Source organism: Anser brachyrhynchus (genome assembly GCF_964034855.1).
Source record: "Anser brachyrhynchus genome assembly, chromosome: 3".
In the NCBI taxonomy this organism is placed as follows: domain Eukaryota; kingdom Metazoa; phylum Chordata; class Aves; order Anseriformes; family Anatidae; genus Anser; species Anser brachyrhynchus.
In genome coordinates, this window is record NC_137696.1 from 14,726,682 (window position 1) to 14,798,770 (window position 72,089).

A 72,089-nucleotide genomic window follows, 5' to 3' on the forward strand; every position below is an offset into this window, starting at 1 on the left:
AATATTATGGCTCATTTGTGGCCATTTTTGTTGAGTGGGACTATTAGTTGTTTTGTGATTAGGTGAAGGAGTCATGTTTGGATAGTAGAAAGGCGGTTGTTGATTCATCGGTTGTTTGGGGACGGGAATAGTAGGGCTGGGAAGAGTAGGGATAGTAGGATTAAGGGGATGCCAAATAGATTGGGGCTGGAAAATTGGTCAAAGAAGCTTAGGTTCATGGTCAGGATCATGGTGTGGGTTTGGTAGTGAGGGAGGTCTTATTTGATGGGGGGTTGGTTGTGGTGAAGGCTAGTAGTTTTGGTTGGATGAGGAGTGCTAGGGTTAATCAGGTTATAATTATGATTGAAAATCATGGTGCGGGGTTAAGCTGTGGCATATCATTAAGGAGGGGGAAGTCCCTCTTTGGCTAGCTTAAAAGGCTAGTGCTGTTGCATAGCTTCTTAATGATTAGGATGATGATAGAAGGGACGATCAGGCCTCGAAATGTGGGAGTGGGGTTGATTCTACTACAATGGGTATGTAGCTGTGATTAGCCCCGCAAATTTCTGAGCATTGTCCGTAAAAAATCCCAGGCCGGGTGGTAATGAATGAAGTTTGGTTTAGTCGGCCTGGGATTGCGTCTGTTTTAACTCCGAGCGTTGGGACTGCTCAGGAGTGGAGTACGTCTCCTGCAGTAATGATCACGCGGATGGGGGATTCTATTGGGATAACTACGCGGTGGTCAACTTCTAGCAGTCGGAAGTGGCCGTTGGGTAAGTCTGGGGTGGGCACTATGTAGGAGTCGAATGATAGGTCTTTGAAGTCTGTGTATTCGTAGCTTCAGTATCATTGGTGGCCGATGGCTTTTAGGGTGAGGTCTGGTTCGTCGATTTCGTCCATTATGTAGAGGATTTGTAGGGATGGGAGGGCGAGGAGTACCAGGACGATAGCAGGTAGGATTGTCCAGATCAGCTCTACTTCTTGGGCGTCTACAGCATTGGACGAGAGTTTTTCTGTTAGTATGTGGGCTAAAAGGTAGAGAACTAGGCTGCAGATAGCTAGGGCAACGATTAGGGCGTGGTCGTGGAATTCAACGAGTTCTTCTATGATGGGTGATGAGGCGTCTTGGAATCCTAGTTGGGAGTGGTTGGCCACATGAGATGTACAGGATTTTTACCTGTGATTTAGTCTTGACAAGGCTATGTAATTGGTTTACTAACGTCTCATAAGAAAGAAGCATGAGCGGTGAATGCAGTTGGCTTGAAACCAGCATGTGAGGGTTCGATTCCTTCCTTTCTTGTACCTGGACGAAGGCCGGTTCCTCGAAAGTATGGTATGGGGGAGGGCAGCCGTGGATTCATTCAACGTTTGTGGTAGTTAGTTCTGGTTGTAGGACTTTTCGTTTGGCCGAAAAGGCTTCTCAGATGATGAATATTAGTATGATTACGGCTACTATTGAGATTAGGGAGCCGATGGAGGAAATGGTGTTTCATAGTGTGTAGGCGTCGGGATAGTCCGAGTATCGTCGGGGTATTCCTGCTAGGCCTAGGAAGTGCTGGGGGAAGAACGTTAGGTTTACTCCTGTAAATATTACCCCGAAGTGGGCTTTTGCTCATGTTTGGTGTAGGGTAAACCCAGTGAGTAGTGGGAATCAGTGAGTAAATCCTGCTAGAATGGCAAAGACGGCGCCTGTAAGAAATGGTCCAGCAATTCGTGCCACTAAGGGGTTTTGAAGGGTTAACATTGAGGCCTGGGTTTAGGCGAGAAAAGAACAAAGGGATTTCTTCGGAGAAAAACTGCTGACTTTGCACGGATGTGCAGTAACTTCTGATAGCCGGCCAAGAGACCAGTAGATAAGGAGGAAGAATAAGAGCCTTCCTGTCTCCCTGTCTCCCTGGACCACTAGATAAGGAGGAAAATATGAGCCTCCCTGTCTCCCTGTTCGAGCGGCCCCTGAGAAAGTAACAGAGACTGATAAGCAGGCGACATCGGATTCGGGAAACCAATTATAATAACCTTGCGTCTTTTAGAAGTAGTAATAAATATGTATTAGCCTAGGAGTATAAAAAAGTAGATGCCTTACGTAACGGGTGTGCGTCCCGGTGGAGCAGAGACTCCCGGCGCACCCAGCGCTGTTTGCTTGCCTCTATTCGTTTAATAAATTGTAAACTCTGATTGTAATCCTATTTGGGACAATAAAAAGGTTTGCGTGGAAATTGAAACAAGGGACAGTAAGTAATATAAATAAATAAAAGGGAATGGGAAATCAAGGAAAAGGGGAAAATCCAAAAAAAAAAAGACGTCCTAAAAAAAAAAAAAAAAAAAAAGCCTCCTTGGGTGCATATTGGCACATTGGAAGGATATTGTTAGAAATGGGGGCACAGAAAGCAAGAGGACTTTCACTAAGTATTGCAATCAATGGTGGCCACTATATAAACTAAATGGCCACTTTATGGATCAATCGACTATAACAGTGTCTTGCAATTAATGTTTTTGAGGAGAGAAGGAAAATAGGATGAAATGTTGTATACTGATATGTTGTTTCAGCATCTTGGAGGGAAAAGGTTTGGAATTAAGTTGGCCCCTGACTGAGCCTTTGGTGTTGGCATTAGAAAAGTACGGGCTGGAGAAAGATAAAGGAAGTGTTAAAAGGGTTGTTGAAGGTGTTAAAGGCTGTGTGGCATGTAGTATTTAACAGAGCTGTTTGAAGTTGAATGAGCAGGGGAAGAGGATGTAGGAATGTTAATAGTTCCGCCTCAACCCGAGGCTGAGATCTCTAAATCGCGGTGTGAGCCCTCTGGGGCAGAGGGACCATGATGGGTCCGGGAGAGTTGTCATGGAAACAGAAAAACAGCTTATAGGCCTTTCGAGAAAGTACAAGTTGATTTCACTGAATTGCCCAAGGTAGGGAGAATGAAATATCTATTGGTAATCGTAGATCATTTAACACAATGGGTAGAAGCTTATCCTGTAGCACGAGCTACTGCACAGACAGTGGTAAAAATTTTATTGGAACATTTAATACCAAGGTATGGGATAATCCAGTACATTGATTCTGATCAGGGCACACACTTTACTTCTAAAATAATAAAATTGTTGTGTCAATCATTAGGTATTCAGTGGGAATACCACACTCCCTGGCACCCACAGAGCTCAGGGAAAGTAGAAAGGATGAATCAAACAATAAAACAACAATTGACTAAGTTAATGATCGAGACACAGCTGCCCTGGACGAAATGCTTACCATTGGCACTTTTAAACATAAGAACTAAACCACACAGTGAGACTGGATTATCATCATATGAAATGTTATATGGTATGCCTTATTCTCAAGGGATGCCCCTAGGGAACAATGTAATTGAGGATCATAGTATCCAGAAATACATAATTACCATTGGAAGGAGATTACAGGAGCTAAGAGAAATTGGGATGATGACTCAGACACCACCTTTAGGATTTGCTATTCATAAAATACAACCAGGAGACAAGGTCTTAATAAAAACCTGGAGAGAAGAATCATTGAACCCCCGATGGGAGGGACCGTACCTTGTTTTACTTACTACTGAAACAGCTGTGAGAACGGCAGAAAGGGGTTGGACCCACGCATCCAGAATAAAAGGACCAATAACTACCGAAGCCTGGAGGGTTGAGTCCACTCCTGGGGAACTGAAACTGAGATTAAAGAGGAACTGATATCCCAGCAATAAGGTTCTGCATGAATTAAGGGCACTGGATAAAGAGGACAAGTCTGAAGGGAGGAAAGGGAGAAGGCAAGACCGGGGTAGGACCCTCCACTGCGGTGTGTATGGTCTACCGAGGGAGGCAACCCCTATGGGTATTGACCGCCGAGTGAGAGTGCCTCGACCGGACTTCTCCTACACCAAAATCAGTTTGTCCTGAGAAAAATAACATGAGAACCTTTTAAACCCATAATAAAATTGTGATTAGTTTTTCCAGGAGCTGGATCACCCTGAAGGGCTGAATGGTAACACAAGCTCTGAAAGCGGGCCCAACCCCATGATTGAAGGCGCTTCCCACACTCTCAAGATTGGACGGCGAAAAAGGCTTATAATATGACAGGTCGCCAAAGAGAACTGAATTGTGACTGTAAGTGGAAACCCAACGTGGGAGCTCGGAAGCGTGCATATACGAGTACAAACGGGGCAGACATTGTAACAGGACCACTCGGTAACAAGGACACTCTGTATTATCACGCCCCAAAGGGTAAAGATGGATGGGATGGTCATTTTCCAAACGGGACGTGGGCCCTAAAGGGACATTATTGGGTGTGTGGCAAACATGCTTACAAGAGGCTACCTGGAAACTGGTCGGGAATATGCTATGGGGGGTACATAAGACCCTTGTTCTTTTTATTGTCACAAACACAAGGAAATCATTTAGGAATAAGATTATATGATGACCTGAACAGAGTAAAACGATCTGTTGATACTTCCTTATCCGGGGATAGTGCCCAAAAATGGGGAAAGGATGAATGGCCTCCTGAAAGAATCATACAGCATTATGGGCCAGCCACCTGGAACTCAAATGAGTTGATATCAGGAGCCCGAGAACCTATTTATAATTTGAACCGAATAATTAGGTTGCAAGCTATCCTCGAAGTTGTAACAAATCAAACAGCGACAGCCTTGGATCTTTTGGCTGACCAATCCACTCAAATGAGAAATGCTATATTCCAACATAGAATGGTCTTAGACTATTTACTAGCAGAAGAAGGGGGAGTATGTGGAAAACTGAACGATTCTAATTGTTGTCTACAGATTGATGATAATGGAAAAGTGGTCAAGCAGATAACAAAGGAAATTAGAAAGCTAGCCCACGTCCCAGTACAAACTTGGAAGGGTATGGATTGGGATTTCTTTTCATGGTTGCCTGGTGAACCATGGGTTAAAAGGATGCTATTTTTATTTTTATGTGGTGTAATGACATTATTGTTTATACCTTTTATGATACCTTGCTTTACGTTGTTGATACGGCGAGTAATAAATAGCACCCAATTTGTGATGACTTCAGTGGAGAGAAAAGGTGACGTGTCGATAATGATGCTTAAGAAGTGGACACCCCGAGAACTGACTGATGAAATCCAATTGTTACTGACAAAGGTTGAAGGAGAGACACGAATTGATGATTAAAAAAAAAAAAAAAAGGGAGGAATTGTAAGAAATGGTCCAGCAATTCGTGCCACTAAGGGGTTTTGAAGGGTTAACATTGAGGCCTGGGTTTAGGCGAGAAAAGAACAAAGGGATTTCTTCGGAGAAAAACTGCTGACTTTGCACGGATGTGCAGTAACTTCTGATAGCCGGCCAAGAGACCACTAGATAAGGAGGAAGAATAAGAGCCTTCCTGTCTCCCTGTCTCCCTGGACCACTAGATAAGGAGGAAAATATGAGCCTCCCTGTCTCCCTGTTCGAGCGGCCCCTGAGAAAGTAACAGAGACTGATAAGCAGGCGACATCGGATTCGGGAAACCAATTATAATAACCTTGCCTCTTTTAGAAGTAGTAATAAATATGTATTAGCCTAGGAGTATAAAAAAGTAGATGCCTTACGTAACGGGTGTGCGTCCCGGTGGAGCAGAGACTCCCGGCGCACCCAGCGCTGTTTGCTTGCCTCTATTCGTTTAATAAATTGTAAACTCTGATTGTAATCCTATTTGGGACTCAGTCATTTATAACAGCGCCTATGGATAGGACGTAGTGGAAGTGGGCAACTACGTAGTACGTGTCGTGCAGGGCGATGTCTAGGGAAGAGTTTGCAAGAACGATTCCTGTTAATCCTCCGATGGTAAATAGGAAGATAAATCCTAGAGCTCATAGTATTGGGGGGGTCTCATTTGATTGTTCCTCCGTGCAGGGTGGCTAGTCAGCTAAATACTTTGATTCCGGTAGGGATGGCAATGATTATAGTGGCTGATGTAAAGTAGGCTCGGGTATCAACGTCTATTCCTACTGTAAACATGTGGTGAGCTCAGACGATGAATCCTAGGAAGCCGATGGATAGTATGGCTCAGACTATTCCCATGTAGCCGAAGGGCTCCTTTTTGCCTGAGTAGTACGTGACTACGTGTGAGATGATTCCGAACCCCGGTAGGATCAGAATATAGACTTCTGGGTGTCCGAAGAATCAGAATAGGTGTTGGTACAGGATTGGGTCTCCTCCTCCAGCGGGGTCGAAGAATGTGGTGTTTAGGTTTCGATCAGTTAGTAATATTGTAATACCGGCGGCGAGTACGGGGAGTGATAGAAGGAGTAGGATGGCGGTAATTAGTACGGATCAGACAAATAGTGGGGTTTGGTATTGTGAGAGTGCGGGGGGTTTTATGTTGATGGCTGTGGTGATAAAGTTGATGGCCCCAAGGATGGAGGAGATACCGGCTAAGTGGAGTGAGAAGATAGCCAGGTCTACTGAAGCTCCGGCGTGGGCAAGGTCACCTGCTAGGGGAGGGTAGACAGTTCAGCCTGTGCCGGCGCCAGCTTCTACAGTGGATGAGGCTAGTAGGAGGAGGAATGATGGGGGGAGGAGTCAAAAGCTTATGTTGTTTATTCGCGGGAATGCTGTGTCGGGGGCACCGATTATGAGGGGGACTAATCAGTTGCCGAATCCTCCGATCATGATGGGTATGACTATAAAGAAGCTTATTACAAAGGCGTGAGCGGTAACGATTACATTGTAAATTTGGTCGTCGCCTAGGAGAGTTCCTGGTTGTCCTAGTTCTGCGCGGATTAATAGGCTGAGTGCGGTGCCGACTATTCCTGCTCATGCCCCGAAGATGAGGTACAGGGTGCCAATATCCTTATGGTTAGTGGAAAATAGTCATCGGTTGATGAAGGTGACGGGTAAGATGGCTGAGTGTTGAAGCGTTAGGCTGTAGTCCTTTTTACAGAGGTTTAATTCCTCTTCTTATCGGCTCTGTAGTGAAATTCATGTTGAGTTGCAAGCTCATCGATGCGCACTAGGGTGCGTCAGGGTCTTTGTAGGCAGAAGCCAATTGGTTTAGGCATTTAGCTGTTAACTAGAGTTTTGTGGGATCGAAGCCCATCTGTCTAGGGAGGCTTTAGCTTAATTAAAGCGTCTGACTTGCATTCAGAAGATACAGGTTAATATTCTGTAAGTCTTAATGTGCAGAAACTAAGAGGGTTTAACTCTTATTTAAGGCTTTGAAGGCCTTCGGTTTGGGGTGTTATCCTAAGTTTCTAGACAATGGCATGTATTATTGGGGACAGGGGAAGTAAGAGGATTGATAGTGAGGCAAGGACCGCAGTAGGTGTGCTTGGGGCTTTGCTAGTGTATCATTGTTTTATGTGGTTAGAGGAGTTGGGGGGAAGGGTAATTGTTGAGTGGTATGCGAGGCGTAGGTAGAAGAAGAGGCTGAGCAGTGATAGCATGGCAATTGCCATGGCTGCTGGTGTTATTTCCTGTTTAGTTAGTTCTTGGATGATAAGTCACTTTGGTATAAAGCCTGTTAATGGGGGGAGGCCTGCTAGGGATAAAAGTACTAGTATTAGGGTGGCGTTTAGCACTGGGGTTTTTGTTCATGAGGTTGTGATCATGGATAGGTTAAGGGCTTTGATTTTGTTAAGGGCTAGGAATACGGCTGATGTTATGATTGTGTATAGGTAGAAGGTAAGTAAGGCCAATTTGGGGCTGTAAACTAGGATGATGGCGATTCAGCCTAAGTGGGAGATGGACGAGAAGGCTAGGATTTTGCGTGTTTGTGTTTGGTTCAGTCCTATTCAGCCTCCTAGTGCTGTTGAGGCTAGGGCCATGGCGGTGAGTAGAGCTGGGTCGAGGGATTTGGATGTTAGTAGGAGCAGGGTTAGTGGGGGGAATTTTATGAGGGTCGAGAGTAGCAGGGCTGTTATTAGTGGCGATCCTTGTAGTACTTCTGGGAATCAGAAGTGAAATGGCACTAGGCCCAGTTTAATAGCGATTGCTGCTGTCAGTAGTAGACAGGAGGTTGGGTGGTTTATTTGTGTGATGTCTCATTGGCCGGTGACTCAGGCATTGGTTATGCTAGAGAATAGGACCAGGGCGGAAGCAGCTGCTTGGGTTAGGAAGTATTTCGTTGCGGCTTCTACTGCTCGTGGGTGGTGGGATTTGGCAATTAGGGGAATGATGGCTAGTGCGTTGATCTCCAGTCCTGTCCAGGCCAGAACTCAGTGGTTGCTGGAAATTGTGATTGTGGTGCCCAAGATGAGGCTGAAGGTTATGATTGGGGTCGCGTAAGGGTTCATTAGTAGAGGAGGGGGTTAAACCATCATTTTCGGGGTATGGGCCCGATAGCTTGATTAGCTGACTCTACTAGAAAATAATATAAGGGAAGTATGGAGAATTTTGATTTCTCTTGTGTGGGTTCAATTCCTACTTTTCTAAGGTCAACAGGAAATGAGAGGGCTGTTATACCTCTATGTTCACTTTATCATAGTGACCCTTTGTAGTTCAGGCACATTTCCTTATGTAAGGAGGTAGGCCTGCATAGCAGATAGGTATGCTGATGTGTCAGAGGCACAGAGCTAGTGTGAGGGGTAGGAAGTTTTTTCATAGTAGGTGCATTAGTTGGTCATATCGGAATCGTGGGTATGAAGCTCGGACCCATAAGAAACCAGAAGATAGTAGGAGGACTTTTGTGGCTAGGATGACGGGGAATAGTTCTGTGGGTGGCCCTAGGGCGCTTGGGTTTAGGAATATGATGGCTGTAAGTGTATTTATTAGCATAATGTTCGCATATTCAGCTAGGAAGAATAAGGCGAAGGGTCCTGCGGCGTATTCAACGTTAAACCCTGAGACTAGCTCAGATTCACCCTCTGTGAGGTCAAAAGGAGCTCGGTTTGTCTCTGCTAGGGTGGATACGTATCATATTATTGCTAGGGGTCATGAGGAGAAAATGAAGTATAGAGGCTCCTGTGCGACGGCAAAGGAGCTGAGTGTGTAGCTTCCGCTTAGTATGATTATTGATAGCAGGATTATGGCCAGTGTCACTTCGTATGAAATGGTCTGTGCTACTGCCCGTAGGGCTCCGATTAGTGCGTATTTTGAGTTCGAGGCTCAGCCTGATCATAGGACTGAGTAGACGGCTAGGCTTGACATGGCTATTAGGAAGAGAACTCCGAGGTTTAGATCTGCACTCCTCATTCACCATGGTACCAATTCTCATGCTAACCTTCTCAGCGTGTGAGGCGGGCACAGGCCTGGCCATCCTAGTAGCCTCCACCCGCACACATGGCTCCGACCATCTACACAACCTAAACCTCCTGCAATGCTAAAAATCATCCTACCCACAATCATACTTCTTCCAACAGCCCTGCTGTCTCCACCAAAATTTCTATGGACTAACACCACCTTATACAGCCTCCTAATCGCTGCCCTAAGCCTACAGTGATTAATCCCAACCTACTACCCCTACAAATTTTTATCCAACTGAACAGGAATTGACCAAATCTCATCCCCCCTCCTAGTACTATCCTGCTGACTACTCCCACTCATAATCATAGCAAGCCAAAACCACCTGCAACAAGAACCCCTACAACGCAAACGAATCTTTATCTCAACCTTAGTCGCAGTCCAGCCATTCATCCTACTAGCCTTTTCCACCACAGAACTAGCACTATTTTACATCTCATTTGAAGCAACCCTCATTCCCACCCTAATCTTAATCACCCGATGGGGGAACCAACCAGAACGCCTAAGCGCTGGCATCTACCTGCTATTCTACACGCCAGTAAGCTCTCTACCCCTGCTAATCACAATCATACACCTATACGTGAAAATTGGCACCCTGCACCTGCCAACCCTACAACTAACCCACCCAACCCTATCCACCTCATGGACAGGAATACTATCAGGTCTAGCACTGCTCATAGCATTCATAGTAAAAGCCCCACTATACGGCCTACACCTCTGACTGCCAAAAGCCCACGTAGAAGCACCCATCGCAGGCTCAATACTCCTCGCCGCCCTACTACTAAAGCTAGGAGGATACGGAATTATACGAGTCACTCTATTTATGGGCCCACTGTCCAACCTCCTGCACTACCCCTTCCTAACCCTGGCCCTATGAGGCGCCCTAATGACTAGCTCAATCTGCCTACGACAGACAGACCTAAAATCACTAATCGCTTATTCATCCGTTAGCCACATAGGCCTAGTTATCGCCGCAGGAATAATCCAAACCCACTGATCATTCTCAGGGGCAATGATCCTAATAATTTCCCATGGACTAACTTCCTCCATACTATTCTGCCTAGCCAACACAAACTATGAACGTACGCACAGCCGAATTCTACTACTCACACGAGGCCTACAACCTCTCCTACCACTCATAGCTACCTGATGATTGCTGGCCAATCTAACAAACATAGCCTTACCCCCAACAACAAACCTCATAGCAGAGCTAACCATTATAATCACCTTATTCAACTGATCTGCCTTCACGATCATCCTAACAGGAGTCGCAACCCTACTAACCGCCTCCTACACCTTATTCATACTACTAATGACCCAACGAGGCTCAATCCCCTCCCACATCACATCTATGCAAAACTCAACCACGCGAGAACACCTGCTCATAACACTCCACATTATCCCAATATTCCTCCTAATCCTCAAACCCGAACTGATCTCCGGAATCCCCTCATGCAAGTATAGTTTAAACCAAACATTAGACTGTGATTCTAAGAATAGAAGTTCAAACCTTCTTACCTGCCGAGGGGAGGGTTTAACCAACAAGAGCTGCTAACTCTTACATCTGAGCCTAAAACCTCAGCCCCCTTACTTTTAAAGGATAACAGCAATCCACTGGTCTTAGGAACCACCCATCTTGGTGCAAATCCAAGTAAAAGTAGTGAACCCCACACTACTAATCAACTCCCTCACACTACTCACGCTGACAATCCTCCTAACCCCAATCATCCTGCCATTTCTATTTAAAAACTTTAAAAACACCCCACAAGCCACCACCCGCGCTGTTAAAACCGCATTCCTAATTAGCCTAGCCCCTACAACCGCATTCATCTACTCGGGAGTAGAATCTGTCACCTGCCACTGGGAGTGAAAATTCATTATAAACTTTAAAATCCCCCTGAGCCTAAAAATAGACCAATACTCAATAACATTTCTTCCAATCGCCCTATTTGTAACATGATCAATCCTACAATTCGCCATATGATACATGGCCTCAGAGCCATACGTAACAAAATTTTTCACCTACCTACTGACATTCCTAGTCGCCATACTCCTCCTAACAACCGCAAACAACATATTCCTCCTATTCGTAGGCTGGGAAGGAGTACGAATCATGTCCTTCCTTCTCATCGGCTGATGACAAGGCCGAGCAGATGCCAACACCGCCGCCCTACGAGCCGTAATCTACAACCGAATCGGAGACATCGGACTGATCCTGAGCATAGCATGACTAGCTTCAACATTCAACACCTGAGAGATCCAACAAGCCGTACACCCCCACCAAACCCCAATCCTCCCCCTCATAGGATTAATCCTCGCAGCCGCAGGAAAATCCGCCCAATTTGGACTCCACCCATGACTGCCCGCAGCAATAGAAGGCCCCACCCCAGTGTCAGCCCTACTGCACTCCAGTACCATAGTAGTAGCCGGAATCTTCCTGCTCATCCGCATGCACCCCCTGCTAGCCACCAACCAGACAGCCCTAACTGCCTGCCTATGCCTAGGTGCTCTATCAACCCTATTTGCTGCCACATGCGCCCTAACCCAAAATGACATCAAAAAAATCATTGCTTTCTCAACATCCAGCCAACTAGGACTAATAATAGTCACTATCGGACTAAACCTCCCACAACTAGCCTTCCTACACATCTCAACCCATGCCTTCTTTAAAGCCATACTATTCCTATGCTCAGGGTCTATCATCCACAACCTAAACGGAGAACAAGATATCCGAAAGATAGGAGGCCTACAGAAAATACTCCCAGTCACTACTTCCTGCCTAACCATCGGAAACCTGGCGCTGATAGGAACCCCATTCCTAGCCGGATTCTACTCAAAAGACCTCATCATCGAAAGCTTAAACACATCATACCTAAATACTTGAGCCCTACTCCTAACCCTTATAGCCACAGCATTCACCGCAACCTACAGCATCCGCATAACCATCCTAGTCCAAGCTGGACAAACCCGAATCCCCCCAATAGTATCAATAAACGAAAACAACCCACTAATCACCGCCCCCCTAACCCGACTCGCCCTAGGCAGCATTACAGCAGGAATAATCATTACCTCTTTCATCACACCAACCAAAACCCCCCCAATAACCATACCCCTTATCACCAAAACCGCTGCCATCCTCATAACAATCCTAGGAATCATCCTAGGCCCCTCATGTACAGGGCCACACCCCTCTAACGGCGCAAGCTTACATAGAAACATTATTAACAGACCTAGACAGATACAAAAACCCCTACAAGACCACGTATTAACTAACCCTGTTAACCCGACTCAGGAGCGCCTATAAGAGCGATTAAAATCTGTGAAAGGAACTCGGCAAATTAATAAGGCCCGACTGTTTACCAAAAACATAGCCTTCAGCAAATTAAACAAGTATTGAAGGTGATGCCTGCCCGGTGACTTAGGTTTAACGGCCGCGGTATCCTAACCGTGCAAAGATAGCGCAATCAATTGTCCCATAAATCGAGACTTGTATGAATGGCTAAACGAGGTCTTAACTGTCTCTCACAGATAATCAGTGAAATTGATCTCCCCGTGCAAAAGCGGGGATGTGAACATAAGACGAGAAGACCCTGTGGAACTTAAAAATCAACGACCACCGCGAATCCTCAATCAACCCCACTGGGGCCACTACCATCGCAGAGCCTGGTCGATATTTTTCGGTTGGGGCGACCTTGGAGGAGAACAAATCCTCCAAAAACAAGACCATACCTCTTTACCTAGAGCTACCCCTCAAAGTGCTAACAGTGACCAGACCCAATATAATTGATTAATGGACCAAGCTACCCCAGGGATAACAGCGCAATCCCCCTCAAGAGCCCATATCGACAGGGGGGTTTACGACCTCGATGTTGGATCAGGACATCCTAATGGTGCAGCCGCTATTAAGGGTTCGTTTGTTCAACGATTAACAGTCCTACGTGATCTGAGTTCAGACCGGAGCAATCCAGGTCGGTTTCTATCTATGACACACTCTCCCCAGTACGAAAGGACCGGGAAAGTGGGGCCAATACCACAAGCACGCCCCCCCCCTCTAAGCAGTGAAACCAACTAAACCGTGAAGAGGGCCTTCCCCCACCACTTTCAATCCTAGAAAAGGACCAGCTAGAGTGGCAGAGCCCGGCAAGTGCAGAAGGATTAAGCCCTTTCCCCAGAGGTTCAAATCCTCTCCCTAGCTTCACCCATGATTCAAATAACAACACTAAGCTGCCTCGTTATATCCCTCCTATACATCATCCCAATCCTGATTGCCGTAGCCTTCCTAACCCTAGCAGAACGGAAAATCCTAAGCTACATACAATCCCGCAAAGGCCCTAACGTTGTCGGGCCTTTTGGCCTACTTCAACCATTTGCGGACGGACTGAAACTATTTACCAAAGAGCCCATCCGACCCTCTACCTCTTCCCCACTTCTATTCATTCTGATACCAATACTAGCCCTTGTCCTAGCCCTCACCACTTGAGCACCACTACCACTCCCATTTCCCCTAGCAGATCTAAACCTCGGAGTTCTCTTCCTAATAGCCATGTCAAGCCTAGCCGTCTACTCAGTCCTATGATCAGGCTGAGCCTCGAACTCAAAATACGCACTAATCGGAGCCCTACGGGCAGTAGCACAGACCATTTCATACGAAGTGACACTGGCCATAATCCTGCTATCAATAATCATACTAAGCGGAAGCTACACACTCAGCTCCTTTGCCGTCGCACAGGAGCCTCTATACTTCATTTTCTCCTCATGACCCCTAGCAATAATATGATACGTATCCACCCTAGCAGAGACAAACCGAGCTCCTTTTGACCTCACAGAGGGCGAATCTGAGCTAGTCTCAGGGTTTAACGTTGAATACGCCGCAGGACCCTTCGCCTTATTCTTCCTAGCTGAATATGCGAACATTATGCTAATAAATACACTTACAGCCATCATATTCCTAAACCCAAGCGCCCTAGGGCCACCCACAGAACTATTCCCCGTCATCCTAGCCACAAAAGTCCTCCTACTATCTTCTGGTTTCTTATGGGTCCGAGCTTCATACCCACGATTCCGATATGACCAACTAATGCACCTACTATGAAAAAACTTCCTACCCCTCACACTAGCTCTGTGCCTCTGACACATCAGCATACCTATCTGCTATGCAGGCCTACCTCCTTACATAAGGAAATGTGCCTGAACTACAAAGGGTCACTATGATAAAGTGAACATAGAGGTATAACAGCCCTCTCATTTCCTGTTGACCTTAGAAAAGTAGGAACTGAACCCACACAAGAGAAATCAAAATTCTCCATACTTCCCTTATATTATTTTCTAGTAGAGTCAGCTAATCAAGCTATCGGGCCCATACCCCGAAAATGATGGTTTAACCCCCTCCTCTACTAATGAACCCTTACGCGACCCCAATCATAACCTTCAGCCTCATCTTGGGCACCACAATCACAATTTCCAGCAACCACTGAGTTCTGGCCTGGACAGGACTGGAGATCAACGCACTAGCCATCATTCCCCTAATTGCCAAATCCCACCACCCACGAGCAGTAGAAGCCGCAACGAAATACTTCCTAACCCAAGCAGCTGCTTCCGCCCTGGTCCTATTCTCTAGCATAACCAATGCCTGAGTCACCGGCCAATGAGACATCACACAAATAAACCACCCAACCTCCTGTCTACTACTGACAGCAGCAATCGCTATTAAACTGGGCCTAGTGCCATTTCACTTCTGATTCCCAGAAGTACTACAAGGATCGCCACTAATAACAGCCCTGCTACTCTCGACCCTCATAAAATTCCCCCCACTAACCCTGCTCCTACTAACATCCAAATCCCTCGACCCAGCTCTACTCACCGCCATGGCCCTAGCCTCAACAGCACTAGGAGGCTGAATAGGACTGAACCAAACACAAACACGCAAAATCCTAGCCTTCTCGTCCATCTCCCACTTAGGCTGAATCGCCATCATCCTAGTTTACAGCCCCAAATTGGCCTTACTTACCTTCTACCTATACACAATCATAACATCAGCCGTATTCCTAGCCCTTAACAAAATCAAAGCCCTTAACCTATCCATGATCACAACCTCATGAACAAAAACCCCAGTGCTAAACGCCACCCTAATACTAGTACTTTTATCCCTAGCAGGCCTCCCCCCATTAACAGGCTTTATACCAAAGTGACTTATCATCCAAGAACTAACTAAACAGGAAATAACACCAGCAGCCATGGCAATTGCCATGCTATCACTGCTCAGCCTCTTCTTCTACCTACGCCTCGCATACCACTCAACAATTACCCTTCCCCCCAACTCCTCTAACCACATAAAACAATGATACACTAGCAAAGCCCCAAGCACACCTACTGCGGTCCTTGCCTCACTATCAATCCTCTTACTTCCCCTGTCCCCAATAATACATGCCATTGTCTAGAAACTTAGGATAACACCCCAAACCGAAGGCCTTCAAAGCCTTAAATAAGAGTTAAACCCTCTTAGTTTCTGCACATTAAGACTTACAGAATATTAACCTGTATCTTCTGAATGCAAGTCAGACGCTTTAATTAAGCTAAAGCCTCCCTAGACAGATGGGCTTCGATCCCACAAAACTCTAGTTAACAGCTAAATGCCTAAACCAATTGGCTTCTGCCTACAAAGACCCTGACGCACCCTAGTGCGCATCGATGAGCTTGCAACTCAACATGAATTTCACTACAGAGCCGATAAGAAGAGGAATTAAACCTCTGTAAAAAGGACTACAGCCTAACGCTTCAACACTCAGCCATCTTACCCGTCACCTTCATCAACCGATGACTATTTTCCACTAACCATAAGGATATTGGCACCCTGTACCTCATCTTCGGGGCATGAGCAGGAATAGTCGGCACCGCACTCAGCCTATTAATCCGCGCAGAACTAGGACAACCAGGAACTCTCCTAGGCGACGACCAAATTTACAATGTAATCGTTACCGCTCACGCCTTTGTAATAAGCTTCTTTATAGTCATACCCATCATGATCGGAGGATTCGGCAACTGATTAGTCCCCCTCATAATCGGTGCCCCCGACATAGCATTCCCGCAAATAAACAACATAAGCTTTTGACTCCTCCCCCCATCATTCCTCCTCCTACTAGCCTCATCCACTGTAGAAGCTGGCGCCGGCACAGGCTGAACTGTCTACCCTCCCCTAGCAGGTGACCTTGCCCACGCCGGAGCTTCAGTAGACCTGGCTATCTTCTCACTCCACTTAGCCGGTATCTCCTCCATCCTTGGGGCCATCAACTTTATCACCACAGCCATCAACATAAAACCCCCCGCACTCTCACAATACCAAACCCCACTATTTGTCTGATCCGTACTAATTACCGCCATCCTACTCCTTCTATCACTCCCCGTACTCGCCGCCGGTATTACAATATTACTAACTGATCGAAACCTAAACACCACATTCTTCGACCCCGCTGGAGGAGGAGACCCAATCCTGTACCAACACCTATTCTGATTCTTCGGACACCCAGAAGTCTATATTCTGATCCTACCGGGGTTCGGAATCATCTCACACGTAGTCACGTACTACTCAGGCAAAAAGGAGCCCTTCGGCTACATGGGAATAGTCTGAGCCATACTATCCATCGGCTTCCTAGGATTCATCGTCTGAGCTCACCACATGTTTACAGTAGGAATAGACGTTGATACCCGAGCCTACTTTACATCAGCCACTATAATCATTGCCATCCCTACCGGAATCAAAGTATTTAGCTGACTAGCCACCCTGCACGGAGGAACAATCAAATGAGACCCCCCCCAATACTATGAGCTCTAGGATTTATCTTCCTATTTACCATCGGAGGATTAACAGGAATCGTTCTTGCAAACTCTTCCCTAGACATCGCCCTGCACGACACGTACTACGTAGTTGCCCACTTCCACTACGTCCTATCCATAGGCGCCGTCTTTGCCATTCTAGCAGGATTTACTCACTGATTCCCACTACTCACTGGGTTTACCCTACACCAAACATGAGCAAAAGCCCACTTCGGGGTAATATTTACAGGAGTAAACCTAACGTTCTTCCCCCAGCACTTCCTAGGCCTAGCAGGAATACCCCGACGATACTCGGACTATCCCGACGCCTACACACTATGAAACACCATTTCCTCCTAGTCCTAGGACTTAGAGAAACTCCAGTACTAAAAATAGTAAACACAAGCAATAATTTCATATACTTCACTCTCACTCACCACTCAACTATCAGCTAACCACACCCCCGTCCACATAGCTTAACACAAAGCATGGCACTGAAGTTGCCAAGATGGCATAAAACATGCCTGCGGACAAAAGACTTAGCCCTAACCTTACGGTTGGTTTTTGCTAAATATATACATGCAAGTATCCGCGCCCCAGTGTAAACGCCCTCGACCACCTACCCCCATACAGGCCTTGAGGAGCGGGTATCAGGCACACCCAAGTAGTAGCCCAAGACGCCTCGCTAAGCCACGCCCCCACGGGTATTCAGCAGTAATTAACATTAAGCAATGAGTGCAAACTTGACTTAGTTATAGCAACAGCCTAACTTCAAGGGTTGGTAAATCTTGTGCCAGCCACCGCGGTCATACAAGAAACCCAAATCAACCGTCCTATTGACACGGCGTAAAGAGTGGTAAAATGCCTATCCTAGCTAACTAAGATCAAAATGCAACTGAGCTGTCATAAGCCCAAGATGCACCTAAACACACCATTAAGATGATCTTAGGAACTAACGACTGATTTAAACCCACGAAAGCCAGGGCCCAAACTGGGATTAGATACCCCACTATGCCTGGCCCTAAATCTTGATACTTACTTTACCGAAGTATCCGCCAGAGAACTACGAGCACAAACGCTTAAAACTCTAAGGACTTGGCGGTGCCCCAAACCCACCTAGAGGAGCCTGTTCTACAATCGATAATCCCCGATTAACCCAACCACCCCTTGCCAACACAGCCTACATACCGCCGTCGCCAGCCCACCTCGAATGAGAGCACAACAGTGGACACAATAGCACCCCGCTAATAAGACAGGTCAAGGTATAGCCTATGGAGTGGAAGAAATGGGCTACATTCCCTATTCATAGGGCACACGGAAAGAAGCGTGAAACCACTTCTGGAAGGCGGATTTAGCAGTAAAGTGGGACAATAGAGCCTACTTTAAGCCGGCCCTGGGGCACGTACATGGTTAAACATGCCTGTTAGTAGTGTGGCGAGCCATAGTGGGAAGGCTAGGGCTATGTTCATAGATAGTTGGGTGGTTGGGGTGAATGTATATGGAAGGAGGCCTAGAAGGTTGATTGTAAGAAGTATGATTATTAGGGATGTAAATATTATGGCTCATTTGTGGCCATTTTTGTTGAGTGGGACTATTAGTTGTTTTGTGATTAGGTGAAGGAGTCATGTTTGGATAGTAGAAAGGCGGTTGTTGATTCATCGGTTGTTTGGGGACGGGAATAGTAGGGCTGGGAAGAGTAGGGATAGTAGGATTAAGGGGATGCCAAATAGATTGGGGCTGGAAAATTGGTCAAAGAAGCTTAGGTTCATGGTCAGGATCATGGTGTGGGTTTGGTAGTGAGGGAGGTCTTATTTGATGGGGGGTTGGTTGTGGTGAAGGCTAGTAGTTTTGGTTGGATGAGGAGTGCTAGGGTTAATCAGGTTATAATTATGATTGAAAATCATGGTGCGGGGTTAAGCTGTGGCATATCATTAAGGAGGGGGAAGTCCCTCTTTGGCTAGCTTAAAAGGCTAGTGCTGTTGCATAGCTTCTTAATGATTAGGATGATGATAGAAGGGACGATCAGGCCTCGAAATGTGGGAGTGGGGTTGATTCTACTACAATGGGTATGTAGCTGTGATTAGCCCCGCAAATTTCTGAGCATTGTCCGTAAAAAATCCCAGGCCGGGTGGTAATGAATGAAGTTTGGTTTAGTCGGCCTGGGATTGCGTCTGTTTTAACTCCGAGCGTTGGGACTGCTCAGGAGTGGAGTACGTCTCCTGCAGTAATGATCACGCGGATGGGGGATTCTATTGGGATAACTACGCGGTGGTCAACTTCTAGCAGTCGGAAGTGGCCGTTGGGTAAGTCTGGGGTGGGCACTATGTAGGAGTCGAATGATAGGTCTTTGAAGTCTGTGTATTCGTAGCTTCAGTATCATTGGTGGCCGATGGCTTTTAGGGTGAGGTCTGGTTCGTCGATTTCGTCCATTATGTAGAGGATTTGTAGGGATGGGAGGGCGAGGAGTACCAGGACGATAGCAGGTAGGATTGTCCAGATCAGCTCTACTTCTTGGGCGTCTACAGCATTGGACGAGAGTTTTTCTGTTAGTATGTGGGCTAAAAGGTAGAGAACTAGGCTGCAGATAGCTAGGGCAACGATTAGGGCGTGGTCGTGGAATTCAACGAGTTCTTCTATGATGGGTGATGAGGCGTCTTGGAATCCTAGTTGGGAGTGGTTGGCCACATGAGATGTACAGGATTTTTACCTGTGATTTAGTCTTGACAAGGCTATGTAATTGGTTTACTAACGTCTCATAAGAAAGAAGCATGAGCGGTTAACCTCCTGGGAGACCCAGAAAACTTCACCCCAGCAAACCCGCTAGTAACCCCACCACACATCAAGCCAGAATGATACTTCCTATTCGCCTACGCCATCCTACGTTCAATCCCAAATAAACTAGGAGGCGTATTAGCACTGGCCGCCTCCGTACTGATCCTATTCCTAATCCCATTCCTGCACAAATCAAAACAACGAGCAATAACATTCCGACCACTCTCCCAGCTCCTATTCTGAGTACTAGTCGCCGACGTCCTCGTCCTAACATGAGTAGGAAGCCAACCCGTCGAACACCCATTCATCATCATCGGCCAACTCGCTTCAATCGCCTACTTCACTATCCTCCTATTTCTCCTCCCCGCCGCAAGCGCCCTAGAAAACAAAATACTCAACTGCTAAATACTCTAATAGTTTATAAAAACATTGGTCTTGTAAACCAAAGATTGAAGACTTACCACTTCTTAGAGTACCCCAAACTCAGAAAAAAAGGACTCAAACCTTTATCTCCAGCTCCCAAAGCTGGCATTTTCAATAAACTATTCTCTGACCCTAACCCCTAAACCGCCCGAATAGCACCCCGCGACAACCCCCGCACAAGCTCCAATACAACAAACAAAGTCAACAACAGCCCCCAACCCGCCACTAAAAACATCCCTGCCCCATGTGAATAAAACATGGAAACTCCACTAAAATCCGACCGAACAACAAACACCCCAACATTATTCACAGTAGAAACCCCGAACTTCCAAGCCCCCATAAACCCCCCAAACACCAACCCCCCAAAAACAATTGCCACAAACGCTACTGCACATCCAATCACCCGTCAATCCCCCCAAGCCCCAGGGAAAGGCTCCGCTGCTAAAGCTACTGAATAAACAAACACCACCAGCATACCCCCCAAATACACCATAAACAGCACTAAAGCCACGAACGAAACCCCAAGGCCCAGCAACCACCCGCACCCCGCCACAGACGCTAACACCAAACCAACAACCCCATAATACGGCGAAGGATTCGACGCCACACCCAAAACACCCACCGCAAAGCAAATCCCTAAAAAAAACATAAAATAAGTCATTATTCCTGCCCGGACACTACCCGAGGCCTGCGGCTCGAAAAGCCGCCATTGTTCTCAACTACAGGAACTAACCGCAAGCCCCCAATAATTCTACCCCATCTATGCCATTATGCTTAACCCCCCCCCCCTCCCCCCCCGAGGCGGGGGTATTTGGTTATGCATATTCGTGCATAAATTTATATACCCCATATACATACATACTATAGTACCAGTAATATACATTATATACGGACTATCTTATAAGCAGGTGCTAAACCCATACATGTACACGGCCATTAAACCCTTAAACACACTCCTACCAAACCACCCGGCATGAATGTTCTAGGACCATACCCCACAACACCCAATACAACTCCACTCAAGCGCATAACAAGACCCCATTTTAATGAATGCTCACAGGACATGCTCCAACAACAACTCTCCACCACATATCTCATGCAGTTCGTATCAGACGGATTTATTAATCGTACTCCTCACGTGAAATCAGCAACCCGTTGCACATAATGTCCGGTATGACTAGCTTCAGGCCCATACGTTCCCCCTAAACCCCTCGCCCTCCTCACATTTTTGCGCCTCTGGTTCCTCGGTCAGGGCCATCCATTGGGTTCACTCACCCCTCCTTGCCCTTCAAAGTGGCATCTGTGAGTACTTTCACCTTCTCAATGCGTAATCGCGGCATGTTCCAGCTTTTTGGCGCCTCTGGTTCCTCTTATTTTTTCCGGGGTTACCTCACAGGTGGCTATTCCCAGTGATCTCGGGGGTCCCACAATCTAAGCCTGGACACACCTGCCTCACGGCCTATCCTATATTTCAAGGGTCCCTCGATGAGACGGTTGGCGTATATGGGGAATCATCCTGACACTGATGCACTTTGACCACATTCAGTTAATGTTACCTCCACCCTCCGGGTTAAATGGGGCTATTGGATGAATGCTCGTTGGACATAGCACAAAACAACAAATCATTAAGCGCAACCCCTGCGCTTCACAAACTAAACCAGTAAACTTTCGCTAACCACCATGTAGCATAAACCTTCATCGCCCAATCCCAGCAAACTACCTCTAAAACTCCATTAATCATCCCTTCCATGACATCATCGGAACGATGTACATATACACACAAACACATACAAAATAACTTAAACTTATTAGAGAAACTCCAGTACTAAAAATAGTAAACACAAGCAATAATTTCATATACTTCACTCTCACTCACCACTCAACTATCAGCTAACCACACCCCCGTCCACATAGCTTAACACAAAGCATGGCACTGAAGTTGCCAAGATGGCATAAAACATGCCTGCGGACAAAAGACTTAGTCCTAACCTTACGGTTGGTTTTTGCTAAATATATACATGCAAGTATCCGCGCCCCAGTGTAAACGCCCTCGACCACCTACCCCCATACAGGCCTTGAGGAGTGGGTATCAGGCACACCCAAGTAGTAGCCCAAGACGCCTCGCTAAGCCACGCCCCCACGGGTATTCAGCAGTAATTAACATTAAGCAATGAGTGCAAACTTGACTTAGTTATAGCAACAGCCTAACTTCAAGGGTTGGTAAATCTTGTGCCAGCCACCGCGGTCATACAAGAAACCCAAATCAACCGTCCTATTGACACGGCGTAAAGAGTGGTAAAATGCCTATCCTAGCTAACTAAGATCAAAATGCAACTGAGCTGTCATAAGCCCAAGATGCACCTAAACACACCATTAAGATGATCTTAGGAACTAACGACTGATTTAAACCCACGAAAGCCAGGGCCCAAACTGGGATTAGATACCCCACTATGCCTGGCCCTAAATCTTGATACTTACTTTACCGAAGTATCCGCCAGAGAACTACGAGCACAAACGCTTAAAACTCTAAGGACTTGGCGGTGCCCCAAACCCACCTAGAGGAGCCTGTTCTACAATCGATAATCCCCGATTAACCCAACCACCCCTTGCCAACACAGCCTACATACCGCCGTCGCCAGCCCACCTCGAATGAGAGCACAACAGTGGACACAATAGCACCCCGCTAATAAGACAGGTCAAGGTATAGCCTATGGAGTGGAAGAAATGGGCTACATTCCCTATTCATAGGGCACACGGAAAGAAGCGTGAAACCACTTCTGGAAGGCGGATTTAGCAGTAAAGTGGGACAATAGAGCCTACTTTAAGCCGGCCCTGGGGCACGTACATACCGCCCGTCACCCTCCTCAAAAGCCACATCCCACATAACTAATACCATAAATACGCTGAAGATGAGGTAAGTCGTAACAAGGTAAGTGTACCGGAAGGTGTACTTAGAATATCAAGACGTAGCTATAACACCAAAGCACTCAGCTTACACCTGAAAGATATCTACTAGACCGGATCGTCTTGAAGCCCCCCCTCTAGCTCAACCACACAAATAGTACACCAAAACTAAAGAATTTACTAAACTAATTAAACTAAAGCATTTTACAGTCTTAGTATAGGCGATAGAAAAGACACTTAGACGCGATAGAGACCCCAGTACCGTAAGGGAAAGATGAAATAGCAGTGAAACAATCAAAGCGACAGACAGCAAAGATCAACCCTTGTACCTTTTGCATCATGGTTTAGCGAGAACAACCAAGCAAAGTGAACTAAAGTTTGCCCCCCCGAAACCCAAGCGAGCTACTTTCAAGCAGTTAAAGAGAGCGAACCCGTCTCTGTTGCAAAAGAGTGGGATGACTTGTCAGTAGAGGTGAAAAGCCAACCGAGCTGGGTGATAGCTGGTTACCTGTGAAACGAATCTAAGTTCCCCCTTAATCCTCCCTACCGGACATCCTGAACCCTAATGAGATGATTAAGAGCTATTTAATGGAGGGACAGCTCCATTAAAAAAGGACACAACCTCGACTAGCGGATAATTCTTACTACTGATCCTACCGTGGGCCCTAAAGCAGCCATCAAAAAAGAGTGCGTCAAAGCTCCACCACCTAAAAATACCAAAATAAGATGATTCCCTTATCACAAACAGGTCAACCTATGAATATAGGAGAATTAATGCTAAAATAAGTAACTCAGGGCCACACCCCTCTAACGGCGCAAGCTTACATAGAAACATTATTAACAGACCTAGACAGATACAAAAACCCCTACAAGACCACGTATTAACTAACCCTGTTAACCCGACTCAGGAGCGCCTATAAGAGCGATTAAAATCTGTGAAAGGAACTCGGCAAATTAATAAGGCCCGACTGTTTACCAAAAACATAGCCTTCAGCAAATTAAACAAGTATTGAAGGTGATGCCTGCCCGGTGACTTAGGTTTAACGGCCGCGGTATCCTAACCGTGCAAAGGTAGCGCAATCAATTGTCCCATAAATCGAGACTTGTATGAATGGCTAAACGAGGTCTTAACTGTCTCTCACAGATAATCAGTGAAATTGATCTCCCCGTGCAAAAGCGGGGATGTGAACATAAGACGAGAAGACCCTGTGGAACTTAAAAATCAACGACCACCGCGAATCCTCAATCAACCCCACTGGGGCCACTACCATCGCAGAGCCTGGTCGATATTTTTCGGTTGGGGCGACCTTGGAGGAGAACAAATCCTCCAAAAACAAGACCATACCTCTTTACCTAGAGCTACCCCTCAAAGTGCTAACAGTGACCAGACCCAATATAATTGATTAATGGACCAAGCTACCCCAGGGATAACAGCGCAATCCCCCTCAAGAGCCCATATCGACAGGGGGGTTTACGACCTCGATGTTGGATCAGGACATCCTAATGGTGCAGCCGCTATTAAGGGTTCGTTTGTTCAACGATTAACAGTCCTACGTGATCTGAGTTCAGACCGGAGCAATCCAGGTCGGTTTCTATCTATGACACACTCTCCCCAGTACGAAAGGACCGGGAAAGTGGGGCCAATACCACAAGCACGCCCCCCCCCTCTAAGCAGTGAAACCAACTAAACCGTGAAGAGGGCCTTCCCCCACCACTTTCAATCCTAGAAAAGGACCAGCTAGAGTGGCAGAGCCCGGCAAGTGCAGAAGGCTTAAGCCCTTTCCCCAGAGGTTCAAATCCTCTCCCTAGCTTCACCCATGATTCAAATAACAACACTAAGCTGCCTCGTTATATCCCTCCTATACATCATCCCAATCCTGATTGCCGTAGCCTTCCTAACCCTAGCAGAACGGAAAATCCTAAGCTACATACAATCCCGCAAAGGCCCTAACGTTGTCGGGCCTTTTGGCCTACTTCAACCATTTGCGGACGGACTGAAACTATTTACCAAAGAGCCCATCCGACCCTCTACCTCTTCCCCACTTCTATTCATTCTGATACCAATACTAGCCCTTGTCCTAGCCCTCACCACTTGAGCACCACTACCACTCCCATTTCCCCTAGCAGATCTAAACCTCGGAGTTCTCTTCCTAATAGCCATGTCAAGCCTAGCCGTCTACTCAGTCCTATGATCAGGCTGAGCCTCGAACTCAAAATACGCACTAATCGGAGCCCTACGGGCAGTAGCACAGACCATTTCATACGAAGTGACACTGGCCATAATCCTGCTATCAATAATCATACTAAGCGGAAGCTACACACTCAGCTCCTTTGCCGTCGCACAGGAGCCTCTATACTTCATTTTCTCCTCATGACCCCTAGCAATAATATGATACGTATCCACCCTAGCAGAGACAAACCGAGCTCCTTTTGACCTCACAGAGGGCGAATCTGAGCTAGTCTCAGGGTTTAACGTTGAATACGCCGCAGGACCCTTCGCCTTATTCTTCCTAGCTGAATATGCGAACATTATGCTAATAAATACACTTACAGCCATCATATTCCTAAACCCAAGCGCCCTAGGGCCACCCACAGAACTATTCCCCGTCATCCTAGCCACAAAAGTCCTCCTACTATCTTCTGGTTTCTTATGGGTCCGAGCTTCATACCCACGATTCCGATATGACCAACTAATGCACCTACTATGAAAAAACTTCCTACCCCTCACACTAGCTCTGTGCCTCTGACACATCAGCATACCTATCTGCTATGCAGGCCTACCTCCTTACATAAGGAAATGTGCCTGAACTACAAAGGGTCACTATGATAAAGTGAACATAGAGGTATAACAGCCCTCTCATTTCCTGTTGACCTTAGAAAAGTAGGAATTGAACCCACACAAGAGAAATCAAAATTCTCCATACTTCCCTTATATTATTTTCTAGTAGAGTCAGCTAATCAAGCTATCGGGCCCATACCCCGAAAATGATGGTTTAACCCCCTCCTCTACTAATGAACCCTTACGCGACCCCAATCATAACCTTCAGCCTCATCTTGGGCACCACAATCACAATTTCCAGCAACCACTGAGTTCTGGCCTGGACAGGACTGGAGATCAACGCACTAGCCATCATTCCCCTAATTGCCAAATCCCACCACCCACGAGCAGTAGAAGCCGCAACGAAATACTTCCTAACCCAAGCAGCTGCTTCCGCCCTGGTCCTATTCTCTAGCATAACCAATGCCTGAGTCACCGGCCAATGAGACATCACACAAATAAACCACCCAACCTCCTGTCTACTACTGACAGCAGCAATCGCTATTAAACTGGGCCTAGTGCCATTTCACTTCTGATTCCCAGAAGTACTACAAGGATCGCCACTAATAACAGCCCTGCTACTCTCGACCCTCATAAAATTCCCCCCACTAACCCTGCTCCTACTAACATCCAAATCCCTCGACCCAGCTCTACTCACCGCCATGGCCCTAGCCTCAACAGCACTAGGAGGCTGAATAGGACTGAACCAAACACAAACACGCAAAATCCTAGCCTTCTCGTCCATCTCCCACTTAGGCTGAATCGCCATCATCCTAGTTTACAGCCCCAAATTGGCCTTACTTACCTTCTACCTATACACAATCATAACATCAGCCGTATTCCTAGCCCTTAACAAAATCAAAGCCCTTAACCTATCCATGATCACAACCTCATGAACAAAAACCCCAGTGCTAAACGCCACCCTAATACTAGTACTTTTATCCCTAGCAGGCCTCCCCCCATTAACAGGCTTTATACCAAAGTGACTTATCATCCAAGAACTAACTAAACAGGAAATAACACCAGCAGCCATGGCAATTGCCATGCTATCACTGCTCAGCCTCTTCTTCTACCTACGCCTCGCATACCACTCAACAATTACCCTTCCCCCCAACTCCTCTAACCACATAAAACAATGATACACTAGCAAAGCCCCAAGCACACCTACTGCGGTCCTTGCCTCACTATCAATCCTCTTACTTCCCCTGTCCCCAATAATACATGCCATTGTCTAGAAACTTAGGATAACACCCCAAACCGAAGGCCTTCAAAGCCTTAAATAAGAGTTAAACCCTCTTAGTTTCTGCACATTAAGACTTACAGAATATTAACCTGTATCTTCTGAATGCAAGTCAGACGCTTTAATTAAGCTAAAGCCTCCCTAGACAGATGGGCTTCGATCCCACAAAACTCTAGTTAACAGCTAAATGCCTAAACCAATTGGCTTCTGCCTACAAAGACCCTGACGCACCCTAGTGCGCATCGATGAGCTTGCAACTCAACATGAATTTCACTACAGAGCCGATAAGAAGAGGAATTAAACCTCTGTAAAAAGGACTACAGCCTAACGCTTCAACACTCAGCCATCTTACCCGTCACCTTCATCAACCGATGACTATTTTCCACTAACCATAAGGATATTGGCACCCTGTACCTCATCTTCGGGGCATGAGCAGGAATAGTCGGCACCGCACTCAGCCTATTAATCCGCGCAGAACTAGGACAACCAGGAACTCTCCTAGGCGACGACCAAATTTACAATGTAATCGTTACCGCTCACGCCTTTGTAATAAGCTTCTTTATAGTCATACCCATCATGATCGGAGGATTCGGCAACTGATTAGTCCCCCTCATAATCGGTGCCCCCGACATAGCATTCCCGCGAATAAACAACATAAGCTTTTGACTCCTCCCCCCATCATTCCTCCTCCTACTAGCCTCATCCACTGTAGAAGCTGGCGCCGGCACAGGCTGAACTGTCTACCCTCCCCTAGCAGGTGACCTTGCCCACGCCGGAGCTTCAGTAGACCTGGCTATCTTCTCACTCCACTTAGCCGGTATCTCCTCCATCCTTGGGGCCATCAACTTTATCACCACAGCCATCAACATAAAACCCCCCGCACTCTCACAATACCAAACCCCACTATTTGTCTGATCCGTACTAATTACCGCCATCCTACTCCTTCTATCACTCCCCGTACTCGCCGCCGGTATTACAATATTACTAACTGATCGAAACCTAAACACCACATTCTTCGACCCCGCTGGAGGAGGAGACCCAATCCTGTACCAACACCTATTCTGATTCTTCGGACACCCAGAAGTCTATATTCTGATCCTACCGGGGTTCGGAATCATCTCACACGTAGTCACGTACTACTCAGGCAAAAAGGAGCCCTTCGGCTACATGGGAATAGTCTGAGCCATACTATCCATCGGCTTCCTAGGATTCATCGTCTGAGCTCACCACATGTTTACAGTAGGAATAGACGTTGATACCCGAGCCTACTTTACATCAGCCACTATAATCATTGCCATCCCTACCGGAATCAAAGTATTTAGCTGACTAGCCACCCTGAACGGAGGAACAATCAAATGAGACCCCCCCAATACTATGAGCTCTAGGATTTATCTTCCTATTTACCATCGGAGGATTAACAGGAATCGTCCTTGCAAACTCTTCCCTAGACATCGCCCTGCACGACACGTACTACGTAGTTGCCCACTTCCACTACGTCCTATCCATAGGCGCCGTCTTTGCCATTCTAGCAGGATTTACTCACTGATTCCCACTACTCACTGGGTTTACCCTACACCAAACATGAGCAAAAGCCCACTTCGGGGTAATATTTACAGGAGTAAACCTAACGTTCTTCCCCCAGCACTTCCTAGGCCTAGCAGGAATACCCCGACGATACTCGGACTATCCCGACGCCTACACACTATGAAACACCATTTCCTCCATCGGCTCCCTAATCTCAATAGTAGCCGTAATCATACTAATATTCATCATCTGAGAAGCCTTTTCGGCCAAACGAAAAGTCCTACAACCAGAACTAACTACCACAAACGTTGAATGAATCCACGGCTGCCCTCCCCCATACCATACTTTCGAGGAACCGGCCTTCGTCCAAGTACAAGAAAGGAAGGAATCGAACCCTCACATGCTGGTTTCAAGCCAACTGCATTCACCGCTCATGCTTCTTTCTTATGAGACGTTAGTAAACCAATTACATAGCCTTGTCAAGACTAAATCACAGGTAAAAATCCTGTACATCTCATGTGGCCAACCACTCCCAACTAGGATTCCAAGACGCCTCATCACCCATCATAGAAGAACTCGTTGAATTCCACGACCACGCCCTAATCGTTGCCCTAGCTATCTGCAGCCTAGTTCTCTACCTTTTAGCCCACATACTAACAGAAAAACTCTCGTCCAATGCTGTAGACGCCCAAGAAGTAGAGCTGATCTGGACAATCCTACCTGCTATCGTCCTGGTACTCCTCGCCCTCCCATCCCTACAAATCCTCTACATATTGGACAAAATCGATGAACCAGACCTCACCCTAAAAGCCATCGACCACCAATGATACTGAAGCTACGAATACACAGACTTCAAAGACCTATCATTCGACTCCTACATAGTGCCCACCCCAGACTTACCCAACGGCCACTTCCGACTGCTAGAAGTTGACCACCGCGTAGTTATCCCAATAGAATCCCCCATCCGCGTGATCATTACTGCAGGAGACGTACTCCACTCCTGAGCAGTCCCAACGCTCGGAGTTAAAACAGACGCAATCCCAGGCCGACTAAACCAAACTTCATTCATTACCACCCGGCCTGGGATTTTTTACGGACAATGCTCAGAAATTTGCGGGGCTAATCACAGCTACATACCCATTGTAGTAGAATCAACCCCACTCCCACATTTCGAGGCCTGATCGTCCCTTCTATCATCATCCTAATCATTAAGAAGCTATGCAACAGCACTAGCCTTTTAAGCTAGCCAAAGAGGGACTTCCCCCTCCTTAATGATATGCCACAGCTTAACCCCGCACCATGATTTTCAATCATAATTATAACCTGATATACCCTAGCACTCCTCATCCAACCAAAACTACTAGCCTTCACCACAACCAACCCCCCATCAAATAAGACCTCCCTCACTACCAAACCCACACCATGATCCTGACCATGAACCTAAGCTTCTTTGACCAATTTTCCAGCCCCAATCTATTTGGCATCCCCTTAATCCTACTATCCCTACTCTTCCCAGCCCTACTATTCCCGTCCCCAAACAACCGATGAATCAACAACCGCCTTTCTACTATCCAAACATGACTCCTTCACCTAATCACAAAACAACTAATAGTCCCACTCAACAAAAATGGCCACAAATGAGCCATAATATTTACATCCCTAATAATCATACTTCTTACAATCAACCTTCTAGGCCTCCTTCCATATACATTCACCCCAACCACCCAACTATCTATGAACATAGCCCTAGCCTTCCCACTATGGCTCGCCACACTACTAACAGGCCTACGAAACCAACCATCAGCCTCTTTAGCCCACCTATTACCCGAAGGTACCCCTACACCCCTAATCCCCGCACTAATCCTGATCGAAACAACCAGCCTACTAATCCGCCCCCTAGCCCTCGGAGTCCGCCTTACAGCCAACCTTACAGCAGGACACTTACTCATCCAACTCATCTCTACAGCCTCCATTGCATTAATACCCACCCTTCCTGCAGTATCCATCCTAACAATAATCATCCTACTACTCCTAACCATCCTAGAAGTAGCAGTAGCCATAATCCAGGCCTACGTCTTCGTGCTCCTTCTAAGCCTATACTTACAAGAAAACATCTAATGGCACACCAAGCACACTCATACCACATAGTTGACCCAAGCCCTTGACCAATCTTCGGGGCAGCCGCCGCCCTACTCACAACCTCAGGATTAATCATGTGATTCCACTACAACTCATCCATACTACTAACCCTAGGCCTCATCTCAATACTCCTAGTAATACTCCAATGATGACGAGACATTGTACGAGAAAGCACCTTCCAAGGCCATCACACTCCCACAGTCCAAAAAGGCCTACGATACGGCATAATCCTTTTCATCACATCCGAAGCATTCTTCTTCTTAGGGTTCTTCTGAGCGTTCTTCCACTCGAGCCTGGCCCCAACCCCAGAACTAGGAGGCCAATGACCCCCAACAGGAATTAAACCACTCAACCCGATAGAAGTCCCCCTACTAAACACAGCCATCCTACTAGCCTCAGGCGTTACCGTAACGTGAGCCCATCACAGCATCACAGAAGGAAACCGAAAACATGCCATCCACGCCCTAACCCTAACGATCCTCTTGGGATTCTACTTCACAGCCCTACAAGCAATAGAATACCACGAAGCCCCATTCTCAATCGCCGATAGCGTCTACGGATCTACCTTCTTCGTTGCCACTGGATTCCACGGACTCCACGTAATCATCGGATCCTCCTTCCTGACCGTCTGCCTCTTCCGACTGATCAAGTTCCACTTTACATCAGACCACCACTTCGGATTCGAGGCAGCAGCCTGATACTGACACTTCGTAGACGTCATCTGACTATTCCTCTACATAACCATCTACTGATGAGGATCTTGCTCTTCTAGTATATTAATTACAATTGACTTCCAATCTCTAGAATCTGGTATAAACCCAGAGGAGAGCAATGAACGCACTCATGTTCATATTCGCCCTATCATCAATCCTAAGCGCCGCCCTAACCGCATTAAACTTCTGACTCGCCCAAATAAACCCCGACTCAGAGAAACTCTCACCGTACGAATGTGGATTCGACCCACTTGGATCTGCTCGATTACCATTCTCAGTCCGATTCTTCCTCAGTAGCCATCCTGTTCGTCCTATTCGACCTAGAAATCGCCCTCCTACTCCCCCTGCCATGAGCCGTCCAACTCCAATCCCCCCTAATGACCCTCACCTGAACTGTAGTGATCCTCCTTCTCCTAACACTCGGACTGGCCTACGAGTGAATTCAAGGGGGCCTAGAATGAGCAGAATAACAGAAAGTTAGTCTAACCAAAAAGATAGCTGGTTTCGACCCAGCAGATTACAGCCAACCCTGTAACTTTCTTATGTCGCCCCTACATTTAAGCTTCTACTCAGCCTTCATTTTCAGCGGACTAGGGCTAGCCTTCCACCGAACCCACCTAGTATCCGCCCTACTATGCCTTGAAAGCATAATATTATCGATATTCGTAGGCCTATCAATATGATCCATCGAAAACCAAGTCTCCTCATTCACCATGGTACCAATTCTCATGCTAACCTTCTCAGCGTGTGAGGCGGGCACAGGCCTGGCCATCCTAGTAGCCTCCACCCGCACACATGGCTCCGACCATCTACACAACCTAAACCTCCTGCAATGCTAAAAATCATCCTACCCACAATCATACTTCTTCCAACAGCCCTGCTGTCTCCACCAAAATTTCTATGGACTAACACCACCTTATACAGCCTCCTAATCGCTGCCCTAAGCCTACAGTGATTAATCCCAACCTACTACCCCTACAAATTTTTATCCAACTGAACAGGAATTGACCAAATCTCATCCCCCCTCCTAGTACTATCCTGCTGACTACTCCCACTCATAATCATAGCAAGCCAAAACCACCTGCAACAAGAACCCCTACAACGCAAACGAATCTTTATCTCAACCTTAGTCGCAGTCCAGCCATTCATCCTACTAGCCTTTTCCACCACAGAACTAGCACTATTTTACATCTCATTTGAAGCAACCCTCATTCCCACCCTAATCTTAATCACCCGATGGGGGAACCAACCAGAACGCCTAAGCGCTGGCATCTACCTGCTATTCTACACGCCAGTAAGCTCTCTACCCCTGCTAATCACAATCATACACCTATACGTGAAAATTGGCACCCTGCACCTGCCAACCCTACAACTAACCCACCCAACCCTATCCACCTCATGGACAGGAATACTATCAGGTCTAGCACTGCTCATAGCATTCATAGTAAAAGCCCCACTATACGGCCTACACCTCTGACTGCCAAAAGCCCACGTAGAAGCACCCATCGCAGGCTCAATACTCCTCGCCGCCCTACTACTAAAGCTAGGAGGATACGGAATTATACGAGTCACTCTATTTATGGGCCCACTGTCCAACCTCCTGCACTACCCCTTCCTAACCCTGGCCCTATGAGGCGCCCTAATGACTAGCTCAATCTGCCTACGACAGACAGACCTAAAATCACTAATCGCTTATTCATCCGTTAGCCACATAGGCCTAGTTATCGCCGCAGGAATAATCCAAACCCACTGATCATTCTCAGGGGCAATGATCCTAATAATTTCCCATGGACTAACTTCCTCCATACTATTCTGCCTAGCCAACACAAACTATGAACGTACGCACAGCCGAATTCTACTACTCACACGAGGCCTACAACCTCTCCTACCACTCATAGCTACCTGATGATTGCTGGCCAATCTAACAAACATAGCCTTACCCCCAACAACAAACCTCATAGCAGAGCTAACCATTATAATCACCTTATTCAACTGATCTGCCTTCACGATCATCCTAACAGGAATCGCAACCCTACTAACCGCCTCCTACACCTTATTCATACTACTAATGACCCAACGAGGCTCAATCCCCTCCCACATCACATCTATGCAAAACTCAACCACGCGAGAACACCTGCTCATAACACTCCACATTATCCCAATATTCCTCCTAATCCTCAAACCCGAACTGATCTCCGGAATCCCCTCATGCAAGTATAGTTTAAACCAAACATTAGACTGTGATTCTAAGAATAGAAGTTCAAACCTTCTTACCTGCCGAGGGGAGGGTTTAACCAACAAGAGCTGCTAACTCTTACATCTGAGCCTAAAACCTCAGCCCCCTTACTTTTAAAGGATAACAGCAATCCACTGGTCTTAGGAACCACCCATCTTGGTGCAAATCCAAGTAAAAGTAGTGAACCCCACACTACTAATCAACTCCCTCACACTACTCACGCTGACAATCCTCCTAACCCCAATCATCCTGCCATTTCTATTTAAAAACTTTAAAAACACCCCACAAGCCACCACCCGCGCTGTTAAAACCACATTCCTAATTAGCCTAGCCCCTACAACCGCATTCATCTACTCGGGAGTAGAATCTGTCACCTGCCACTGGGAGTGAAAATTCATTATAAACTTTAAAATCCCCCTGAGCCTAAAAATAGACCAATACTCAACAACATTTCTTCCAATCGCCCTATTTGTAACATGATCAATCCTACAATTCGCCATATGATACATGGCCTCAGAGCCATACGTAACAAAATTTTTCACCTACCTACTGACATTCCTAGTCGCCATACTCCTCCTAACAACCGCAAACAACATATTCCTCCTATTCGTAGGCTGGGAAGGAGTACGAATCATGTCCTTCCTTCTCATCGGCTGATGACAAGGCCGAGCAGATGCCAACACCGCCGCCCTACGAGCCGTAATCTACAACCGAATCGGAGACATCGGACTGATCCTGAGCATAGCATGACTAGCTTCAACATTCAACACCTGAGAGATCCAACAAGCCGTACACCCCCACCAAACCCCAATCCTCCCCCTCATAGGATTAATCCTCGCAGCCGCAGGAAAATCCGCCCAATTTGGACTCCACCCATGACTGCCCGCAGCAATAGAAGGCCCCACCCCAGTATCAGCCCTACTGCACTCCAGTACCATAGTAGTAGCCGGAATCTTCCTGCTCATCCGCATGCACCCCCTGCTAGCCACCAACCAGACAGCCCTAACTGCCTGCCTATGCCTAGGTGCTCTATCAACCCTATTCGCTGCCACATGCACCCTAACCCAAAATGACATCAAAAAAATCATTGCTTTCTCAACATCCAGCCAACTAGGACTAATAATAGTCACTATCGGACTAAACCTCCCACAACTAGCCTTCCTACACATCTCAACCCATGCCTTCTTTAAAGCCATACTATTCCTATGCTCAGGGTCTATCATCCACAACCTAAACGGAGAACAAGATATCCGAAAGATAGGAGGCCTACAGAAAATACTCCCAGTCACTACTTCCTGCCTAACCATCGGAAACCTGGCGCTGATAGGAACCCCATTCCTAGCCGGATTCTACTCAAAAGACCTCATCATCGAAAGCTTAAACACATCATACCTAAATACTTGAGCCCTACTCCTAACCCTTATAGCCACAGCATTCACCGCAACCTACAGCATCCGCATAACCATCCTAGTCCAAGCTGGACAAACCCGAATCCCCCCAATAGTATCAATAAACGAAAACAACCCACTAATCACCGCCCCCCTAACCCGACTCGCCCTAGGCAGCATTACAGCAGGAATAATCATTACCTCTTTCATCACACCAACCAAAACCCCCCCAATAACCATACCCCTTATCACCAAAACTGCTGCCATCCTCATAACAATCCTAGGAATCATCCTAGCCCTAGAACTATCGAACATAACACACACCCTCACTCACCCCAAACCAACCCCCCTCATAAACTTCTCCTCTGCATTAGGGTACTTCAACCCCCTAGTACACCGATTCTTCTCCAAAAACCTACTAGAAAAGGGACAAAACATTGCCCTACACTTGATCGACCTCTCCTGACTCAAAAAAATAGGGCCAGAGGGCCTTGCTGAACTACAAGTAGCCGCAAGCAAAGCCGCAACCTCAATACACACAGGGCTAATTAAGGCCTACCTAGGATCCTTCGCCCTCTCCATCCTGGTAATAATCCTAATAACACACAGACTCACTAATGGCCCCTAACATCCGCAAATCCCATCCCCTACTAAAAATAATCAACAACTCCCTAATCGACCTACCTGCCCCCTCCAACATCTCTGCCTGATGAAACTTCGGCTCCCTTCTAGCCATCTGCTTAGCCACACAAATCCTAACAGGCCTGCTACTAGCCATACACTACACCGCAGACACTTCACTCGCCTTCTCCTCAGTAGCTCACACATGCCGAGACGTCCAGTACGGATGGCTCATCCGCAACCTCCACGCCAATGGTGCTTCGCTCTTCTTTATCTGCATCTACTTACACATCGGACGAGGCCTCTACTACGGCTCCTACCTATACAAAGAAACCTGAAACACAGGAGTAATCCTCCTACTCACCCTAATAGCAACTGCCTTCGTAGGGTATGTCCTACCATGAGGACAAATGTCATTCTGAGGGGCCACCGTAATCACCAACCTATTCTCAGCCATCCCGTACATTGGGCAAACTCTAGTAGAATGAGCCTGAGGAGGATTCTCAGTAGACAATCCAACCTTAACCCGATTCTTCGCCATCCACTTCCTACTGCCCTTCCTAATTGCAGGAATCACCCTAGTCCACCTAACCTTCCTACACGAATCAGGCTCAAATAACCCACTAGGAATCGTATCAGACTGCGACAAAATCCCATTCCACCCACACTTCTCCATGAAAGACAGCTTAGGGCTTACCCTAATAATCACCCCTCTAATAGCACTAGCCCTATTTTCACCGAACCTCCTGGTTCTTGGAATCCTAGTTGGGAGTGGTTGGCCACATGAGATGTACAGGATTTTTACCTGTGATTTAGTCTTGACAAGGCTATGTAATTGGTTTACTAACGTCTCATAAGAAAGAAGCATGAGCGGTTAATGCAGTTGGCTTGAAACCCATCCCCAGTGGTGCCAGTGCACTCTCTGCACTCACTGCACTGCATCCCCAGTGGTGCCAGTGCGCTCTCTGGAGTCACAGCACTGCATCCCCAGTGGTGCCAGTGCACTCTCTGGACTCACTGCACTGCATCCCCAGTGGTGCCAGTGCACTCTCTGGACTCACTGTAGTGCATCCCCAGTGGTGCCAGTGCTCTCTCTGGACTCACTGTACTGCATCCACAGTGGTGCCAGTGCACACGCTGGACTCACCGCACTGCACCCTGAGTGGTGCCAGTGCACTCTCTGGACTCACTGCAGTGCATCCCCAGTGGTGCCAGTGCACTCTCTGGACTCACTGCACTGCATCCCCAGTGGTGCCAGTGCACTCTCTGGACTCACTGAAGTGCATCCCCATTGGTGCCATTGCACTCTCTGCACTCACTGCACTGCATCCCCAGTGGTGCCAGTGCACTCACTGGACTGACTGCACTGCATCCCCAGTGGTGCCAGTGCGCTCTCCGGAGTCACAGCACTGCATCCCCAGTGGTGCCAGTGCACTCACTGGACACACTGTACTGCATTACAGGTGGTGCCAGTGCACTCTCTGCACTCACTGCACAGCATCCCCAGTGGTGCCAGTGCATTCACTGGACTCACTGGACTGCATCACCAGTGGTGCCAGTGCACTCTCTGGACTCACTGCACTGCATCCCCAGTGGTGCCAGTGCACTCTCTGGACTCACTGCAGTGCATCCCCAGTGGTGCCAGTGCACTCTCTGGACTCACTGCAGTGCATCCCCAGTGGTGCCAGTGCAGTCTCTGGACTCACTGCACTGCATCCCCAGTGGTGCCAGAGCACTCTCTGGACTCACTGCACTGCATCCCCAGTGGTGCCAGTGCACTCTCTGGACTCACTGCAGTGCATCCCCAGTGGTGCCAGTGCAGTCTCTGGACTCACTGCAGTGCATCGCCAGTGGTGCCAGTGCACTCTCTCGAGTCACTGAAGTGCATCCCCAGTGGTGTCAGTGCACTCACTGGACTGACTGCACTGCATCATCAGTGGTGCCAGTGCGCTCTCCGGAGTCACAGCACTGCATCCCCAGTGGTGCCAGTGCACTCACTGGACTCACTGTACTGCATCACAGGTGGTGCCAGTGCACTCTCTGGACTCACTACAGTGAATCCCCGGTGGTGCCAGTGCACTCTCTGCACTCACTGCACAGCATCCCCAGTGGTGCCAGTGCACTCACTGGACTCACTGGACTGCATCCCCAGTGGTGCCAGTCCACTCTCTGGACTCACTGAACTGCATCCCCAGTGGTGCCAGTGCACTCTCTGGACTCACTGCACTGCATCCCCAGTGGTGTCAGTGCACTCTCTGGACTCACTGAAGTGCATCCCCAGTGGTGCCAGTGCACTCTCTGGACTCACTGCAGTGCATCCCCAGTGGTGCCAGTGCACTCTCTGGACTCACTGCACTGCATCCCCACTGGTGATTGTACAATCTCTGGACTCACTGTAGTGCATCCCCAGTGGTGCCAGTGCACTCTCTGGACTCACTGCAGTGCATCCCCAGTGGTGCCAGTGCACTCTCTGGACTCACTGCACTGCATTCCCAGTGGTGCCAGTGAAGTCTCTGGACTCACTGCACTGCATCCCCAGTGGTGCCAGTGCAATCTCTGGACTCACTGCAGTTCATCCCCAGTGGTGCCAGTGCACTCTCTGGACTCACTGCAGTGCATCCCCAGTGGTGCCAGTGCACTCTCTGGACTCACTGCACTGCATCCCCAGTGGTGCCAGTGCACTCTCTGGACTCACTGCAGTGCATCCCCAGGGCAAAAGCGGGGATGTGAACATAAGACGAGAAGACCCTGTGGAACGGCCAAACGAAAAGTCCTACAACCAGAACTAACTACCACAAACGTTGAATGAATCCACGGCTGCCCTCCCCCATACCATACTTTCGAGGAACCGGCCTTCGTCCAGGTACAAGAAAGGAAGGAATCGAACCCTCACATGCTGGTTTCAAGCCAACTGCATTCACCGCTCATGCTTCTTTCTTATGAGACGTTAGTAAACCAATTACATAGCCTTGTCAAGACTAAATCACAGGTAAAAATCCTGTACATCTCATGTGGCCAACCACTCCCAACTAGGATTCCAAGACGCCTCATCACCCATCATAGAAGAACTCGTTGAATTCCACGACCACGCCCTAATCGTTGCCCTAGCTATCTGCAGCCTAGTTCTCTACCTTTTAGCCCACATACTAACAGAAAAACTCTCGTCCAATGCTGTAGACGCCCAAGAAGTAGAGCTGATCTGGACAATCCTACCTGCTATCGTCCTGGTACTCCTCGCCCTCCCATCCCTACAAATCCTCTACATAATGGACAAAATCGATGAACCAGACCTCACCCTAAAAGCCATCGGCCACCAATGATACTGAAGCTACGAATACACAGACTTCAAAGACCTATCATTCGACTCCTACATAGTGCCCACCCCAGACTTACCCAACGGCCACTTCCGACTGCTAGAAGTTGACCACCGCGTAGTTATCCCAATAGAATCCCCCATCCGCGTGATCATTACTGCAGGAGACGTACTCCACTCCTGAGCAGTCCCAACGCTCGGAGTTAAAACAGACGCAATCCCAGGCCGACTAAACCAAACTTCATTCATTACCACCCGGCCTGGGATTTTTTACGGACAATGCTCAGAAATTTGCGGGGCTAATCACAGCTACATACCCATTGTAGTAGAATCAACCCCACTCCCACATTTTGAGGCCTGATCGTCCCTTCTATCATCATCCTAATCATTAAGAAGCTATGCAACAGCACTAGCCTTTTAAGCTAGCCAAAGAGGGACTTCCCCCTCCTTAATGATATGCCACAGCTTAACCCCGCACCATGATTTTCAATCATAATTATAACCTGATTAACCCTAGCACTCCTCATCCAACCAAAACTACTAGCCTTCACCACAACCAACCCCCCATCAAATAAGACCTCCCTCACTACCAAACCCACACCATGATCCTGACCATGAACCTAAGCTTCTTTGACCAATTTTCCAGCCCCAATCTATTTGGCATCCCCTTAATCCTACTATCCCTACTCTTCCCAGCCCTACTATTCCCGTCCCCAAACAACCGATGAATCAACAACCGCCTTTCTACTATCCAAACATGACTCCTTCACCTAATCACAAAACAACTAATAGTCCCACTCAACAAAAATGGCCACAAATGAGCCATAATATTTACATCCCTAATAATCAGACTTCTTACAATCAACCTTCTAGGCCTCCTTCCATATACATTCACCCCAACCACCCAACTATCTATGAACATAGCCCTAGCCTTCCCACTATGGCTCGCCACACTACTAACAGGCCTACGAAACCAACCATCAGCCTCTTTAGCCCACCTATTACCCGAAGGTACCCCTACACCCCTAATCCCCGCACTAATCCTGATCGAAACAACCAGCCTACTAATCCGCCCCCTAGCCCTCGGAGTCCGCCTTACAGCCAACCTTACAGCAGGACACTTACTCATCCAACTCATCTCTACAGCCTCCATTGCATTAATACCCACCCTTCCTGCAGTATCCATCCTAACAATAATCATCCTACTACTCCTAACCATCCTAGAAGTAGCAGTAGCCATAATCCAGGCCTACGTCTTCGTGCTCCTTCTAAGCCTATACTTACAAGAAAACATCTAATGGCACACCAAGCACACTCATACCACATAGTTGACCCAAGCCCTTGACCAATCTTCGGGGCAGCCGCCGCCCTACTCACAACCTCAGGATTAATCATGTGATTCCACTACAACTCATCCATACTACTAACCCTAGGCCTCATCTCAATACTCCTAGTAATACTCCAATGATGACGAGACATTGTACGAGAAAGCACCTTCCAAGGCCATCACACTCCCACAGTCCAAAAAGGCCTACGATACGGCATAATCCTTTTCATCACATCCGAAGCATTCTTCTTCTTAGGGTTCTTCTGAGCGTTCTTCCACTCGAGCCTGGCCCCAACCCCAGAACTAGGAGGCCAATGACCCCCAACAGGAATTAAACCACTCAACCCGATAGAAGTCCCCCTACTAAACACAGCCATCCTACTAGCCTCAGGCGTTACCGTAACGTGAGCCCATCACAGCATCACAGAAGGAAACCGAAAACACGCCATCCACGCCCTAACCCTAACGATCCTCTTGGGATTCTACTTCACAGCCCTACAAGCAATAGAATACCACGAAGCCCCATTCTCAATCGCCGATAGCGTCTACGGATCTACCTTCTTCGTTGCCACTGGATTCCACGGACTCCACGTAATCATCGGATCCTCCTTCCTGACCGTCTGCCTCTTCCGACTGATCAAGTTCCACTTTACATCAGACCACCACTTCGGATTCGAGGCAGCAGCCTGATACTGACACTTCGTAGACGTCATCTGACTATTCCTCTACATAACCATCTACTGATGAGGATCTTGCTCTTCTAGTATATTAATTACAATTGACTTCCAATCTCTAGAATCTGGTATAAACCCAGAGGAGAGCAATGAACGCACTCATGTTCATATTCGCCCTATCATCAATCCTAAGCGCCGCCCTAACCGCATTAAACTTCTGACTCGCCCAAATAAACCCCGACTCAGAGAAACTCTCACCGTACGAATGTGGATTCGACCCACTTGGATCTGCTCGATTACCATTCTCAGTCCGATTCTTCCTCAGTAGCCATCCTGTTCGTCCTATTCGACCTAGAAATCGCCCTCCTACTCCCCCTGCCATGAGCCGTCCAACTCCAATCCCCCCTAATGACCCTCACCTGAACTGTAGTGATCCTCCTTCTCCTAACACTCGGACTGGCCTACGAGTGAATTCAAGGGGGCCTAGAATGAGCAGAATAACAGGAAGTTAGTCTAACCAAAAAGATAGCTGGTTTCGACCCAGCAGATTACAGCCAACCCTGTAACTTTCTTATGTCGCCCCTACATTTAAGCTTCTACTCAGCCTTCATTTTCAGCGGACTAGGGCTAGCCTTCCACCGAACCCACCTAGTATCCGCCCTACTATGCCTTGAAAGCATAATATTATCGATATTCGTAGGCCTATCAATATGATCCATCGAAAACCAAGTCTCCTCATTCACCATGGTACCAATTCTCATGCTAACCTTCTCAGCGTGTGAGGCGGGCACAGGCCTGGCCATCCTAGTAGCCTCCACCCGCACACATGGCTCCGACCATCTACACAACCTAAACCTCCTGCAATGCTAAAAATCATCCTACCCACAATCATACTTCTTCCAACAGCCCTGCTGTCTCCACCAAAATTTCTATGGACTAACACCACCTTATACAGCCTCCTAATCGCTGCCCTAAGCCTACAGTGATTAATCCCAACCTACTACCCCTACAAATTTTTATCCAACTGAACAGGAATTGACCAAATCTCATCCCCCCTCCTAGTACTATCCTGCTGACTACTCCCACTCATAATCATAGCAAGCCAAAACCACCTGCAACAAGAACCCCTACAACGCAAACGAATCTTTATCTCAACCTTAGTCGCAGTCCAGCCATTCATCCTACTAGCCTTTTGCACCACAGAACTAGCACTATTTTACATCTCATTTGAAGCAACCCTGATTCCCACCCTAATCTTAATCACCCGATGGGGGAACCAACCAGAACGCCTAAGCGCTGGCATCTACCTGCTATTCTACACGCCAGTAAGCTCTCTACCCCTGCTAATCACAATCATACACCTATACGTGAAAATTGGCACCCTGCACCTGCCAACCCTACAACTAACCCACCCAACCCTATCCACCTCATGGACAGGAATACTATCAGGTCTAGCACTGCTCATAGCATTCATAGTAAAAGCCCCACTATACGGCCTACACCTCTGACTGCCAAAAGCCCACGTAGAAGCACCCATCGCAGGCTCAATACTCCTCGCCGCCCTACTACTAAAGCTAGGAGGATACGGAATTATACGAGTCACTCTATTTATGGGCCCACTGTCCAACCTCCTGCACTACCCCTTCCTAACCCTGGCCCTATGAGGCGCCCTAATGACTAGCTCAATCTGCCTACGACAGACAGACCTAAAATCACTAATCGCTTATTCATCCGTTAGCCACATAGGCCTAGTTATCGCCGCAGGAATAATCCAAACCCACTGATCATTCTCAGGGGCAATGATCCTAATAATTTCCCATGGACTAACTTCCTCCATACTATTCTGCCTAGCCAACACAAACTATGAACGTACGCACAGCCGAATTCTACTACTCACACGAGGCCTACAACCTCTCCTACCACTCATAGCTACCTGATGATTGCTGGCCAATCTAACAAACATAGCCTTACCCCCAACAACAAACCTCATAGCAGAGCTAACCATTATAATCACCTTATTCAACTGATCTGCCTTCACGATCATCCTAACAGGAATCGCAACCCTACTAACCGCCTCCTACACCTTATTCATACTACTAATGACCCAACGAGGCTCAATCCCCTCCCACATCACATCTATGCAAAACTCAACCACGCGAGAACACCTGCTCATAACACTCCACATTATCCCAATATTCCTCCTAATCCTCAAACCCGAACTGATCTCCGGAATCCCCTCATGCAAGTATAGTTTAAACCAAACATTAGACTGTGATTCTAAGAATAGAAGTTCAAACCTTCTTACCTGCCGAGGGGAGGGTTTAACCAACAAGAGCTGCTAACTCTTACATCTGAGCCTAAAACCTCAGCCCCCTTACTTTTAAAGGATAACAGCAATCCACTGGTCTTAGGAACCACCCATCTTGGTGCAAATCCAAGTAAAAGTAGTGAACCCCACACTACTAATCAACTCCCTCACACTACTCACGCTGACAATCCTCCTAACCCCAATCATCCTGCCATTTCTATTTAAAAACTTTAAAAACACCCCACAAGCCACCACCCGCGCTGTTAAAACCACATTCCTAATTAGCCTAGCCCCTACAACCGCATTCATCTACTCGGGAGTAGAATCTGTCACCTGCCACTGGGAGTGAAAATTCATTATAAACTTTAAAATCCCCCTGAGCCTAAAAATAGACCAATACTCAATAACATTTCTTCCAATCGCCCTATTTGTAACATGATCAATCCTACAATTCGCCATATGATACATGGCCTCAGAGCCATACGTAACAAAATTTTTCACCTACCTACTGACATTCCTAGTCGCCATACTCCTCCTAACAACCGCAAACAACATATTCCTCCTATTCGTAGGCTGGGAAGGAGTACGAATCATGTCCTTCCTTCTCATCGGCTGATGACAAGGCCGAGCAGATGCCAACACCGCCGCCCTACGAGCCGTAATCTACAACCGAATCGGAGACATCGGACTGATCCTGAGCATAGCATGACTAGCTTCAACATTCAACACCTGAGAGATCCAACAAGCCGTACACCCCCACCAAACCCCAATCCTCCCCCTCATAGGATTAATCCTCGCAGCCGCAGGAAAATCCGCCCAATTTGGACTCCACCCATGACTGCCCGCAGCAATAGAAGGCCCCACCCCAGTATCAGCCCTACTGCACTCCAGTACCATAGTAGTAGCCGGAATCTTCCTGCTCATCCGCATGCACCCCCTGCTAGCCACCAACCAGACAGCCCTAACTGCCTGCCTATGCCTAGGTGCTCTATCAACCCTATTCGCTGCCACATGCGCCCTAACCCAAAATGACATCAAAAAAATCATTGCTTTCTCAACATCCAGCCAACTAGGACTAATAATAGTCACTATCGGACTAAACCTCCCACAACTAGCCTTCCTACACATCTCAACCCATGCCTTCTTTAAAGCCATACTATTCCTATGCTCAGGGTCTATCATCCACAACCTAAACGGAGAACAAGATATCCGAAAGATAGGAGGCCTACAGAAAATACTCCCAGTCACTACTTCCTGCCTAACCATCGGAAACCTGGCGCTGATAGGAACCCCATTCCTAGCCGGATTCTACTCAAAAGACCTCATCATCGAAAGCTTAAACACATCATACCTAAATACTTGAGCCCTACTCCTAACCCTTATAGCCACAGCATTCACCGCAACCTACAGCATCCGCATAACCATCCTAGTCCAAGCTGGACAAACCCGAATCCCCCCAATAGTATCAATAAACGAAAACAACCCACTAATCACCGCCCCCCTAACCCGACTCGCCCTAGGCAGCATTACAGCAGGAATAATCATTACCTCTTTCATCACACCAACCAAAACCCCCCCAATAACCATACCCCTTATCACCAAAACCGCTGCCATCCTCATAACGATCCTAGGAATCATCCTAGGCCCCTCATGTACAGGGCCACACCCCTCTAACGGCGCAAGCTTACATAGAAACATTATTAACAGACCTAGACAGATACAAAAACCCCTACAAGACCACGTATTAACTAACCCTGTTAACCCGACTCAGGAGCGCCTATAAGAGCGATTAAAATCTGTGAAAGGAACTCGGCAAATTAATAAGGCCCGACTGTTTACCAAAAACATAGCCTTCAGCAAATTAAACAAGTATTGAAGGTGATGCCTGCCCGGTGACTTAGGTTTAACGGCCGCGGTATCCTAACCGTGCAAAGGTAGCGCAATCAATTGTCCCATAAATCGAGACTTGTATGAATGGCTAAACGAGGTCTTAACTGTCTCTCACAGATAATCAGTGAAATTGATCTCCCCGTGCAAAAGCGGGGATGTGAACATAAGACGAGAAGACCCTGTGGAACTTAAAAATCAACGACCACCGCGAATCCTCAATCAACCCCACTGGGGCCACTACCATCGCAGAGCCTGGTCGATATTTTTCGGTTGGGGCGACCTTGGAGGAGAACAAATCCTCCAAAAACAAGACCATACCTCTTTACCTAGAGCTACCCCTCAAAATGCTAACAGTGACCAGACCCAATATAATTGATTAATGGACCAAGCTACCCCAGGGATAACAGCGCAATCCCCCTCAAGAGCCCATATCGACAGGGGGGTTTACGACCTCGATGTTGGATCAGGACATCCTAATGGTGCAGCCGCTATTAAGGGTTCGTTTGTTCAACGATTAACAGTCCTACGTGATCTGAGTTCAGACCGGAGCAATCCAGGTCGGTTTCTATCTATGACACACTCTCCCCAGTACGAAAGGACCGGGAAAGTGGGGCCAATACCACAAGCACGCCCCCCCCCTCTAAGCAGTGAAACCAACTAAACCGTGAAGAGGGCCTTCCCCCACCACTTTCAATCCTAGAAAAGGACCAGCTAGAGTGGCAGAGCCCGGCAAGTGCAGAAGGCTTAAGCCCTTTCCCCAGAGGTTCAAATCCTCTCCCTAGCTTCACCCATGATTCAAATAACAACACTAAGCTGCCTCGTTATATCCCTCCTATACATCATCCCAATCCTGATTGCCGTAGCCTTCCTAACCCTAGTAGAACGGAAAATCCTAAGCTACATACAATCCCGCAAAGGCCCTAACGTTGTCGGGCCTTTTGGCCTACTTCAACCATTTGCGGACGGACTGAAACTATTTACCAAAGAGCCCATCCGACCCTCTACCTCTTCCCCACTTCTATTCATTCTGATACCAATACTAGCCCTTGTCCTAGCCCTCACCACTTGAGCACCACTACCACTCCCATTTCCCCTAGCAGATCTAAACCTCGGAGTTCCCTTCCTAATAGCCATGTCAAGCCTAGCCGTCTACTCAGTCCTATGATCAGGCTGAGCCTCGAACTCAAAATACGCACTAATCGGAGCCCTACGGGCAGTAGCACAGACCATTTCATACGAAGTGACACTGGCCATAATCCTGCTATCAATAATCATACTAAGCGGAAGCTACACACTCAGCTCCTTTGCCGTCGCACAGGAGCCTCTATACTTCATTTTCTCCTCATGACCCCTAGCAATAATATGATACGTATCCACCCTAGCAGAGACAAACCGAGCTCCTTTTGACCTCACAGAGGGTGAATCTGAGCTAGTCTCAGGGTTTAACGTTGAATACGCCGCAGGACCCTTCGCCTTATTCTTCCTAGCTGAATATGCGAACATTATGCTAATAAATACACTTACAGCCATCATATTCCTAAACCCAAGCGCCCTAGGGCCACCCACAGAACTATTCCCCGTCATCCTAGCCACAAAAGTCCTCCTACTATCTTCTGGTTTCTTATGGGTCCGAGCTTCATACCCACGATTCCGATATGACCAACTAATGCACCTACTATGAAAAAACTTCCTACCCCTCACACTAGCTCTGTGCCTCTGACACATCAGCATACCTATCTGCTATGCAGGCCTACCTCCTTACATAAGGAAATGTGCCTGAACTACAAAGGGTCACTATGATAAAGTGAACATAGAGGTATAACAGCCCTCTCATTTCCTGTTGACCTTAGAAAAGTAGGAATTGAACCCACACAAGAGAAATCAAAATTCTCCATACTTCCCTTATATTATTTTCTAGTAGAGTCAGCTAATCAAGCTATCGGGCCCATACCCCGAAAATGATGGTTTAACCCCCTCCTCTACTAATGAACCCTTACGCGACCCCAATCATAACCTTCAGCCTCATCTTGGGCACCACAATCACAATTTCCAGCAACCACTGAGTTCTGGCCTGGACAGGACTGGAGATCAACGCACTAGCCATCATTCCCCTAATTGCCAAATCCCACCACCCACGAGCAGTAGAAGCCGCAACGAAATACTTCCTAACCCAAGCAGCTGCTTCCGCCCTGGTCCTATTCTCTAGCATAACCAATGCCTGAGTCACCGGCCAATGAGACATCACACAAATAAACCACCCAACCTCCTGTCTACTACTGACAGCAGCAATCGCTATTAAACTGGGCCTAGTGCCATTTCACTTCTGATTCCCAGAAGTACTACAAGGATCGCCACTAATAACAGCCCTGCTACTCTCGACCCTCATAAAATTCCCCCCACTAACCCTGCTCCTACTAACATCCAAATCCCTCGACCCAGCTCTACTCACCGCCATGGCCCTAGCCTCAACAGCACTAGGAGGCTGAATAGGACTGAACCAAACACAAACACGCAAAATCCTAGCCTTCTCGTCCATCTCCCACTTAGGCTGAATCGCCATCATCCTAGTTTACAGCCCCAAATTGGCCTTACTTACCTTCTACCTATACACAATCATAACATCAGCCGTATTCCTAGCCCTTAACAAAATCAAAGCCCTTAACCTATCCATGATCACAACCTCATGAACAAAAACCCCAGTGCTAAACGCCACCCTAATACTAGTACTTTTATCCCTAGCAGGCCTCCCCCCATTAACAGGCTTTATACCAAAGTGACTTATCATCCAAGAACTAACTAAACAGGAAATAACACCAGCAGCCATGGCAATTGCCATGCTATCACTGCTCAGCCTCTTCTTCTACCTACGCCTCGCATACCACTCAACAATTACCCTTCCCCCCAACTCCTCTAACCACATAAAACAATGATACACTAGCAAAGCCCCAAGCACACCTACTGCGGTCCTTGCCTCACTATCAATCCTCTTACTTCCCCTGTCCCCAATAATACATGCCATTGTCTAGAAACTTAGGATAACACCCCAAACCGAAGGCCTTCAAAGCCTTAAATAAGAGTTAAACCCTCTTAGTTTCTGCACATTAAGACTTACAGAATATTAACCTGTATCTTCTGAATGCAAGTCAGACGCTTTAATTAAGCTAAAGCCTCCCTAGACAGATGGGCTTCGATCCCACAAAACTCTAGTTAACAGCTAAATGCCTAAACCAATTGGCTTCTGCCTACAAAGACCCTGACGCACCCTAGTGCGCATCGATGAGCTTGCAACTCAACATGAATTTCACTACAGAGCCGATAAGAAGAGGAATTAAACCTCTGTAAAAAGGACTACAGCCTAACGCTTCAACACTCAGCCATCTTACCCGTCACCTTCATCAACCGATGACTATTTTCCACTAACCATAAGGATATTGGCACCCTGTACCTCATCTTCGGGGCATGAGCAGGAATAGTCGGCACCGCACTCAGCCTATTAATCCGCGCAGAACTAGGACAACCAGGAACTCTCCTAGGCGACGACCAAATTTACAATGTAATCGTTACCGCTCACGCCTTTGTAATAAGCTTCTTTATAGTCATACCCATCATGATCGGAGGATTCGGCAACTGATTAGTCCCCCTCACAATCGGTGCCCCCGACATAGCATTCCCGCGAATAAACAACATAAGCTTTTGACTCCTCCCCCCATCATTCCTCCTCCTACTAGCCTCATCCACTGTAGAAGCTGGCGCCGGCACAGGCTGAACTGTCTACCCTCCCCTAGCAGGTAACCTTGCCCACGCCGGAGCTTCAGTAGACCTGGCTATCTTCTCACTCCACTTAGCCGGTATCTCCTCCATCCTTGGGGCCATCAACTTTATCACCACAGCCATCAACATAAAACCCCCCGCACTCTCACAATACCAAACCCCACTATTTGTCTGATCCGTACTAATTACCGCCATCCTACTCCTTCTATCACTCCCCGTACTCGCCGCCGGTATTACAATATTACTAACTGATCGAAACCTAAACACCACATTCTTCGACCCCGCTGGAGGAGGAGACCCAATCCTGTACCAACACCTATTCTGATTCTTCGGACACCCAGAAGTCTATATTCTGATCCTACCGGGGTTCGGAATCATCTCACACGTAGTCACGTACTACTCAGGCAAAAAGGAGCCCTTCGGCTACATGGGAATAGTCTGAGCCATACTATCCATCGGCTTCCTAGGATTCATCGTCTGAGCTCACCACATGTTTACAGTAGGAATAGACGTTGATACCCAAGCCTACTTTACATCAGCCACTATAATCATTGCCATCCCTACCGGAATCAAAGTATTTAGCTGACTAGCCACCCTGCACGGAGGAACAATCAAATGAGACCCCCCCAATACTATGAGCTCTAGGATTTATCTTCCTATTTACCATCGGAGGATTAACAGGAATCGTTCTTGCAAACTCTTCCCTAGACATCGCCCTGCACGACACGTACTACGTAGTTGCCCACTTCCACTACGTCCTATCCATAGGCGCCGTCTTTGCCATTCTAGCAGGATTTACTCACTGATTCCCACTACTCACTGGGTTTACCCTACACCAAACATGAGCAAAAGCCCACTTCGGGGTAATATTTACAGGAGTAAACCTAACGTTCTTCCCCCAGCACTTCCTAGGCCTAGCAGGAATACCCCGACGATACTCGGACTATCCCGACGCCTACACACTATGAAACACCATTTCCTCCATCGGCTCCCTAATCTCAATAGTAGCCGTAATCATACTAATATTCATCATCTGAGAAGCCTTTTCGGCCAAACGAAAAGTCCTACAACCAGAACTAACTACCACAAACGTTGAATGAATCCACGGCTGCCCTCCCCCATACCATACTTTCGAGGAACCGGCCTTCGTCCAGGTACAAGAAAGGAAGGAATCGAACCCTCACATGCTGGTTTCAAGCCAACTGCATTCACCGCTCATGCTTCTTTCTTATGAGACGTTAGTAAACCAATTACATAGCCTTGTCAAGACTAAATCACAGGTAAAAATCCTGTACATCTCATGTGGCCAACCACTCCCAACTAGGATTCCAAGACGCCTCATCACCCATCATAGAAGAACTCGTTGAATTCCACGACCACGCCCTAATCGTTGCCCTAGCTATCTGCAGCCTAGTTCTCTACCTTTTAGCCCACATACTAACAGAAAAACTCTCGTCCAATGCTGTAGACGCCCAAGAAGTAGAGCTGATCTGGACAATCCTACCTGCTATCGTCCTGGTACTCCTCGCCCTCCCATCCCTACAAATCCTCTACATAATGGACAAAATCGATGAACCAGACCTCACCCTAAAAGCCATCGGCCACCAATGATACTGAAGCTACGAATACACAGACTTCAAAGACCTATCATTCGACTCCTACATAGTGCCCACCCCAGACTTACCCAACGGCCACTTCCGACTGCTAGAAGTTGACCACCGCGTAGTTATCCCAATAGAATCCCCCATCCGCGTGATCATTACTGCAGGAGACGTACTCCACTCCTGAGCAGTCCCAACGCTCGGAGTTAAAACAGACGCAATCCCAGGCCGACTAAACCAAACTTCATTCATTACCACCCGGCCTGGGATTTTTTACGGACAATGCTCAGAAATTTGCGGGGCTAATCACAGCTACATACCCATTGTAGTAGAATCAACCCCACTCCCACATTTCGAGGCCTGATCGTCCCTTCTATCATCATCCTAATCATTAAGAAGCTATGCAACAGCACTAGCCTTTTAAGCTAGCCAAAGAGGGACTTCCCCCTCCTTAATGATATGCCACAGCTTAACCCCGCACCATGATTTTCAATCATAATTATAACCTGATTAACCCTAGCACTCCTCATCCAACCAAAACTACTAGCCTTCACCACAACCAACCCCCCATCAAATAAGACCTCCCTCACTACCAAACCCACACCATGATCCTGACCATGAACCTAAGCTTCTTTGACCAATTTTCCAGCCCCAATCTATTTGGCATCCCCTTAATCCTACTATCCCTACTCTTCCCAGCCCTACTATTCCCGTCCCCAAACAACCGATGAATCAACAACCGCCTTTCTACTATCCAAACATGACTCCTTCACCTAATCACAAAACAACTAATAGTCCCACTCAACAAAAATGGCCACAAATGAGCCATAATATTTACATCCCTAATAATCAGACTTCTTACAATCAACCTTCTAGGCCTCCTTCCATATACATTCACCCCAACCACCCAACTATCTATGAACATAGCCCTAGCCTTCCCACTATGGCTCGCCACACTACTAACAGGCCTACGAAACCAACCATCAGCCTCTTTAGCCCACCTATTACCCGAAGGTACCCCTACACCCCTAATCCCCGCACTAATCCTGATCGAAACAACCAGCCTACTAATCCGCCCCCTAGCCCTCGGAGTCCGCCTTACAGCCAACCTTACAGCAGGACACTTACTCATCCAACTCATCTCTACAGCCTCCATTGCATTAATACCCACCCTTCCTGCAGTATCCATCCTAACAATAATCATCCTACTACTCCTAACCATCCTAGAAGTAGCAGTAGCCATAATCCAGGCCTACGTCTTCGTGCTCCTTCTAAGCCTATACTTACAAGAAAACATCTAATGGCACACCAAGCACACTCATACCACATAGTTGACCCAAGCCCTTGACCAATCTTCGGGGCAGCCGCCGCCCTACTCACAACCTCAGGATTAATCATGTGATTCCACTACAACTCATCCATACTACTAACCCTAGGCCTCATCTCAATACTCCTAGTAATACTCCAATGATGACGAGACATTGTACGAGAAAGCACCTTCCAAGGCCATCACACTCCCACAGTCCAAAAAGGCCTACGATACGGCATAATCCTTTTCATCACATCCGAAGCATTCTTCTTCTTAGGGTTCTTCTGAGCGTTCTTCCACTCGAGCCTGGCCCCAACCCCAGAACTAGGAGGCCAATGACCCCCAACAGGAATTAAACCACTCAACCCGATAGAAGTCCCCCTACTAAACACAGCCATCCTACTAGCCTCAGGCGTTACCGTAACGTGAGCCCATCACAGCATCACAGAAGGAAACCGAAAACACGCCATCCACGCCCTAACCCTAACGATCCTCTTGGGATTCTACTTCACAGCCCTACAAGCAATAGAATACCACGAAGCCCCATTCTCAATCGCCGATAGCGTCTACGGATCTACCTTCTTCGTTGCCACTGGATTCCACGGACTCCACGTAATCATCGGATCCTCCTTCCTGACCGTCTGCCTCTTCCGACTGATCAAGTTCCACTTTACATCAGACCACCACTTCGGATTCGAGGCAGCAGCCTGATACTGACACTTCGTAGACGTCATCTGACTATTCCTCTACATAACCATCTACTGATGAGGATCTTGCTCTTCTAGTATATTAATTACAATTGACTTCCAATCTCTAGAATCTGGTATAAACCCAGAGGAGAGCAATGAACGCACTCATGTTCATATTCGCCCTATCATCAATCCTAAGCGCCGCCCTAACCGCATTAAACTTCTGACTCGCCCAAATAAACCCCGACTCAGAGAAACTCTCACCGTACGAATGTGGATTCGACCCACTTGGATCTGCTCGATTACCATTCTCAGTCCGATTCTTCCTCAGTAGCCATCCTGTTCGTCCTATTCGACCTAGAAATCGCCCTCCTACTCCCCCTGCCATGAGCCGTCCAACTCCAATCCCCCCTAATGACCCTCACCTGAACTGTAGTGATCCTCCTTCTCCTAACACTCGGACTGGCCTACGAGTGAATTCAAGGGGGCCTAGAATGAGCAGAATAACAGAAAGTTAGTCTAACCAAAAAGATAGCTGGTTTCGACCCAGCAGATTACAGCCAACCCTGTAACTTTCTTATGTCGCCCCTACATTTAAGCTTCTACTCAGCCTTCATTTTCAGCGGACTAGGGCTAGCCTTCCACCGAACCCACCTAGTATCCGCCCTACTATGCCTTGAAAGCATAATATTATCGATATTCGTAGGCCTATCAATATGATCCATCGAAAACCAAGTCTCCTCATTCACCATGGTACCAATTCTCATGCTAACCTTCTCAGCGTGTGAGGCGGGCACAGGCCTGGCCATCCTAGTAGCCTCCACCCGCACACATGGCTCCGACCATCTACACAACCTAAACCTCCTGCAATGCTAAAAATCATCCTACCCACAATCATACTTCTTCCAACAGCCCTGCTGTCTCCACCAAAATTTCTATGGACTAACACCACCTTATACAGCCTCCTAATCGCTGCCCTAAGCCTACAGTGATTAATCCCAACCTACTACCCCTACAAATTTTTATCCAACTGAACAGGAATTGACCAAATCTCATCCCCCCTCCTAGTACTATCCTGCTGACTACTCCCACTCATAATCATAGCAAGCCAAAACCACCTGCAACAAGAACCCCTACAACGCAAACGAATCTTTATCTCAACCTTAGTCGCAGTCCAGCCATTCATCCTACTAGCCTTTTCCACCACAGAACTAGCACTATTTTACATCTCATTTGAAGCAACCCTCATTCCCACCCTAATCTTAATCACCCGATGGGGGAACCAACCAGAACGCCTAAGCGCTGGCATCTACCTGCTATTCTACACGCCAGTAAGCTCTCTACCCCTGCTAATCACAATCATACACCTATACGTGAAAATTGGCACCCTGCACCTGCCAACCCTACAACTAACCCACCCAACCCTATCCACCTCATGGACAGGAATACTATCAGGTCTAGCACTGCTCATAGCATTCATAGTAAAAGCCCCACTATACGGCCTACACCTCTGACTGCCAAAAGCCCACGTAGAAGCACCCATCGCAGGCTCAATACTCCTCGCCGCCCTACTACTAAAGCTAGGAGGATACGGAATTATACGAGTCACTCTATTTATGGGCCCACTGTCCAACCTCCTGCACTACCCCTTCCTAACCCTGGCCCTATGAGGCGCCCTAATGACTAGCTCAATCTGCCTACGACAGACAGACCTAAAATCACTAATCGCTTATTCATCCGTTAGCCACATAGGCCTAGTTATCGCCGCAGGAATAATCCAAACCCACTGATCATTCTCAGGGGCAATGATCCTAATAATTTCCCATGGACTAACTTCCTCCATACTATTCTGCCTAGCCAACACAAACTATGAACGTACGCACAGCCGAATTCTACTACTCACACGAGGCCTACAACCTCTCCTACCACTCATAGCTACCTGATGATTGCTGGCCAATCTAACAAACATAGCCTTACCCCCAACAACAAACCTCATAGCAGAGCTAACCATTATAATCACCTTATTCAACTGATCTGCCTTCACGATCATCCTAACAGGAATCGCAACCCTACTAACCGCCTCCTACACCTTATTCATACTACTAATGACCCAACGAGGCTCAATCCCCTCCCACATCACATCTATGCAAAACTCAACCACGCGAGAACACCTGCTCATAACACTCCACATTATCCCAATATTCCTCCTAATCCTCAAACCCGAACTGATCTCCGGAATCCCCTCATGCAAGTATAGTTTAAACCAAACATTAGACTGTGATTCTAAGAATAGAAGTTCAAACCTTCTTACCTGCCGAGGGGAGGGTTTAACCAACAAGAGCTGCTAACTCTTACATCTGAGCCTAAAACCTCAGCCCCCTTACTTTTAAAGGATAACAGCAATCCACTGGTCTTAGGAACCACCCATCTTGGTGCAAATCCAAGTAAAAGTAGTGAACCCCACACTACTAATCAACTCCCTCACACTACTCACGCTGACAATCCTCCTAACCCCAATCATCCTGCCATTTCTATTTAAAAACTTTAAAAACACCCCACAAGCCACCACCCGCGCTGTTAAAACCGCATTCCTAATTAGCCTAGCCCCTACAACCGCATTCATCTACTCGGGAGTAGAATCTGTCACCTGCCACTGGGAGTGAAAATTCATTATAAACTTTAAAATCCCCCTGAGCCTAAAAATAGACCAATACTCAATAACATTTCTTCCAATCGCCCTATTTGTAACATGATCAATCCTACAATTCGCCATATGATACATGGCCTCAGAGCCATACGTAACAAAATTTTTCACCTACCTACTGACATTCCTAGTCGCCATACTCCTCCTAACAACCGCAAACAACATATTCCTCCTATTCGTAGGCTGGGAAGGAGTACGAATCATGTCCTTCCTTCTCATCGGCTGATGACAAGGCCGAGCAGATGCCAACACCGCCGCCCTACGAGCCGTAATCTACAACCGAATCGGAGACATCGGACTGATCCTGAGCATAGCATGACTAGCTTCAACATTCAACACCTGAGAGATCCAACAAGCCGTACACCCCCACCAAACCCCAATCCTCCCCCTCATAGGATTAATCCTCGCAGCCGCAGGAAAATCCGCCCAATTTGGACTCCACCCATGACTGCCCGCAGCAATAGAAGGCCCCACCCCAGTATCAGCCCTACTGCACTCCAGTACCATAGTAGTAGCCGGAATCTTCCTGCTCATCCGCATGCACCCCCTGCTAGCCACCAACCAGACAGCCCTAACTGCCTGCCTATGCCTAGGTGCTCTATCAACCCTATTCGCTGCCACATGCGCCCTAACCCAAAATGACATCAAAAAAATCATTGCTTTCTCAACATCCAGCCAACTAGGACTAATAATAGTCACTATCGGACTAAACCTCCCACAACTAGCCTTCCTACACATCTCAACCCATGCCTTCTTTAAAGCCATACTATTCCTATGCTCAGGGTCTATCATCCACAACCTAAACGGAGAACAAGATATCCGAAAGATAGGAGGCCTACAGAAAATACTCCCAGTCACTACTTCCTGCCTAACCATCGGAAACCTGGCGCTGATAGGAACCCCATTCCTAGCCGGATTCTACTCAAAAGACCTCATCATCGAAAGCTTAAACACATCATACCTAAATACTTGAGCCCTACTCCTAACCCTTATAGCCACAGCATTCACCGCAACCTACAGCATCCGCATAACCATCCTAGTCCAAGCTGGACAAACCCGAATCCCCCCAATAGTATCAATAAACGAAAACAACCCACTAATCACCGCCCCCCTAACCCGACTCGCCCTAGGCAGCATTACAGCAGGAATAATCATTACCTCTTTCATCACACCAACCAAAACCCCCCCAATAACCATACCCCTTATCACCAAAACTGCTGCCATCCTCATAACAATCCTAGGAATCATCCTAGCCCTAGAACTATCGAACATAACACACACCCTCACTCACCCCAAACCAAACCCCCTCATAAACTTCTCCTCTGCATTAGGGTACTTCAACCCCCTAGTACACCGATTCTTCTCCAAAAACCTACTAGAAAAGGGACAAAACATTGCCCTACACTTGATCGACCTCTCCTGACTCAAAAAAATAGGGCCAGAGGGCCTTGCTGAACTACAAGTAGCCGCAAGCAAAGCCGCAACCTCAATACACACAGGGCTAATTAAGGCCTACCTAGGATCCTTCGCCCTCTCCATCCTGGTAATAATCCTAATAACACACAGACTCACTAATGGCCTCTAACATCCGCAAATCCCATCCCCTACTAAAAATAATCAACAACTCCCTAATCGACCTACCTGCCCCCTCCAACATCTCTGCCTGATGAAACTTCGGCTCCCTTCTAGCCATCTGCTTAGCCACACAAATCCTAACAGGCCTGCTACTAGCCATACACTACACCGCAGACACTTCACTCGCCTTCTCCTCAGTAGCTCACACATGCCGAGACGTCCAGTACGGATGGCTCATCCGCAACCTCCACGCCAATGGTGCTTCGCTCTTCTTTATCTGCATCTACTTACACATCGGACGAGGCCTCTACTACGGCTCCTACCTATACAAAGAAACCTGAAACACAGGAGTAATCCTCCTACTCACCCTAATAGCAACTGCCTTCGTAGGGTATGTCCTACCATGAGGACAAATGTCATTCTGAGGGGCCACCGTAATCACCAACCTATTCTCAGCCATCCCGTACATTGGGCAAACTCTAGTAGAATGAGCCTGAGGAGGATTCTCAGTAGACAATCCAACCTTAACCCGATTCTTCGCCATCCACTTCCTACTGCCCTTCCTAATTGCAGGAATCACCCTAGTCCACCTAACCTTCCTACACGAATCAGGCTCAAATAACCCACTAGGAATCGTATCAGACTGCGACAAAATCCCATTCCACCCACACTTCTCCATGAAAGACAGCTTAGGGCTTACCCTAATAATCACCCCTCTAATAGCACTAGCCCTATTTTCACCGAACCTCCTGGTTCTTGGAATCCTAGTTGGGAGTGGTTGGCCACATGAGATGTACAGGATTTTTACCTGTGATTTAGTCTTGACAAGGCTATGTAATTGGTTTACTAACGTCTCATAAGAAAGAAGCATGAGCGGTTAATGCAGTTGGCTTGAAACCCATCCCCAGTGGTGCCAGTGCACTCTCTGCACTCACTGCACTGCATCCCCAGTGGTGCCAGTGCACTCTCTGGAGTCACAGCACTGCATCCCCAGTGGTGCCAGTGCACTCTGTGGACTCACTGTAGTGCATCCCCAGTGGTGCCAGTGCTCTCTCTGGACTCACTGTACTGCATCCACAGTGGTGCCAGTGCACACGCTGGACTCACCGCACTGCACCCTGAGTGGTGCCAGTGCACTCTCTGGACTCACTGCAGTGCATCCCCAGTGGTGCCAGTGCACTCTCTGGACTCACTGCACTGCATCCCCAGTGGTGCCAGTGCACTCTCTGGACTCACTGAAGTGCATCCCCATTGGTGCCATTGCACTCTCTGCACTCACTGCACTGCATCCCCAGTGGTGCCAGTGCACTCACTGGACTGACTGCACTGCATCCCCAGTGGTGCCAGTGCGCTCTCCGGAGTCACAGCACTGCATCCCCAGTGGTGCCAGTGCACTCACTGGACACACTGTACTGCATCCCCAGTGGTGCCAGTGCACTCTCTGGACTCACTGCACTGCATCCCCAGTGGTGCCAGTGCAGTCTCTGGACTCACTGCACTGCATCCCCAGTGGTGCCAGTGCACTCTCTGGACTCACTGCACTGCATCCCCAGTGGTGCCAGTGCACTCTCTGGACTCACTGCAGTGCATCCCCAGTGGTGCCAGTGCAGTCTCTGGACTCACTGCAGTGCATCGCCAGTGGTGCCAGTGCACTCTCTCGAGTCACTGAAGTGCATCCCCAGTGGTGTCAGTGCACTCACTGGACTGACTGCACTGCATCCCCAGTGGTGCCAGTGCGCTCTCCGGAGTCACAGCACTGCATCCCCAGTGGTGCCAGTGCACTCACTGGACTCACTGTACTGCATCACAGGTGGTGCCAGTGCACTCTCTGGACTCACTACAGTGAATCCCCGGTGGTGCCAGTGCACTCTCTGCACTCACTGCACAGCATCCCCAGTGGTGCCAGTGCACTCACTGGACTCACTGGACTGCATCCCCAGTGGTGCCAGTCCACTCTCTGGACTCACTGAACTGCATCCCCAGTGGTGCCAGTGCACTCTCTGGACTCACTGCACTGCATCCCCAGTGGTGTCAGTGCACTCTCTGGACTCACTGAAGTGCATCCCCACTGGTGCCAGTGCACTCTCTGGAGTCACTGCACTGCATCCCCAGTGGTGCTAGTGCACTCTCTGGACTCACTGCAGTGCATCCCCAGTGGTGCCAGTGCACTCTCTGGACTCACTGAAGGGCATTCTCAGTGGTGCCAGTGCACTCTCTGGACTCACTGCAGTGCATCCCCAGTGGTGCCGGTACACTCACTGGACTTACTGCACTGCATCCCCAGTGGTGCCAGTGCCCTCTCTGGACTCACTGTACTGCATCCACAGTGGTGCCAGTGCACACGCTGGACTCACTGCAGTGCATCCCCAGTGGTGCCAGTGCACTCTCTGGACTGACTGCAGTTCATCCCCAGTGGTGCCAGTGCACTCTCTGGACTCACTGCAGTGCATCCCCAGTGGTGCCAGTGCACTCTCTGGACTCACTGCACTGCATCCCCAGTGGTGCCAGTGCACTCTCTGGACTCACTGCACTGCATCCCAAGTGGTGCCAGTGCACTCTCTCTAGTCACTGCACTACATCCCCAGTGGTGCCAGTGCCCTCACTGGACTCACTGTACTGCATCATCAGTGGTGCCAGTGCACTCTCTGGAGTGAATGCAGTGCATCCCCAGTGGTGCCAGTGCACTCTCTGGACTCACTGCACTGCATCCCCAGTGGTGCCAATGCACTCTCTGGACTCACTGCACTGCATCCCCAGTGGTGCCAGTGCACTCACTGGACTCACTGCACTGCATCCCAAGTGGTACCAGTGCACTCTCTGCACTCACTGCACTGCATCCCCAGTGGTGCCAGTGCACTCTCTCGAGTCACTGCACTACATCCCCAGTGGTGCCAGTGCACTCACTGGACTCACTGTACTGCATTCCCAGTGGTGCTAGTGCACTCTCTGGACTCACTGCAGTGCATCCCCAGTGGTGCCAGTGCACTCTTTGGACTCACTGAAGTGCATTCTCAGTGGTGCCAGTGCACTCTCTGGACTCACTGCACTGCATCCCCAGTGGTGCCAGTGCACTCTCTGGACTCACTGCACTGCATCCCCAGTTGTGCCAGTGCACTCTCTGCACTCACTGCACTGCATACCCAGTGGTGCCAGTGCACTCACTGGACTCATTGCAGTGCATTCCCTCTGGTGCCAGTGTACTCTCTGGACTCACTGCAGTGCATCCCCAGTGGTGCCAGTGCACTCTCTGGACTCACTGCACTGCATCCCCAGTGGTGCCAGTGCACTCTCTGGACTCACTGCAGTGCATCACCTGTGGTGCCAGTGCACTCTCTGGACTAACTGAAGTGCATCCCCAGTGGTGCCAGTGCAATCTCTGGACTCACTGCACTGCATTCCCAGTCGTGCCAGTGCACACTCTGGACTCACTGCACTGCATCCCCAGTGGTGCCAGTGCACTCTCTGGACTCACTGCACTGCAACCCCAGTGTTGCCAGTGCACTCTCTGGACTCACTGCACTGCATCCCCAGTGGTGCCAGTGCACTCTCTGGACTCACTTCAGTGCATCCCCAGTGGTGCCAGAGCACTCTCTGGACTCACTGCACTGCATCCCCAGTGGTGCCAGTGCACTCTCTGGACTCACTGCACTGCATCCCCAGTTGTGCCAGTGCACTCTCTGGACTCACTGCACTGCATCCCCAGTGCTGCCAGTGCACTCTCTGGACTCACTGCACTGCATCCCCAGTGGTGCCACTGCACTCTCTGGACTCACTGCACTGCATGTCCAGTGGTGCCAGTGCACTCTCTGCACTCACTGCACTGCATCCCCAGTGGTGCCAGTGCACTCTCTGGACTCACTGTCGTGCATTCCCTCTGGTGCCAGTGCACTCTCTGGACTCACTGCACTGCATCCCCATTGGTACCAGTGCACTCTCTGGACTCACTGCAGTGCATCCCCAGTGGTGCCAGTGCACTCTCTGGACTCACTGCAGTGCATCCCCAGTGGTGCCAGTGCACTCTCTGGACTCACTGAAGTGCATCCCCAGTGGTGCCAGTGCACTCTCTGGACTCACTGCACTGCATCCCCAGTGGTGCCAGTGCACTCTCTGGACTCACTGCACTGCATCCCCAGTGGTGCCAGAGCACTCTCTGGACTCACTGCACTGCATCCTCTGTGCTGCCAGTGCACTCTCTGGACTCACTGCACTGCATCCCCAGTGGTGCCAGTGCACTCTCTGGACTCACTGTACTGCATCCCCAGTGGAGCGCGTGCACTCTCTGGACTCACTGAAGTGCATCCCCAGTGGTGCCAGTGCACTCTCTGGACTCACTGCACTGCATCCCCAGTGGTGCCACTGCACTCTCTGGACTCACTGCACTGCATCGCCAGTGGTGCCAGTGCACTCTCTGCACTCACTGCACTGCATCCCCAGTGGTGCCAGTGCACTCACTGGACTCACTGCCGTGCATTGCCTCTGGTGCCAGTGCACTCTCTGGACTCACTGCACTGCATCCCCAGTGGTGCCAGTGCACTCTCTGGACTCACTGCAGTGCATCCCCAGTGGTGCCAGTGCACTCTCTGGACTCACTGCAGTGCATCCCCAGTGGTTCCAGTGCACTCTCTGGACTCACTGAAGTGCATCCCCAGTGGTGCCAGTGCACTCTCTGGACTCACTGCACTGCATCCCCAGTGGTGCCAGTGCACTCTCTGGACTCACTGCACTGCATCCCCAGTGGTGCCAGAGCACTCTCTGGACTCACTGCACTGCATCCTCTGTGCTGCCAGTGCACTCTCTGGACTCACTGCACTGCATCCCCAGTGGTGCCAGTGCACTCTCTGGACTCACTGTACTGCATCCCCAGTGGAGCGCGTGCACTCTCTGGACTCACTGAAGTGCATCCCCAGTGGTGCCAGTGCACTCTCTGGACTCACTGCACTGCATCCCCAGTGGTGCTAGTGCACTCTGTGGACTCACTGCAGTGCATCCCCAGTGGTGCCAGTGCACTCTCTGGACTCACTGAAGGGCATTCTCAGTGGTGCCAGTGCACTCTCTGGACTCACTGCAGTGCATCCCCAGTGGTGCCAGTACACTCACTGGACTCACTGCACTGCATCCTCAGTGGTGCCAGTGCACTCTGTGGACTCACCGCACCGCATCCCCAGTGGTGCCAGTGCACTCTCTGGAGTAACTGCAGTGCATCCCCAGTGGTGCCAGTGCACTCTCTGGACTCACTGCACTGCATCCCCAGTGGTGCCAGTGCACTCTCTGGACTCACTGCACTGCATCCCCAGTGGTGCCAGAGCACTCTCTGGACTCACTGCACTGCATCCCCAGTGGTGCCAGTGCACTCTCTGGACTCACTGCACTGCATCCCCAGTGGTGCCAGTGCACTCTCTGGACTCACTGCACTGCATCCCCAGTGGTGCCAGTGCACTCTCTGGACTCCCGGCACCGCATCCCCAGTGGTGCCTGTGCACTCTCTGGGCTCACTGCAGTGCATCCCCAGTGGTGCCAGTGCACTCTCTTGACTCACTGCACTGCATCCCCAGTGGTGCCAGTGCACTCACTGGATTCACTGCACTGCATCCCCAGTGGTGCTAGTGCACTCTGTGGACTCACTGCAGTGCATCCCCAGTGGTACCAGTGCACTCTCTGGACTCACTGAAGTGCATTCTCAGTGGTGCCAGTGCACTCTGTGGACTCACTGCAGTGCATCCCCAGTGGTGCCAGTGCGCTCTCTGGACTCCCGGCACCGCATCCCCAGTGGTGCCAGTGCACTCTCTGGACTCACTGCAGTGCATCCCCAGTGCTGCCAGTGCACTCTCTGGACTCACTGCACTGCATCCCCAGTGGTGCCAGTGCACTCTCTGGACTCACTGCACTGCATCCCCAGTGGTGCCAGTGCACTCTCTGGACTCACTGCAGTGCATCCCCAGTGGTGCCAGTGCACTCTCTGGACTCACTGCACTGCATCCCCAGTGGTACCAGTGCACTCTCTGGACTCACTGCACTGCATCCCCAGTGGTGCCAGTGCACTCTCTGGACTCACTGCACTGCATCCCCAGTGGTGCCAATGCACTCTCTGGACTCACTGCACCGCATCCCCAGTGGTGCCAGTGCACTCTCTGGAGTAACTGCAGTGCATCACCAGTGGTGCCAGTGCACTCTCTGGACTCACTGCACTGCATCCCCAGTGGTGCCAGTGCACTCTCTGGACTCACTGCACTGCATCCCCAGTGGTGCCAGAGCACTCTCTGGACTCACTGCAGTGCATCCCCAGTGGTGCCAGTGCACTCTCTGGACTCACTGCACTGCATCCCCAGTGGTGCCAGTGCACTCTCTGGACTCACTGCACTGCATCCCCAGTGGTGCCAGTGCACTCTCTGGACTCCCGGCACCGCATCCCCAGTGGTGCCAGTGCACTCTCTTGGCTCACTGCAGTGCATCCCCAGTGGTGCCAGTGCACTCTCTTGACTCACTGCACTGCATCCCCAGTGGTGCCAGTGCACTCTCTGGACTCACTGCAGTGCATTCCCAGTGGTGCCAGTGCACTCTTTGGACTCACTGCACTGCAGCCCCATTGGTGCCAGTGCACTCTCTGGACTCACTGCACTGCATCACAGGTGGTGCCAGTGCACTCTCTGGACTCACTGCACTGCATCCCCAGTGGTGCCAGAGCACTCTCTGGACTCACTGCACTGCATCCTCTGTGCTGCCAGTGCACTCTCTGGACTCACTGCACTGCATCCCCAGTGGTGCCAGTGCACTCTCTGGACTCACTGTACTGCATCCCCAGTGGAGCGCGTGCACTCTCTGGACTCACTGAAGTGCATCCCCAGTGGTGCCAGTGCACTCTCTGGACTCACTGCACTGCATCCCCAGTGGTGCCACTGCACTCTCTGGACTCACTGCACTGCAGGTCCAGTGGTGCCAGTGCACTCTCTGCACTCACTGCACTGCATCCCCAGTGGTGCCAGTGCACTCACTGGACTCACTGCCGTGCATTCCCTCTGGTGCCAGTGCACTCTCTGGACTCACTGCACTGCATCCCCAGTGGTGCCAGTGCACTCTCTGGACTCACTGCACTGCATCCCCAGTGGTGCCAGTGCACTCTCTGGACTCACTGCAGTGCATCCCCAGTGGTGCCAGTGCACTCTCTGGACTCACTGAAGTGCATCCCCAGTGGTGCCAGTGCACTCTCTGGACTCACTGCACTGCATCCCCAGTGGTGCCAGTGCACTCTCTGGACTCACTGCACTGCATCCCCAGTGGTGCCAGAGCACTCTCTGGACTCACTGCACTGCATCCTCTGTGCTGCCAGTGCACTCTCTGGACTCACTGCACTGCATCCCCAGTGGTGCCAGTGCACTCTCTGGACTCACTGTACTGCATCCCCAGTGGAGCGCGTGCACTCTCTGGACTCAATGAAGTGCATCCCCAGTGGTGCCAGTGCACTCTCTGGACTCACTGCACTGCATCCCCAGTGGTGCTAGTGCACTCTGTGGACTCACTGCAGTGCATCCCCAGTGGTGCCAGTGCACTCTCTGGACTCACTGAAGGGCATTCTCAGTGGTGCCAGTGCACTCTCTGGACTCACTGCAGTGCATCCCCAGTGGTGCCAGTACACTCACTGGACTCACTGCACTGCATCCCCAGTGGTGCCAGTGCACTCTCTGGACTCACCGCACCGCATCCCCAGTGGTGACAGTGCAATCTCTGTAGTAACTGCAGTGCATCCCCAGTGGTGCCAGTGCACTCTCTGGACTCACTGCACTGCATCCCCAGTGGTGCCAGTGCACTCTCTGGACTCACTGCACTGCATCCCCAGTGGTGCCAGAGCACTCTCTGGACTCACTGCACTGCATCCCCAGTGGTGCCAGTGCACTCTCTGGACTCACTGCACTGCATCCCCAGTGGTGCCAGTGCACTCTCTGGACTCACTGCACTGCATCCCCAGTGGTGCCAGAGCACTCTCTGGACTCACTGCAGTGCATCCCCAGTGGTGCCAGTGCACTCTCTGGACTCACTGCACTGCATCCCCAGTGGTGCCAGTGCACTCTCTGGACTCACTGCACTGCATCCCCAGTGGTGCCAGTGCACTCTCTGGACTCCCGGCACCGCATCCCCAGTGGTGCCAGTGCACTCTCTTGGCTCACTGCAGTGCATCCCCAGTGGTGCCAGTGCACTCTCTTGACTCACTGCACTGCATCCCCAGTGGTGCCAGTGCACTCTCTGGACTCAATGCAGTGCATTCCCAGTGGTGCCAGTGCACTCTTTGGACTCACTGCACTGCAGCCCCATTGGTGCCAGTGCACTCTCTGGACTCACTGCACTGCATCACAGGTGGTGCCAGTGCACTCTCTGGACTCACTGCACTGCATCCCCAGTGGTGCCAGAGCACTCTCTGGACTCACTGCACTGCATCCTCTGTGCTGCCAGTGCACTCTCTGGACTCACTGCACTGCATCCCCAGTGGTGCCACTGCACTCTCTGGACTCACTGTACTGCATCCCCAGTGGAGCGCGTGCACTCTCTGGACTCACTGAAGTGCATCCCCAGTGGTGCCAGTGCACTCTCTGGACTCACTGCACTGCATCCCCAGTGGTGCCACTGCACTCTCTGGACTCACTGCACTGCATGTCCAGTGGTGCCAGTGCACTCTCTGCACTCACTGCACTGCATCCCCAGTGGTGCCAGTGCACTCACTGGACTCACTGCCGTACATTCCCTCTGGTGCCAGTGCACTCTCTGGACTCACTGCACTGCATCCCCAGTGGTGCCAGTGCACTCTCTGGACTCACTGCACTGCATCCCCAGTGGTGCCAGTGCACTCTCTGGACTCACTGCAGTGCATCCCCAGTGGTGCCAGTGCACTCTCTGGACTCACTGAAGTGCATCCCCAGTGGTGCCAGTGCACTCTCTGGACTCACTGCACTGCATCCCCAGTGGTGCCAGTGCACTCTCTGGACTCACTGCACTGCATCCCCAGTGGTGCCAGAGCACTCTCTGGACTCACTGCACTGCATCCTCTGTGCTGCCAGTGCACTCTCTGGACTCACTGCACTGCATCCCCAGTGGTGCCAGTGCACTCTCTGGACTCACTGTACTGCATCCCCAGTGGAGCGCGTGCACTCTCTGGACTCACTGAAGTGCATCCCCAGTGGTGCCAGTGCACTCTCTGGACTCACTGCACTGCATCCCCAGTGGTGCTAGTGCACTCTGTGGACTCACTGCAGTGCATCCCCAGTGGTGCCAGTGCACTCTCTGGACTCACTGAAGGGCATTCTCAGTGGTGCCAGTGCACTCTCTGGACTCACTGCAGTGCATCCCCAGTGGTGCCAGTACACTCACTGGACTCACTGCACTGCATCCCCAGTGGTGCCAGTGCACTCTCTGGACTCACCGCACCGCATCCCCAGTGGTGCCAGTGCACTCTCTGGAGTAACTGCAGTGCATCCCCAGTGGTGCCAGTGCACTCTCTGGACTCACTGCACTGCATCCCCAGTGGTGCCAGTGCACTCTCTGGACTCACTGCACTGCATCCCCAGTGGTGCCAGAGCACTCTCTGGACTCACTGCACTGCATCCCCAGTGGTGCCAGTGCACTCTCTGGACTCACTGCACTGCATCCCCAGTGGTGCCAGTGCACTCTCTGGACTCACTGCACTGCATCCCCAGTGGTGCCAGTGCACTCTCTGGACTCCCGGCACCGCATCCCCAGTGGTGCCTGTGCACTCTCTGGGCTCACTGCAGTGCATCCCCAGTGGTGCCAGTGCACTCTCTTGACTCACTGCACTGCATCCCCAGTGGTGCCAGTGCACTCACTGGATTCACTGCACTGCATCCCCAGTGGTGCTAGTGCACTCTCTGGACTCACTGCAGTGCATCCCCAGTGGAACCAGTGCACTCTCTGGACTCACTGAAGTGCATTCTCAGTGGTGCCAGTGCACTCTGTGGACTCACTGCAGTGCATCCCCAGTGGTGCCAGTGCACTCTCTGGACTCCCGGCACCGCATCCCCAGTGGTGCCAGTGCACTCTCTGGACTCACTGAAGTGCATCTCCAGTGGTGCCAATGCACTCTCTGGACTCACTGCAGTGCATCCCCAGTGGTGCCAGTGCACTCTCTGGACTCACTGCACTGCATCCCCAGTGGTGCCACTGCACTCTCTGGACTCACTGCAGTGCATCCCCAGTGGCGCCAGTGCACTCTCTGGACTCACTGCAGTGCATCCCCAGTGGTACCAGTGCACTCTCTGGACTCACAGCAGTGCATCCCCAGTGGTGCCAGTGCACTCTCTGGACTCACTGCACTGCATCCCCAGTGGTGCCAATGCACTCTCTGGACTCACTGCACTGCATCCCCAGTGGTGCCAGTGCACTCTCTGGACTCACTGCACTGCATCCCAAGTGGTGCCAGTGCACTCTCTCGAGTCACTGCACTACATCCCCAGTGGTGCCAGTGCCCTCACTGGACTCACTGTACTGCATCATCAGTGGTGCCAGTGCACTCTCTGGAGTGAATGCAGTGCATCCCCAGTGGTGCCAGTGCACTCTCTGGACTCACTGCACTGCATCCCCAGTGGTGCCAATGCACTCTCTGGACTCACTGCACTGCATCCCCAGTGGTGCCAGTGCACTCACTGGACTCACTGCACTGCATCCCAAGTGGTACCAGTGCACTCTCTGCACTCACTGCACTGCATCCCCAGTGGTGCCAGTGCACTCTCTCGAGTCACTGCACTACATCCCCAGTGGTGCCAGTGCACTCACTGGACTCACTGTACTGCATTCCCAGTGGTGCTAGTGCACTCTCTGGACTCACTGCAGTGCATCCCCAGTGGTGCCAGTGCACTCTTTGGACTCACTGAAGTGCATTCTCAGTGGTGCCAGTGCACTCTCTGGACTCACTGCACTGCATCCCCAGTGGTGCCAGTGCACTCTCTGGACTCACTGAAGTGCAATCTCAGTGGTGCCAGTGCACTCTCTGGACTCACTGCAGTGCATCCCCAGTGGTGCCAGTACACTCACTGGACTCACTGCAGTGCATCCCCAGTGGTGCCAGTGCACTCTCTGGACTCACTGCACTGCATCCCCAGTGGTGCCAGTGCACTCTCTGGAGTTACAGCACTGCATCCCCACTGGTGCCAGTGCACTCTCTGGACTCACTGCACTGCATCCCCAGTGGTGCCACTGCACTCTCTGGACTCACTGCACTGCATCCCCAGTTGTGCCAGTGCACTCTCTGCACTCACTGCACTGCATACCCAGTGGTGCCAGTGCACTCACTGGACTCATTGCAGTGCATTCCCTCTGGTGCCAGTGTACTCTCTGGACTCACTGCAGTGCATCCCCAGTGGTGCCAGTGCACTCTCTGGACTCACTGCACTGCATCCCCAGTGGTGCCAGTGCACTCTCTGGACTCACTGCACTGCATCACCTGTGGTGCCAGTGCACTCTCTGGACTAACTGAAGTGCATCCCCAGTGGTGCCAGTGCAATCTCTGGACTCACTGCACTGCATTCCCAGTCGTGCCAGTGCACACTCTGGACTCACTGCACTGCATCCCCAGTGGTGCCAGTGCACTCTCTGGACTCACTGCACTGCATCCCCAGTGGTGCCAGTGCACTCTCTGGACTCACTTCAGTGCATCCCCAGTGGTGCCAGAGCACTCTCTGGACTCACTGCACTGCATCCCCGGTGGTGCCAGTGCACTCTCTGGACTCACTGCACTGCAGCCCCAGTGGTGCCAGTGCACTCTCTGGACTCACTGCACTGCATCCCCAGTGCTGCCAGTGCACTCTCTGGACTCACTGCACTGCATCCCCAGTGGTGCCACTGCACTCTCTGGACTCACTGCACTGCATGTCCAGTGGTGCCAGTGCACTCTCTGCACTCACTGCACTGCATCCCCAGTGGTGCCAGTGCACTCTCTGGACTCACTGCCGTGCATTCCCTCTGGTGCCAGTGCACTCTCTGGACTCACTGCACTGCATCCCCAGTGGTGCCAGTGCACTCTCTGGACTCACTGCAGTGCATCCCCAGTGGTGCCAGTGCACTCTCTGGACTCACTGCAGTGCATCCCCAGTGGTGCCAGTGCACTCTCTGGACTCACTGAAGTGCATCCCCAGTGGTGCCAGTGCACTCTCTGGACTCACTGCACTGCATCCCCAGTGGTGCCAGTGCACTCTCTGGACTCACTGCACTGCATCCCCAGTGGTGCCAGAGCACTCTCTGGACTCACTGCACTGCATCCTCTGTGCTGCCAGTGCACTCTCTGGACTCACTGCACTGCATCCCCAGTGGTGCCAGTGCACTCTCTGGACTCACTGTACTGCATCCCCAGTGGAGCGCGTGCACTCTCTGGACTCACTGAAGTGCATCCCCAGTGGTGCCAGTGCACTCTCTGGACTCACTGCACTGCATCCCCAGTGGTGCCACTGCACTCTCTGGACTCACTGCACTGCATCCCCAGTGGTGCCAGTGCACTCTCTGCACTCACTGCACTGCATCCCCAGTGGTGCCAGTGCACTCACTGGACTCACTGCCGTGCATTCCCTCTGGTGCCAGTGCACTCTCTGGACTCACTGCACTGCATCCCCAGTGGTGCCAGTGCACTCTCTGGACTCACTGCAGTGCATCCCCAGTGGTGCCAGTGCACTCTCTGGACTCACTGCAGTGCATCCCCAGTGGTTCCAGTGCACTCTCTGGACTCACTGAAGTGCATCCCCAGTGGTGCCAGTGCACTCTCTGGACTCACTGCACTGCATCCCCAGTGGTGCCAGTGCACTCTATGGACTCACTGCACTGCATCCCCAGTGGTGCCAGAGCACTCTCTGGACTCACTGCACTGCATCCTCTGTGCTGCCAGTGCACTCTCTGGACTCACTGCACTGAATCCCCAGTGGTGCCAGTGCACTCTCTGGACTCACTGTACTGCATCCCCAGTGGAGCACGTGCACTCTCTGGACTCACTGAAGTGCATCCCCAGTGGTGCCAGTGCACTCTCTGGACTCACTGCACTGCATCCCCAGTGGTGCTAGTGCACTCTGTGGACTCACTGCAGTGCATCCCCAGTGGTGCCAGTGCACTCTCTGGACTCACTGAAGGGCATTCTCAGTGGTGCCAGTGCACTCTCTGGACTCACTGCAGTGCATCCCCAGTGGTGCCAGTACACTCACTGGACTCACTGCACTGCATCCCCAGTGGTGCCAGTGCACTCTCTGGACTCACCGCACCGCATCCCCAGTGGTGCCAGTGCACTCTCTGGAGTAACTGCAGTGCATCCCCAGTGGTGCCAGTGCACTCTCTGGACTCACTGCACTGCATCCCCAGTGGTGCCAGTGCACTCTCTGGACTCACTGCACTGCATCCCCAGTGGTGCCAGAGCACTCTCTGGACTCACTGCACTGCATCCCCAGTGGTGCCAGTGCACTCTCTGGACTCACTGCACTGCATCCCCAGTGGTGCCAGTGCACTCTCTGGACTCACTGCACTGCATCCCCAGTGGTGCCAGTGCACTCTCTGGACTCCCGGCACCGCATCCCCAGTGGTGCCAGTGCACTCTCTGGGCTCACTGCAGTGCATCCCCAGTGGTGCCAGTGCACTCTCTTGACTCACTGCACTGCATCCCCAGTGGTGCCAGTGCACTCACTGGATTCACTGCACTGCATTCCCAGTGGTGCTAGTGCACTCTCTGGACTCACTGCAGTGCATCCCCAGTGGTACCAGTGCACTCTCTGGACTCACTGAAGTGCATTCTCAGTGGTGCCAGTGCACTCTGTGGACTCACTGCAATGCATCCCCAGTGGTGCCAGTGCGCTCTCTGGACTCCCGGCACCGCATCCCCAGTGGTGCCAGTGCACTCTCTGGACTCACTGCAGTGCATCCCCAGTGCTGCCAGTGCACTCTCTGGACTCACTGCACTGCATCCCCAGTGGTACCAGTGCACTCTCTGGACTCACTGCAGTGCATCCCCAGTGGTGCCAGTGCACTCTCTTGACTCACTGCACTGCATCCCCAGTGGTGCCAATGCACTCTCTGGACTCACTGCACTGCATCCCCAGTGGTGCCAGAGCACTCTCTGGACTCACTGCAGTGCATCCCCAGTGGTGCCAGTGCACTCTCTGGACTCACTGCACTGCATCCCCAGTGGTGCCAGTGCACTCTCTGGACTCACTGCACTGCATCCCCAGTGGTGCCAGTGCACTCTCTGGACTCCCGGCACCGCATCCCCAGTGGTGCCAGTGCACTCTCTTGGCTCACTGCAGTGCATCCCCAGTGGTGCCAGTGCACTCTCTTGACTCACTGCACTGCATCCCCAGTGGTGCCAGTGCACTCACTGGATTCACTGCACTGCATCCCCAGTGGTGCTAGTGCACTCTCTGGACTCACTGCACTGCATCCCCAGTGGTGCCAGTGCACTCACTGGACTCACTGCCGTGCATTCCCTCTGGTGCCAGTGCACTCTCTGGACTCACTGCACTGCATCCCCAGTGGTGCCAGTGCACTCTCTGGACTCACTGCAGTGCATCCCCAGTGGTGCCAGTGCACTCTCTGGACTCACTGCAGTGCATCCCCAGTGGTTCCAGTGCACTCTCTGGACTCACTGAAGTGCATCCCCAGTGGTGCCAGTGCACTCTCTGGACTCACTGCACTGCATCCCCAGTGGTGCCAGTGCACTCTATGGACTCACTGCACTGCATCCCCAGTGGTGCCAGAGCACTCTCTGGACTCACTGCACTGCATCCTCTGTGCTGCCAGTGCACTCTCTGGACTCACTGCACTGCATCCCCAGTGGTGCCAGTGCACTCTCTGGACTCACTGTACTGCATCCCCAGTGGAGCGCGTGCACTCTCTGGACTCACTGAAGTGCATCCCCAGTGGTGCCAGTGCACTCTCTGGACTCACTGCACTGCATCCCCAGTGGTGCTAGTGCACTCTGTGGACTCACTGCAGTGCATCCCCAGTGGTGCCAGTGCACTCTCTGGACTCACTGAAGTGCATCCCCAGTGGTGCCAGTGCACTCTCTGGACTCCCGGCACCGCATCCCCAGTGGTGCCTGTGCACTCTCTGGGCTCACTGCAGTGCATCCCCAGTGGTGCCAGTGCACTCTCTTGACTCACTGCACTGCATCCCCAGTGGTGCCAGTGCACTCACTGGATT